The 72,089-nt window shown below is 41.7% G+C and overlaps 1 protein-coding gene and 1 long non-coding RNA gene across 3 annotated transcripts in view; one reads left to right on the plus strand and one right to left on the minus strand.

Annotated features, from left to right (window-relative positions):
• Positions 1-4,420, plus strand: part of LOC122556807 — a 61,123-nt gene extending 56,703 nt beyond the window's left edge. The window contains exons 4-5 of one of the 2 annotated variants that reach the window (XR_006313669.1): positions 554-643; positions 4,308-4,420. This is a non-coding gene — a long non-coding RNA (uncharacterized LOC122556807). Of the gene's footprint in view, positions 1-553; positions 1,102-4,307 lie in introns of those variants that run through there. The other variant, XR_006313668.1, reaches the window with a different exon arrangement.
• Positions 4,421-38,016: 33,596 nt separating this feature from the next.
• syce3 (synaptonemal complex central element protein 3) lies at positions 38,017-47,767 on the minus strand. Its single transcript, XM_043704117.1, has 3 exons — positions 47,612-47,767; positions 46,361-46,463; positions 38,017-38,292 (listed from the first exon to the last, which is right to left on the minus strand). The coding sequence occupies exons 1-3, from the start codon at positions 47,765-47,767 to the stop codon at positions 38,123-38,125; spliced, it is 429 nt and encodes a 142-aa protein (XP_043560052.1). The 3' UTR covers positions 38,017-38,122.
• Positions 47,768-72,089: the final 24,322 nt, after the last annotated feature.

Below are 72,089 nucleotides of genomic sequence, written 5' to 3' on the forward strand. Positions count from 1 at the left end.
GTTTACAGCACTCAGTCAGGGTCAACTCCTTGTTCTGGAAGACCAACAAGTTTTGGGCAGACCAAAGAGCATCTCTCACCGAGTTGATGGTTCTCCTGGCACAGTCGACGTTTGTCTCAGTGTGCATCCCAGGGAACAGACCATATAGCACAGAGCTGCCCAGGATGAACGCCAACACAAATGATTGCATCATCCTCCAGATTTCCTTCACAAAGGCACATTCTCCCTGTCAGGGTGAAAACAACAGATCTGTAGGAGATGGCTTGCTGCTGATAAGGTGTGAGCATTCAGCTCTTTCATTACCTCTTCATTGTTAGTTTTTCTGTTTCCAGTTTCTCTTCATCTATACAGATATGACAATCCGTGGGCTCACAATTTACATCCTGAGTTAGCCTTTCTTAAAAAAAAAGGGAGATATTGGAAATAAAAGTTTAATATTTTCATCAAGTACTTTAGGATTCTGATCTGTCATTATATCAATACTGTTCCACAAACATTTACTTACATTGTTGTTCAAATGTTAAATATGTAGGTGCTCATTTTGCATTTCCAGGCAATCAGCAAAGCCTGTGCCACACTGATGCAGGGTCTGACTGGTGCATTGGAGCAGCTTTATTCTACAGCCCAGATCAGTAGTTTCCAAGTGAGTCAACGCTGGAGGATACGAGAGGGAAATATTGTGTGGTGTTGAATTTATTTATGTACCAAATGCTTATGAAATAGGCTCCTTAAAAGAACCCTTATACAAGGCAGTCCAGTATAGTTTCAAAGGAGTTAACTTACTTCACAAATGGACCTAAAGATAATGAAAGAGACACCATACACCACACACATACACCATACACCAGACACCAGCCACCAGAACAAGATGGGCAGGCAGTATTTTGTTCAGATAACTCATTGTTTGGATAACTGATCATCGTAAACAAAGGAAGCATTTACAGGATCTTGAGATCTTTTTTGGATAATCCAAAATTCGGATAATTGATGTTCAGATAACCGAGGATGTTCTGCACTATGCTGGGGTTTCAGTTTCTGGATTAGTGGTGCTGGAAGAGCACAGCAGTTCAGGCAGCATCCGAGGAGCAGTAAAATCGACGTTTCGGGCAAAAGCCCTTCGTCAGGAATACAGGCAGAGAGCCTGAAGCTAGAGGAGGGTGGAGGTGGGGAGAAAGGTGACGATACAATCTAACTGGGCTCAGAGCCAAGTTGGGTTTTTAGTTTGTTGTCTGAATCACATTCAACTGTAACATATACCTCCAGCCTTTACTGATTCATGCCAGATATTAAGTGCCCATGATCAAAAGAAAATCTAATCCATTAGACTAATATTCACTAAGGTAAAAACAATGACTGCAGATGCTGGAAACCAGAGTCTAGATTAGAGTGGTGCTGGAAAAGCACAGCAGTTCAGGCAACATCCGAGGAGCAGTTAGAGTGGATTCAGATGGGGTTTGCTGATCAGCTGGCTACTCTGTGGCCTCTGACTGAGCATGAATAATGCCAGGGGAGATTTGTTGCTGTAAATGAAAATGTAAACACACAGAGTGTAGGTTAACCATGCCCATACAGTTTAAATAGTTCAACATGGTTAGGAATGAGAACAAATGGAAAAGCAAAGTGGGGGTCAATAATGTTTAGTGCCATTGAACACACTTCCTCTTGGTAATGTCAAATATAGAAGGTACAAAAACAACCAAACCAGTTCCTGTGTCCTTCCTGCAGGGCAGCGTGAGTCAATTATGTTATTGACCATCTGAAACACAAAGGTTCCAATCCAGACCTGACTGAAGAAAGTTATGGACACTGTCCAGTTTCTTCTGTGGAAATGTTTAAAAATAAAAACAAATCCCTGCACACAATACATCTTTTAACTTAGTTCCACTTTGAGTGGAAAATAATGGTAACATATCTGGAATACATAATCCTAGTAAATCCATTGAAAAACATAATGCATTTGCATGGATAATTGTTACTTTTAAGCAGCTCCATGCCATCAGCAAGGTGCTTTTATCACAGCCACCAAATGAAAGCTTCAGCAAAGACAACAATGTGAAACCCACTAACAGAGTTTGTGGATAAATATGGATTACCTTATTGCAATCCTCAGCCTTCCCCAATCAAGGTTTTTTTCTTAGTGTCCTTTCTTTCTTGTTTGAACATGAATCAATTGGAACTATCTCTCTGATGGGAGGAATTGTATTTCAGACTATGTTGTTGACAGCAGTTAAACATGCATCATTGCTGGAAGTGCCTAATTTTATTTTCCCCATTGCAAAGGATTCAGAATTAAGTCAGATACTTTACATTTTAAATGCTTTGAAGCTTAAAAATAGTGTAGCAGGTATACCAAGCTTTCCTCTTCAGACCGTGAGCCCCAAGGAAACAAGTAGATGGCTATTGGCAACCAAGATTATGAAGTATAGTGAATGAAGTTAAGAAGCCGACCAGCAGGTGACACCACCTAACTCAATGGCAGCTCAAGTGGAGCCTAAGGATTCAGGCCGAGGAACCCATTTAAAAAGGAGGTAGTGTAACACAATATTTTACCCCTTCTTTTGAAGACAGCAGCTCATTTTAGGCGAAAGTCAGAAGTCAGATTACCTGCAAAGACTTGTTATTCAGCCTGTCGACACTTTATTAACACTATTTGTGCTTATCTGTTGTTGCTCTTAATTACCTGGAATTATCTTGCCATTATCTCTCCTACTGTATATTCCATGCCTGAGCGCCTCCCTCCACTTTGCCTGTCAAAGGGGCAGCGCTCCGAAAGTAAGTGATTTCAAATAAACCTGTTGGACTATAACCTGGTGTCGTGTGACTTGTGACTTTGTCTACCCCAGTCCAACACTGGCACCTCCACACAGGATAGCTCACCCAAATGGATGGGTTATTTCAACAAAATGCCTCACTGGTGTGCTGTTCCTGAGGTGAAGGAAATACAAAGACTGACTTCTCATTGCATCAAACAGTGTTAGAGTCATAGAGTCAAGCCCTTTGGCCCAATTTAGTCCATGCCGACCAAAATGTCCATCCACGCTAACCCCATTTCCCTGCACTTAGTCCACATCCTTCTCACCCTTTCCTATCCATGTATTTGTCCAAATGCCTTTTAAATGTTGTTAGTGTACTCACCTCAACCACTTCTGCTGGCCGCTCATTCTATATGCGTGTAAAAAAGTTGCCCCTCAGGTTCCCTTTTATTCTGTTTCCTCTAACCTTAAACTGATGCCCTCTAGTCCTCGATTCCCCAAACCTGGGAAAAAGAATGAGTGCGTTCACCCTATCCATGGCTCTCATGATTTCATACACTTCTATTAGATCCCCCCCCTTCAGTCTCCTACGCGCTTAAAGAAAAAGTCCTAGTTTGCCCAACCTCTTCCTGCAATTCAGTCCCTTGAGTCCTGGCAACATCCTTGTAAATTTCTTTGGCACTCTTTCCAGTTTAATAATGTCCTATGTATAACAAGGTGACCAAAACTGAACAAAATACTTCAAGTGCGGTCTCACCGATGTCCTGCATGACTGCAACATACCTTCCCAACTTCTACACTCAATACCAGTAATGTGTTGACTCAAGAAGAATTAGCATAACATTGATAGATTGCATATCAGTGCCCCTGCAGACATGTGATTATAGCAGAAATAAAATGATAGTACACTTTCTGATCTTGTCATAACTTTATCTTGTAGCCGAGCAGTCGAAATGTTGTTAGTGCCGACCTCTAGTGAACTAGCCTCCAGAGAGACTTAACCAAAGTCCAAAGCTCCTTTGAACATCCATAGATGATTGTGACTACCTTAGGAATTTTGTAATAATCAAGACAAAGAAGCCAAGATATTGACTCAAAAGGAGTTAGAAGAGAAAGCAATAGCCAGAAGATAAAATGTAGAATTAAACTGAGAACATCAAAACCCGGGACATCATTACTGGACCCAAAATGTTAACTCTGATTTCTCTCTGCTGATGCTACCAGACCCGCTGAGATTTTCCAGCAATTTCTGCTTTTGTTTCAGAATTCCAGCATCTGCAGTTATTTTGGGTTTTTATTCTATTTTAAAGAATTCTAGATGGTACTGTTACAGCTGCTTACCCATGTAGTAATGCCTTAAATACATGGTTAGCTTTTAAAAAAAACTTTTTTAATTTCAAAAATATACTTTATTCATAAAAATCTTTTGATGATCTGTATAATTGGTCATGCCATACATACGTAAACATTCCATTTCTTTGCATACAGAGATTAGAATTTATCATTTGTATATACAGGTCTGTACGTTTACCAATCATATATCCATTTATTTAGCTGAGGCGTCAGCAGAGCCCCCTTACTGCGTTGGCCCCCTGTGGTTAGGCAGGCAGATGTTACACGGTGGTCTTTCCCCACTGCACCTTGGCGGCAGCTGCCCCAAGCTTCAGTGCGTCCCTCAACACGTAGTCCTGGACTTTGGAATGTGCCAGTCTGCAACACTCAGTCGGGGTCAGCTCCTTCAGCTGGAAGATCAACAGGTTTCGGACTGCCCAGAGAGCGTCCTTCACCGAGTTGATGATCCTCCAGGCACAGTTGATGTTCGTCTCGGTGTGCATCCCGGGGAACAAACCGTAGAGCACAGAGTCCCACGTCACGGCGCTCCTCGGGACGAACCTCGACAAACACCACTGCATTCCTCTCCAGACTTCCTTTGCGTAGGCACCTTCCAGAAGGAGGTGTGTGACAGTCTTGTCCCCTCCATAGCCGCTTTGAGGGCAACGTGCGGTGCGGGAGAGAGTCTGGGCATGCATAAAGGATCTCACAGGCAGAGCCCTTCTCACCATCAGCCAAGCTATGTCTTGGTGCTTGTTGGAAAGTTCTGGCGATGAGGCATTCTGCCAAATGGCTTTGACAGTCTGCTCAGGGAACCGCTCGATAGGATCCACCCTCTCCTTTCCCGAAGGGTCTCAAGGACTCTACGTGCTGACCACTTCTTGATGGACTTGTGGTCAAAGGTGCTTCTCTTCATAAATTTCTCCACGAAGGACAGGTGATACGAAAGGTCCAACTACTCAGAGCGTTCCGCGACAGCGAGGCTCGGCCCATCCTTCACAACACTGGGGACAGGTTTTTTTTAATTTCAAAAATATACTTTATTCATAAAATAATTTGATTGTCTGTACAGTTGGTCATGCTATACATACATAAATATTTGCATACAGAGATCAGAATTTATCATTCATATATACAGGTCTGTACGTTTATCAATCATGTATCCATATATTTAGCTGAGGCATCAGCGGGGCCCAAATGACTGCGTGGGCCCCCCACTGGGGACAGGTAGAACCTCAGTATGTAGTGACACTTTGTGTTTGTGTGCCGGGGATCCACGCACAGCTTGATGCAGCCACACACAAAAGTGGCCATCAGGGTGAGGGTGGCATTTGGTGTGTTTTTTCTCCCGTTGCCCAGAGCTTTGTACATCGATTCCCTTCGGACCCTGGCCATCTTTGATCTCCATACAAAATGGAAGATAGCCCAGGTGACTGCGATGGCACAGGTTCTGGGAAGAGGCAAGACCTGTGCCACATATAACAACACTGACAGTGCCTCACACCTGATTACCAGATTTTGACCCGCGATGGAGAGCGACCGTAGCTTCCATCTGCCCAGTTTCTGCCTCACTTTCTTGATACGCTCCCCCCAAGACTTGGCGCATGCCCCAGCCCCTCCGAACCAAATACCCAGCACCTTCAGGTGGTCGGTCCTGATGGTGAAGGGGATCAAGGATTGGTCGGCCCAATTCCCGAAGAGCATGGCCTCGCTCTTGCCTTGGTTTACCTTGGCCCCCGAGGCCTGTTCGAACTGGTCACATATGCACAAGAGTCTGTGTATGGACAGCGGATCCAAGCAGAAAACAGCGACGTCATCCATGTACAGAGAGGCCTTAACCTGCAGGCCCCCGCTGCCAGTAATAGTCACCCCTCTCAGGCTCGCATGCTTTCTGATGGACTCGGCAAATGGCTTTATGCAGCACGCAAACAAGGCAGGAGAGAGAGGGCAGCCCTTCCTGACTCCAGATCGGACTGGGAAGCTATCTGATTCCCGCCCATTGATTGAGACTGCACTGACAAGGTTGGTGTAGAGCAGTCTGATCCAATTGCAGATTCCCTCCCCAAAGCCCATTTTGGAGAGAATATCTCTCATATACCTGTGTGATATCATGTCAAAGGCTTTCTCCTGGTCCAGGCTGATCAGGCAGGTGTCCAATCCTCTGTCCTGCACGTAGGCGATCATATCCCTGAGGAGTGTGAGACTCTCAGCGATCTTCCTGCCCGGTACAGCACAGGTTTGGTCAGGGTGAATCACCGACCCCAGAGCACACCTGACCCAGCCCGGTTGGCGATGACCTTTGCCAAGATTTTGTAATCTGCATTTAAGAGTGAGATTGGTCTCCAATTTCTAATTTCCTCCCTCTCCCCCTTCCGCTTGTAGATGAGGGTGATGATGCCTTTCCTCATGGATTCACTCATGGTACCTGCCCGAAGCATACTGACATACACCTCCAGCAGGTCCTGGCCAATCAAGTCCCATAGAGCAGAATAGAGCTCGACCAGTAAGCCGTCGCTTCCGGGAGTTTTATTCTTTTCGAAGGACTCAAGGGCCTTGGTCAGCTTGTCCAGAGATAGCGGCTGGACCAGCCTCTCCCATGTACTGTCGTCTAAGACCTCCATGATAGAGGACAGGAAGGACTGGGAGGCTGCGCTGTTGGTTGGCTTCGGGTCATACAGACTGGCATAGAAGGATTTGCTGATCTTCATGACATCAGCCTGAGATGACGTTACCGAGCCATCTTCTTCCTTCAGTCTGCGGAGCATGGAGCTCTCTTCTGGAAGAAGAAATGTGAGCATGTCTCGTCCTGCTCCACGGAGCGGACTCTGGACTGGAAGATTATCTTGGAGGCCTCCAAGGCAAAGAGCGAGGCTTGCTGGCCCTTCACCTCCTGGAGGTCCTCCATAACATCGACCCCCATCGTCTGCAGCAGGAGCAGGTTCTGCATACTTTCCTGGAGTTGGGACAGTTTTCCCCACCTCTCTCTCGCCTCCTGAACACCTTTGAGGATGAAGAACCTCTTGATGTTCCCTTTTACTGTTTCCACCAGTCCACTGGAGGCTCAAACAGGGGCTTCACGGTTCTCCAATCTGCATAGTCCCTCTTGAGCTCCTCAATGTTTCCCGGGGTCAACAGCTTGGTGTTCAGCTTCCACGTTCCCTTGCCAGCCTGCTGCTCATCCTGTAGGTGATAGTCAGCCAGCAGGAGGCAGTGGTCAGAAAAGAACACCGGCTTGACGTCGGTGGATCTGACCGGTCAACTTTTTAAAAAAAAATTCATGGGAAGAGGGGGTCACTAGCTAGATCAGTATTTTTTGCTCACTCTGATTGTCCAGATGGCAGTTAAAGAGTCAACCACATTTCTGTGGGTCTGAAGTCATATGTAGGCCAGACCAGGTAAGGATGGCAGTTTCCTTCCCTGAAGGACATTAGTGAACCTGGTGGGTTTCCCTTCAACAATTAGTAATGGATTCATGGTCATGATTAGAATCCTAATTCCATATTTTTATCAAATTCAAATTCCACCATCCATGGCAGGATGCAAACCCAGGTCCCCAGGACATTACCTGGGCTTCTGGATTAACTGTCCAGCAATAATACCACTAGGCCACTGTCTCCCCCAAACAACAAACTGCATTGACAATAAAATATAGAATTGGATTAAAAAGTACCATATGCCTTTACAACACTGGGCTGCACCCAGTTATGAACAAAGAAGGAAAGGGTAATTACAAACTCTCAATCTGCCGATTAAACATTCATATTCACATGCGTTCATGAAATTGCTTGGTAAATCATTGAATCCTTGCAGTGCGGAAACAGGCCATTTGGCCCAACAAGTCCGCACCAACCCTCTGAAGAGTATCCCATCCAGACTCATTTCCCTACCTTATTAATCTACTTTTCCAATCACTAATGCTCCTAACCTGCACTAGCACTCACAGGCACACACTCACATGCACACACACACTCACCGACTCTCTCTACCTCACACGCATGCATACACACATAGAACATAGAACATAGAACATTACAGCACAGTACAGGCCCTTCGGCCCTTGATGTTGCGCCGACCTGTCATACCAATCTGAAGCCCATCTAACCTACACTATTCCATGTACGTCCATATGCTTGTCCAATGACGATTTAATGTACTTAAAGTTGGCAAATCTACTACTGTTGGAGGCAAAGCAATCCATACCCTTAATACTCTCTGAGTAAAGAAACTACCTCTGACATCTGTCCTATATCTATCACCCCTCAATTTAAAGCTATGCCCCCTCGTGCTCGCCGTCACCATACTTGGAAAAAGGCTCTCCCTGCCCACCCTATCTAACCCTCTGATTATCTTATATGTCTCTATTAAGTGACTTCTCAACCTTCTTCTCTCCAACAAAAACAGCCTCAAGTCCCTCAGCCTTACTTCGTAAGACCTTCCCTCCATACCAGGCAACATCCTAGTAAATCTCCTCTGCACCCTTTCCAAAGCTATAAGTCTATGGGGTGCATTTGCATTTGCGGAATTGTATTTGCAGATACATTCTATTTAGCTCAAAAAGCACACAATTTGCAGGCAGTCAGTCCATGTGACATTTTATGAATTCGTACTTTGGAAATAGTACCAGTCTAACTCTAGACGGGAATACTGACAGACTCTAACCTCACACCTTTAATGCATTGTCTGAGCTAAGATGTCAACTTTCTTTAGCATAGCCAATTCACCTAACCTGCATATCTTTGGACTGTGGGTGGAAACCCACACTGACACAGGGAGAATGTGCAAACTCCACACAGACAGTCACCTGAGACTGGAATTGAACCCGGGTCCCTGGCACCGTGAGGCAGTAGTGCTAACCACTGAGTCATCATGTTGCTTCCAGAGGGAAATAGGCTATAATTTCCTTGGACAGATGTCACATCCAAATGACCTTAGGTGCACTTCAGCATATGAAAACCCAAGACATATTTCCCTTACATAAAAAAAAGAAATTCTGAGGAAGGGCCACTGGACCCGAAACATAAACTCTTACTTCTATCCACCGATGTTGCCAGACCTGCTGAACTTATCCAGCGATTTGTGTTTTTGTTTCTTTGCAGTTCTTTCGGATTTTATTATATTTCCGAAACCCTTTGATGAAGGCTTTGTCTCCAGACAGGAAGAATTCAGGTTTGTGCAGCCGTTATAAGCTCACATTTCCCAACACTAGAACAATGCATATAATTGCAGCCAATGCAAATTTGTTCCAATATTTTTAGATTCTATCTGCTTCAGAAATATCTGGATAAGGGCAATTTTAATTGATGACACGAGAATAATGCCATAGAGTTCACTGAAAGGCCCTCGATGCACAGTGGTAGCAGTACGCATTATCTACAAGGGAACTGTTGCAACCTGCACTTTCCAAACTTGTAAGAAACTAAAATACTGCAAGATGTTTGAATTCTGAACTGCTGGTGAAACACGACAGGTTAAGCAGCATCTGTAAAGAGACAAACAGAGTTAGTTTTACGAGTCTGATGTGACTCTTCTTCAGAAGATTTTAGAAAATGTTTTTAATGTACTTTAGACCAAGGCGGAGGAAGAGGGAAGATGGTGTACAGGCTCAGTGCAAAAGACAAAGGAGTTGTTAATAGTGAAGAAAAGATGCAAAATAGGTGCAAATTAAAGTGCAAAAGAGACAGAATGCATTTTTCATTCCACAAAGCAAATATTGCGAGACCATACACAAACGTTTTTTTTAATTTGAAAAATATACTTCATTCATAAAACTATCTCTACATACCATACATAGTCACAAGAGCAGTTCGGTTCTGTGTGGTCTTGGCACATTGCCCTGGGAGAGTCTTTTTTTTATTTTCAAAAATACACCTTATTCATTAAAATTTTATATGCATTCATAGTCACTGGAGCGCTTTGGTCCTGTACACAGGATTTACATATGGAGAACAAACAAAGCCAAGGCATTTCTTCCGTGTACAAGACCACATTTACATACATTTCAGGCACCAGGAGGGTCCGATAACTGATCAAACCTCCATTGTACTTTGACCAAAAGACCTAAGACAGTGGTCTTTCTCCACTGCACCTTAGTGGCAGCTGCTCCAAGCTTTCCAGCATAGAACATGGAACATAGAACATAGAACAGTACAGCACACGATATTGTTGAGAGGGTGGTATTGGAAAAGCACAGCAGGTTAGGCAGCATTCAAGGAGCAGGAGAATCAACATTTTGGGCATAAGCTCTTCATCAAGTAACAACACCTCATTTCCATCTTAAGTACTGCACTGTATCCAGGTCTCAATGATGAGTTCCTCAACTCCAGAGACTGCCTGCATTATATCTATTCTACATCCTCTCCCCCTCGCCGCCATGCCCAGTTAATAGAAACTGAGAACTGCAGATGCTGTTAAGCTGAAACAAAAACAGAAGTTGCTGGAAAAGCTCAGCAGGTCTGGCAACATCTGTGGAGAGAAATCAGGGTTAACATATCGGGGCTGATGACTCTTCCACAGCTTTGAAACTTTAACTGATTTCTCCTCGCAGTTGCCGCCAGATCTACTGAAATGGTGGAGGAGAAAGTGAGGACTGCAGATGCTGGAGGTCAGAGCTGAAAATGTGTTGCTGGAAAAGCGCAGCAGTTCAGGCAGCATAAGAAGGGCTCATGCCCGAAACGTCGATTCTCCTGCTCCTTGGATGCTGCCTGACCTGCTGCGCTTTTCCAGCAACACATTTTCAGCTACTGAAATGGTGGTCAGGATAGAGGCCAAAGAGAGAGAAGACAATTGGACAGACAAAGGAGTGGATAATGGTCTGGCTGCGTGGGTGAATAGCTGTTAATGGAGACTGTTAGTGGCCAACGATAGGTACTGTGTAATGTTGGGTGGAAAAAAAAGATTGGAACAGAAATCTGTCAGAGAGAGGAGCAGAACCTCTTCAAGGTTTCTTGTTTGAGGAGAAAGTGAGGTCTGCAGATGCTGGAGATCAGAGCTGAAAATGTGTTGCTGGAAAAGCGCAGCAGGTCAGGCAGCATCCAGGGAACAGGAGAATCGACGTTTCGGGCATAAGCCCTTCTTCAGGAATTCTTGTTTGCCAGACTCTTAGCTGAGAGGAACAATTCTCTCCCTTTCACACCTTAATTTACACCCATTGTATCACCATTGTGTTTTGCACTGGGCCTTTGCATCATCTGCCCCCTTGATCTTCTTCCAAATTTATCAGAAATATATTTTTTTTAAAAATTTCAGTTCTGGAAAAGTCATATCTGACTCAAAAGCTTAATTCCATTCCCTTTTTCTGAATTTCTGCCACACTCTCATACACACACTCAAACTCACATACACACTCACACAAACTCACACAGACTCTCTCAGACACACACACTGGCACTCAGTGTCTCATAGCATATACTCCCTCACACACTCTCTCTCTCAAGCACTCACACTCTTGCACACACTCATACGCATGCTCTCACACACATATACTCCACCCCCCCATACACACACGCACACACACACAGACATATAAAAATCCATGGGGTAAAATTGCAGACTTGAATTTACAGGTACATTCTAATTTGTTCAAAAAGCACACAATTTAAAAGCAGTCAATCAATGTGGCATTTTATGAATTCATTCTTTGAAAATAAAACCAGTCTGACTCCAGGCTGAGATACAAATAGACTTGAAACATGGCCTCACACCTAAAATACATTGTCTGACCTAAAGTGTCACCTTTATTCTGAAGTTATCTTGGGGCAGGAATTTATAATATTAACCAATCAAAACCTGCACCTCCATTCTAACTGATTAAAGACTTAATAGTCACCCAGGTTGGTTCAATACATTCACATAAGTTGTATGTCTCTTTGATCTTTTACTACAAATTTTGCGTCTGATGTATTCTCTCTCACTAGCTGCCTGAGGAAGGAGCGGGAGCACCGAAAGTCTGTGGTTTCAAATAAACCTGTTGGACTATAACCCAGTGTTGTGTGATTTTTGACTTCATCCACAAAGACAGATCAGGACAGGAAATGCATGGGAGCACAATCATAGAATCCCTACAATGCCAAAAGAGGCCATTCAGCCCATCAAGTCTGCACTGACCCTCCAAAGAGCAAACCAACCAGACCTCTATCCTACTCGCACCTTTCTCATGGCTAATCCAACAGGCCTGCATATCCCTGGACACTACATGGCAATTTAGCATGGCTAATCCACATAACTTGTACATCTTTGGACTGTGGGAAGAAACCTGAGGAAACCCAAGCAGACACAGGGAGAACGTGCAAACTCCACACAGACGGTCATCTAAGTCTGGAATTGAATCTGGGTTCACAGCGCTGTGAGCGTATCATTTTTTCCACTGCTGCTACAGACAGTGGCAATTGAAAGCAACAGCTCAAAACTAGCTCCAGGGCCATTGAGGGCCATTGAGGCCCAACTAGTGCTGCTGACAATGTGTGATTGAGTTAAAAGGATGCTTGTTTCTAAAGCTGAGGTTTTCTCACCTTCCATTGTACGTACACTTCTGCATTAAAGAAAGAACCTTTATGATCCATCAGGTGTTTATTCTGAGGCAGGGTGTCCCTCAGGGATTGTTTACATTGCTGGCTCCTCAGACATCTTACTTCTCTCTTAAAAGGTCACTGTGTAGGAGTTGATATAAAGAAGCATCAGTAACACCAACACATTGTGTGCTTCGTGTGAACACAAACCTATATATTAAACAGGTCAAGACCATTCAGTCAATGAACCCTGCTCCTAATCAATTAGTTTGCCGCTGATCTATATCTCAATTCCTTTTCCTTGTGTTGGATTCATTTCCTTAGAAGCCTGTAATGATCATGAAAGATTTCCACAGCCTTTATAAGGACAGGATTTTCCAAGCCTTTTTAGGACAGATTGGAGGCTAGAAACACTGCTGGCAAAATGGGCACTCCGTCTGACCCTTTCCCATGCCCAAAGTCTTGCAACACCGTCAAGCAATGTTGCCAGAGGCAGGAACAACGATGGATCAGCCTGGAGCCTAACTGAGTGATTTCAGTGGCAGGTTGAGGCCCCCTTCTGGTCTCCGCTGGAATTTTAATAGAACCAGGGAACTCTCTGCCACAGAGCAAGGTCACAGAGTAAATTTCCAATGGGCAGGGTACATGGTCTCCATGTTGGGCAACCTTTGGCCAAAGGGACCTCCCTTCTGCAACAATCCATTTGCCCTCAGGAGACGCCATTTCAATTCCTTGCCTGATCCTGGTGGTGAAGATTTTGTCCATCGATATACATTCTTGCTCAAAAGTACAGCACCAGCAGTGGGCACCATTTCCCAATGGTCTTCCAATTGACCCTGACCCCAAAATAATCTGCTGCCCCAGGATAATTAATAATACAACCGGCCTGGCAGGAGTTACTCTGTAGGTTATAGTCTTCTTGCTGCTGCTGAAGTGAGTTAGACCTGACACTTCATAAAAATCTTGTCCTGTGGTAGGAAAAGAATTCTAGATTTCCATTACCAATTTTAGTGAAAGAGAACACCTGCCATTTCCATTTCAACATAAGTACCCTTCCCCCAGAGGGAAGCGATGGTCTAGTGGTATTATCGCTTGACTATTATTCCAGAGATGCAGATAATATTCTGGGGGACCTGGGTTTGAATCCTGCCATGGCAGATGGTGCAATTTAAATTCAATAAAATTCCATCTAATGATGACCACGAATCAATTGTTGGGTGAATAATCCATCTGGTCCACTAATATTCTTTGGGGAAGGAAATCCACCATCTTTACTCAATTGGCTTACACGTGACTCCAGACCCGCAGCAATGTGGTTAACTCTTAACTGCCCTCTGGGTAATTAAAAATGGACAACAAATGCTAGTCCAGCCAGTAACTCTTACGTCCTGTGAATGAATATAAAAATTAATTAATACTTTCAGTGTGCCTCCTTTATGTTTGGATTCTCCCAACAGAGGAAAAGGCCAGAGAGGGTGAAACTATCATATCCCTTTATCATATTAAACACTTCAATAAGAATGTGTCATGCCTCACTGATAATCAATTCACCACACTGTTATGAAAATTAAAGATTTTATCATTTTACTCAGTCCCCAATTTACATTTCGGACAGAAAACACAGGCCAGGTTTGTGGACGTAACAGGACTGTGACTTATTTCAAGTAAATAGTGGTTTACCTGTGATTGGAATACATGAATAATTGACATATAACTAGATAAAAGAAGGGGATTTTGTGGTGCAGTGGTATTGTCCAAACCTCTGAGCCAAGAGGCCCTGGTTTGAGTGACATGTTCTCCCTAGGTGTGAAGTAACATTCCTAAGCAGGCTGATTCGAAAGTATTTCAAATTTGTTAAGGCTCTAACCAGCCTGTCTGAATCCCTCTTACACAGGCAAAGGGTTTAAAATAGTATGGCAGGGGGCAGGAATGAGAGCTGTAGGTCAGCAAGTAAAATGACTGAGGAGGAGTCAGAAACCAAAGCCAGTAAGGCTCAGAGGAAGAACAGATAGGGAGAGGTTCCTGGACATGGTGGGGATTGGCGGTCTGAAGTGTAGTTGTATTAATGTGAGGAGTTTGACAAGTAAGGCAAATGAACTTAGAGCTTGGATCAATGCACATAACAATGATGTTGTAGCTATTACTTCATTGAGACAACACTAACATTCTAACATTCCAGGGTTTAGATATTTCAGGTGTGACAGAGAGGGATGTAAAAGAGATGGGGTAGTTGGGTTACTGATTTGAGAGAATGTCATAGCTGTATTGAGGATGGGCACCATGTAGAGTGCTCATTCCTGATGAAGGGCTTATGCCTGAAATGTCAATTCTCCTGCTCCTCGGATGCTGCTTGACCTGCTGTGCTTTTCCAGCAACACCCTCTCAACTCTGATCTCCAGCATCTGCAGACCTCATTGTCTCCACCGTGTTGGGCTCATCCAGCGAGGCCAAAAGTCGAGAGCTCAGGAATAGGAAGGGTGTAATCACTTTGATAGGGTTGTACTTCAGGCCTCTCAACAATCAGTGGGTGATAGAGGAACAGATATGTGGATATATTATGGTAAAATGTGAACACAACAGGATGTTGTGTTGAGTAATTTTAACTTCCCCTATACTCAGGTATTGCCAGGGGGTGGTTGAGGGAGAATTTGTTAAGTGTGTCCAGGATAGTTTTTGAAACAATATGTAAATACTCCAAATAGGGAACAGGACAGACTGGACCTGCTATTGGGACAAGAGCCCAGCCATGTGATCAAAGTTTCAGTGGAGGAGCATTTCAGGAACAGTGACTATAATTCTGTAAGTTTTAAGTTACTTATGGACTAGGATAAGAGTAGGAGAAAGTGAGGTCTGCAGATGCTCGAGAGTCAGAGTTGAAAAGTGAGGCACTGGAAAAGCACAGCAGGTTGGGCAGCATCTGAGGGGCAGGGAGAGTTAATGTTTTGGGCATAAGCCCTTCATCAGGAATGTCAGGATAAGAGTAGTCCTTGTGTGAAAGTACTAAACTGGGAGAAGGATAACTACCACAATTTTACGCAGGAGCTGGGAAATGTCGATTGGGGTCAGCTGTTTGAGAGTAAATCCACATCTGGCATGTGGGAATCTTTTAAAGGCCAGTGGATTAGAGTAGAATAGAGAGTGGCCTTTGATTTGTCATTTCTACCATATACAACTGATACAGTAAAAACGAGACAGTGTTCCTCCAGAACTGAGGGTGCTACATGGACAGCACAAACGATAAAATCATACACAGCATAAAGTGCATAAGAAGTGCAAAACATGCAAGCTCCAGTGTAATAGAAGAATGATAAATGATAGACATTTTTCTAGCAGCAATTCAAACTCGTGCAAAGAATTTCAGATGGGAAAGAGTCCAATCACACTGTGTTAAGGAGCCTGCTGGCTTGGGGGAAGAAACTGTTGCACACGTTCAGGTGATTAGAGTTCAGGACCAGCATGTTCCTGTGAAAATGTAGGATTATGGATGACAAGATTTGGGAATCTTGGATAACAAGAGAAATTGAGAGCTTAGCCAATATGAGAAAGGAGGCACACGTGAGGTTGAGAGAACTGAAGACCCACTGAGCCCTCGTAGAGCACAAAGATAGCAGGAAAAATTCAAACATGGGATTTGGAAGGCTAAAATGGGTCATTAAATTTCTTAGGTGAACAGGATTAAGGAAAACCCTGAGGTGTTTTATACATGTATAAGGGCCAAGAAGGTAGCTATGGAAAGGGTAACTCCACCTAACGACAAAGGAGGGAATTTATTTGTGGAGCTTGAGGAAGTGGCTCTGAACAAATACTTTGCATCAGTATTCACAATGGAGAAGGTCATGATTGATGGTGAATGTCCAGGACAGTTTGTTAATATTCTAGGGCATGTCAATATAAAAAAGGAAGAGGTGTGGGGTATTTCAAAAAGCATTAAAGTAGATAAGCCTCCAGATGAGATCTACCCCAGAATGCTGAGGGAGACAGGTGAGGAAATTGCTGGGGCCTTTGTATCCTCTTTAGTCCCAGAGGACTGGAGAATAATGAACATTGCTCCTTTATTTAAAAAGGGCAATAGGAATAATCTGGGAAATTACAGACCAGAGCCTTACGTCAGCGGTAGGGAAAATATTGGAGAAGATTCTTAGGGACAGAATTTACGCACATTTGAAAAAAAGATGGATTTATTAACGATAGGCACCTGGCTTTTTGCGGGGAAGATTATATCTCATAAACTAAAATATAAGGATGATTGATGAGGCCAGGTCGGTAAATATTGTCTATATGGGCTTGAGCAATGCCTTTGGCAAGGTCCTCCATGGCAGGCTGATATAGAACGTGAACTCACGTGGGATCCATGGTGAGCTGTTAAGATTGACACAGAGTTGGCTTGGTCAAAGAAGACAGACAGCAGCAATGTTTTTCTGACTGAAAATTGGTGACCGGTATTGTTTCACAGGGATCAGTGCCAGGACCCTTATTGTTTGGAATGGTATATAAATGATTTTGATGAGAATGCAGATAGCCTGATTAATAAGTCTGTTGATGACACAAGGATTGGGGGAGCTGCACATATTGAGAAGGATTGCAAGAGAATACAGCAGGACACAGATGGGCTGGAGACTTGAGCAGAGAAGTGGCAGATGGAGTTTAATCCTGACAAAAGCAAGGTGATGCATTTTGGAAGCTCTAATTCAGAAGGGCAGTATACATTAAATAGCAGAACACTTAATGGCATCAATATGCAGAGAGATCTGGGTGTACAGGTCCACAGTTCCCTGAAAATGGCAACACATCTGGATCAGGTGGTTCAAGAAGGCATTTGGCATGCAGGCTCTCTTCAGTATAAAAATTGGCAAATTATATTGCAACTAAACAGAACTTTAGTTAGACCACATTTGGCATTTTGAAAAGCATTCTGGTTGTTGCACTGCAAGAAGGATGTGGAGCCTTTGGAAAGGGAACAGAAACGGTTTACTAGGATGTTATCCAGCTCAGAGGGTATTAGCTTTGGGGAGAGACTGGACCATCCTAGTTTGTTTTCACTTGAACATCAAAGGATGAGGGAGAGACCTGATAGAAGCTTATAAAATTATGACAGGCATGGATAGAATGGGTAGCCAGAGTCTTTTTCACAGGGTAGAAACATTAATTACTAGGGAGCATAGGTTTAAGGTAAAAGAGGGTAGGTTTAAAGGACATGGGAGAGACAAATCTTGTTCTTTACATAGAGGTTGTTAACTGCCTGGAATGCATTGCCAGTGGAAGAGGTGGAAGCAGATATGACATCAACATTAAAGAGGCATCTTGATAGTCACATGAATAGGCAGGAAATACAGGGAAATGGACTGTGTAGAGGCAAAAGGTTTATAGTTTGGAAAGGCATCATGTGTTGGCGTAGTCTTGGTGGGCCGAAGGGCCTGTTCCTGTGCTGTGCTGTTCTTTGTAAAAGACAATGTTGTTATGAATGCAGAGGGAAAAAAATACAATGGAAACAGTTCAATGGCACCAGTGCTTATGGTTAAAAAGAGGGTATAGTTTTCCTTTCTAAGTCCTTTAGTTCTCCAAGTTTTGCCTTGAAGTTTTTCACTACTTCACAGGAGGCACAGAGTAACTGGATCACGAACTATAAAGTCGCTGATTTAAAGATTAGAAGTAGCAGCTTACAGCAATGGTGGTGGGAAGAAATGGGCATTATTACTGGAGAGAGACAGAGGCAGTCAGACAGACAGACACACAGACCACCTCCACCACCAGAGAGTCCAGAGGCTCTCATTGTAACATACACAGCCACAAACTGTTCTGCTGCCCAGGAGCCAATCAGAATGCTGTCATCAGGCTGATGACCGCTGGTACCTACAACTTGTTACAACACCACATAGCAATCAGAAACATATTGCTGGCTGACTCTCACTTTGTCTGCACACTCTGGCACCATGCCGCCTCCTCTTACATCCACTAGCGCCCGCACACTTTGCAAAGCACCACCCATGAGTTTCAGTAACTTGCTTTATTTTAGAAAAAGTACAGCAAACCTTTCTTCGGTCCTTTGTTGCAAAACATTTGCACTCAAAAATCAAGTAAATTTTTCAAAATATATTCTTGGATTTGCACAGAGTGTAAAGTCACTTGGCAGTACTGAATTAGAGTACAGCTTCTAAGCAACATATGCTGACCAAAGAGCTTGTCTTCAGCACATGAGGATAGAATTGCATGAATACAAAGGAATAAAATCCCACCCAGGGAACATGGGAATTGCTTGTCAGAAGAGCAACCCTCCCATCCATACCCACTGACATAAACACACTCGGACTTCATTAGGTTCTGACATGCATATCTCTGGCTGTAATGATTCAGAGACTGGGAAGTTTGGACCATCATATTCGGATGGATCTCCCCATTCCCAAAGGAAACGCTGAAGCAAAACTCTTTCCTCAAACCCTTTTGCATTGGAAACAGCACCCGATCAAAAAGCAGGCTGAAGGCATAATTATATAAAAACACACAAGGGTAACAGCAATAATTTTCAATGGCGATTGGAATTAAATACTCAGACTTGTGGCTCTTTACATTGTATAATATGAAAGCAGGAATGTGAAAAAGCAGAACAAGCAAGTTCTCAGACCAGCTCTGCATCAGAAAGCTTGTGGTTATAGTGTGGGGACATCTACTGCGCATGTATTGCATTGCAGCAGAGAGGGAACAAAATTCTCATACATCTCTGTTCAAATCAAGTGTCAGTTTTGCTGCTGGCATCTAATGCAATCCAAGGCAGTATCTTCTTCAAAGTTATTGATAATCTGTTCCAGCCAGAGGCAGCTCATCATCTCAAGCATAGGAGGTATGGTTAGTAAGTTTGCAGATGACACCAAAATTGAAGGAGAAATGGATATCGAAAAAGATTACCTCAGAGTACAACCAGATTTTGATGAGATGGGCCAATGGACCGAGGAGTGGCAAATGGCGTTTAATTTAGAGAAATATGAGGTGCTGCATTTTGGAAAGGCAAATCAAGTCAGGACTTTTACACTTAATGATAAGGTTCCAGGGAGTGTTGCTGAACAAAGAGACTGTGGAGTGCAGGTTCATAGTTTCTTAAATGCAAAGTCGCAGGTAGATAGGATAGTGAAGAAGGCGTTTGGTTTGCTTGCCTTTATGGGTCAGTGCACTGAGTATAGGAGTTGGGAGGTCATGTTATGGTTGTACAGGACATTGATTAGGTCACTATGTTGATTACTACATGCAATTCTGGTCTCCTTTCTATCGGAAAGATTTTGTGAAACTTGAAAGGATTCAAAAAAGATTTTACAAGGATGTTGCCAGGGTTGGAGGATTTGAGCTATAGGGAGAGGCTGAACAGTCTGGGGCTGTTTTCCCTGGAGCATTGGAGGCTGAGGGGTGACCTTATAGAGATTTGTAAAATCATGAGGGACATGGATAGGGTAAATAGACAAGGTCTTTTCCCAGGGGTGGGGGAGTCCAATTCTAGAGGGTACAAAGGGTTTAGAGGGCCAAATGCTGGCAAATAGGACCAGATTAATTTAGGATATCTGATTGGCATGGACGAGGTAGACCAAATGATCTGTTTCTGTGCTGTACATCTCTATGACTTTATAACCTGGAACACGAGAGAAAAAAAAGGATTCAAATGCCTGATTATGTATAAAAATCAAAGATCTTTTGCAGAAGGAAGCCATTCAACTTGTTGTACCCTTGCTGGCTCTCTGCAAGAACAATAAACCTATTCCCACACTCCAGCCTTTCCCAATAATCCTGAAAGTGTTATTTTCTCTGCAGAAAATGTATTCATTTTTGAAGTTCCAAACATCACCAGAGAACACAATTTGAATTTATCTGTGATGTCTTGTATTGTCAAATGACCCATCTAACCACAAGTTCAAACTTGCATAAGATATTGGAGGAGACTTTTAGGTTTTCAAACTTTTATCAGCACCCAATGCTCTCACTATTACTTCCATGTTCCTGTCCTTTCCTCATATCTTTTAGACTGCCCATTTAAACAATTGATTATTCCAGTTAACACTGTTGTAGACATGGAATCAGGCAATTAAAGATGGGAAATCTCCCGGCTTGTCAAACACACATTGGGAAAAAAATACCGAACAGCAAGATCTTCACTCTGGAGGAGGGGTGCAGATGGGTTGGCTTCACAATCTCTGTGCAACCTTGATCCCCCCATCCACACCTAATAGCCGCTCATACGTCTGTGCTAATCCATGAGTTCATCCATCACCATACCCTCTTACAGCCCAATGCCAGCCTAGGGAAAACGCAGGACCCCAAGCCACAACCCTTTGTCTTTATAGTTTCTATGTCAACTGAACATCTATTATGGATAAATGTCAGGAGCCATGCCAAAATGAAACATAAAACATTCTAAGTATCTAACGTAGTTCATCATACCCAAAAAAGTTATTTTCATAAAAGTTATTCAAAACAGTTAAACCGTAAGTACTTCACAAAAAAAAACCTGAGTCCACAATCCAACAATTAATAAGTACATAACTTCTGAGCTGTCAACTCTGATATTATAACCCAATTCTCTCTCCTCCCCACTCTGATAATAACGGGCTGTGGGAAGCAGCCAAGCTTTAATAATACTACAGTCTAGGAATGTGTTCACAAACAGCTTTTAACTGCTAAGGAAGTTTTCTTTTAGTTTTCAGACATAGTGAGCATTGTTCAACTTTTAAAGGGCAGAGGATTTAAATAACTTGATAATTTCTACACAATGTATTGCTCTTCAAGAACATTAATTACTTCTCTAAATATTTGTTACTCCTGCATTATGGGTTATTTTCTCATTCGAATATAATGCTGAGTACAAAGAGATGTTAATTTAACTAGCCTCACTGAGTCAGGATTTACAGATATAGGAGTTACTACCTGCCCCAATTTCCTGATTCAGTTCCTACCCACTATTTTGGAAGATCTTGCGTCTTCATAGTTTTTAGTCATATCTATTTCAAAAGTCACCTCTGGCAATACATTCGATATTCTAATAAAATTTTCAGACAATATTCCTCCCTTTGTTTCTAATTTAAGCCAAAGTACAACCTTTATCTATTTGTTGCTGATCTTACAGCAAAAATACTGATTACAATATTAAATGCCACGAGAATGTAAACCACAATGCAACAAATTAACACTTGTCCATTCAATGTGATACAGGAAATGCAGTGTCGTGCATTTGTGACCACACTATTCATTGGCGGTATGCATTAACAGGATGCTCAGAATTACTTATGATTAAAGTTTCTGACCACTTCTTAAAGGAAATAGATATTGTGACTGGACAAGGTGTGGTAATTGTACTGGAATAGCGTAGCTAGGGGCACACTTTTTCAATACTATTTCCTGCAGGCTGCAAGAACCCATAGTCTACAGTGCTTCCAACTGTTTCTTGCTGTCACATGGTGTGTATCAAATTGGCTAAAGGCTGGCATCTGTGATACTGGGGACATCAGGAGACCAGATTGGTTAATCTACTTAGCACATGCAGTTGAAAACTGTTGCAATTACTTCAGCCTTGTCATTTGGACTGGTGTGTTGAGTCCCTCCACATTACAGATCTATTGGTTGTGCTTAGCTCAGCCTTTCACTTGCTACTTGTGCTGAGTCGCACACAAGTACTTCTGTATTGTAGCTTCACGAGGTTGACTAATCTCATCTTTAGGTACAAGGACAGAAATTGCTAGAAAAGCCCAGCAGATCTGGCAGCATCTGTGGACAAAAGTCAGAGTGAACTTTTCGGGTCAAGTGACCCTTCCTCAGAATCTTGTTTTTTAGGTACACTGCTCTTGGCATGCCTCCTGTGCACTTCAGGGAGGAGAAAGTGAGGACTGCAGAGCTGAAAAATGTGTTTCTGGAAAAGCGCAGCAGGTCAGGCAGCATCCAAGGAGCAGGAGAATCGACGTTTCGGGCATAAGCCCTTCTTCAGGAGGTCACATCAGGTGCAGCGGATGCAGTAAATGATGTGTGTGGAGGTGCAGGTGAATTTGTGACAGAAATGGAAGGATCCCTTGGGGCCTTGGAGGGAAGTGCATACTTCAGTAAATGTTTGAATATGGTTCATCTGCAATATTTTCTAATTTGGCAAACAATCCACAGTTGAACCCTTAACTCACCTACTTTCTCCAGTCAAATTATCTGATGTACTCAGTACTTCCAACATTTCCATTTTGTTTTACTCTTACTGCACATGCACATGAGTTGATTAGAATGCAAACACAGAATAACAAAAATACTTAAAGAAAGACCCACATTTATTCTTGAATGACATCTGAATAGATAACATTACAGCAGAAAGAATACAAAGTAGATGAACATTTTCACAAGATAGCCAACATGAAAACTATCACTGTTAATTTTCTTTATAATCAAAACTTGGGATTTGTAAGATAACCTCATTTAACTGTTTTAACTTTGGTGCTGATCTGATATTTCTTTATGATGCTTGTAACTTTCTTCACCATGTTTCACTGCTTCAGTGTTTACTGGAGAATTGAAGCATATAGTCATGTCACACAGGAGAAGCTGGGTCCGCACTGAAATGCAATATGGTATCAAAAGTGTTAAGCACTGAACATGAAATTCCTAATAGTTTTAATATTCTAAATTTGATTGTGAAAAATATTAATTGTTATTTGCATTAGTAGTAATTTATTTATTCAGGAATTTATTTTTGCTCTTAATAATTTGAATATTTTCAACAGGGTTCTTGAAATTCTAGTTTAATTAGTATAAGTACAAGGGCATTGCTAGTATTACAGAATCATGTCCTTCGTAGGATGGTATTCAAATGGTGCTGACTGGACTAGGAGGAGAACAACAATCACTCAGGTAATCCTTGGTCTCACATTAACCCTTAGAATACTAAGTCATTTATACTTGTCAAAAAAATCTTAAGCTTCCATATGCTAAGATTTTATGAACCCTATGTTAATATTTTAAGGATTATAGAAGAGATATAATAATAAGTACATGACAATTTCTGTAAAAAGGAACATGCTGTTGGACCTTTTTGTCTTGTACTCAGTAGGTACATGTATGGAATGAGCTGCCAGAGGAAGCGGTGGAGGATAGTACAATTGCAATATTTAAAAGGCATCTGGAATATGTATATGAATAGGAGGGATATGGGCTGGATGCTGGCAGAGGGACTAGATTGGGTTGGGATTTCTGGTTGGCATGAACGAGTTGGACCGAAGGGTCTGTTTCCATGCTGTTATCTCTATCACTCTATGACTGACTTAAGAATGCCACATTTCAAAGACTGCAACTTATGAAGTATAGACAAAAGGTTATCATTGCATTGGTTAGCAAACTGACTCTGCTTTGTAGAGGTGTTGCCATGGAGAATGTGAGGGGAGTTATTGTCCCCCATATTTTTGTTCAATTTGAGCTTAAATGATAATCTTAACTCAATTGTTAGTATAATTCTGAAAATATTCAGCAAAAGCTATCCAATAAAGAAATCAAATTTGGAATTAATAAGAACAGCAAAGCATGAAACCTATGTTCAGTTACCAATGGAAACATATTTAAAACTATTTTTACCACTTCTTAACTTTGTGGAAGGAAGTTTGACAAAAAAATGCTGCTGTTGACCGACATCACAAAAGAAATATAACTTGGAGGCATTCTTCCAACTTCATGACAGCCATATTTGCAAGATGTAAGTTACCATCAAGAACATGAGGAACAAGATAATGGGAACATTATCACCTCTGGTGATTTATAATTCTTCTGAGTTCATCCCTTCTTTTTATTTACTGAATTACAGCTATTTGTGGGATGTTACTTTTGTTCTATATCATGGAGATGATTGCAAAATACCGTTCAATTCATCTGTTACCTCCTTATTTTCACTATTAATTCCCCTGACTAACTTTCTAAAGGACCACTGCTTACTTTGTTGATTATTTTATTTTTAAAATATTTTTAGAAACTTTTATCATGTTTTATACTTTTGGTTGCTTTTTCTTATACTCTGGTTTTTCCCTCCTTATTAAATTTTTGGTCATTTCTTGTTTATTTTAATATTCTGTCCAATCTTTTGATGTGCCATCTGTCTTTGCACAATGGGAAACTTATCTTTTAAGTTTGTTGCTATCTTTACCTAAGCTTCCTATCCAGTATTTTTCAATATTCAGGTATCAATCTATATCATCCTGCAACCATATCTCTGTAATGGCTACCAGAAGACAATTATTTATTTCTAGGTGCACTCTCAATTCATCTGTGCATTCCAATAGATCCTTTTGTTTCATCTCTTTATTCTTTTTGTGAATTACAGTCTTATCTGCTAGTTTACTTTGTACTCTTTAACTTCCTGTCACGGTATTTCAATCTCATTTTTTACAATTTTCTCTTTTGCCTTGTCTCTGCTCTTTGATCTACCAAATTTTCCCAAATATTATTTAGTTTAAAATCCTCTCTACTTCCTGAGTTATGTAATTTGTAAAATCGCTGACCTCAGCAGGATTCAGGTGGAAACCGTCCTAATAGTACAAATCATACTTTCCTCTGTATTGGTGCCAGCATCCTATAAACTGAAACCCACTTCTTCCACACTGGGCTTAGAACCATTCATTCATATCCTATTTGACTGGCTCTGTGCCAACTGGAACAAGACTCAAGTAATAATCCAGAAATGATGTCCTTTGATGCTTTGATTCTTAACTTGGTGCCTGTTTACTCATACTAACTTTGCAGAACCTCTTTCTTTTTCCTGCCTAGGTTGATGGTACCTACATGGAACATGACCACTCGAATTTTGGCCTCTCACTGCACCATCCTCTTCAGCCTTGAGCAGCTCTCCTTAACTCTGGCACCTGGCAGGCAACATAGCCCTCTGGATTCCAGCTCTTCACTGCAGAGAACAGTGTCAATCCCCCTGACTAGTATGTCCCATACAACCAACACATTCCTTTCTGAATGGCTTCCTGCATCATCTGTTGGCTCGTCTACAAGCCAGTCCCCACTCTCTTTAAACAAATGGGAGCATTCCTGGTTAGGGTTTTGGCTAGGAAGTGGATGCATTAGAGTTCTGTGAATGAAGTTAAAAATCCCTGCTGGGTAAGAGGAACTATCTCAAATAAGTAGTGCAAAAAAATAGAATGATGAAGCTGGAATCAAAAAAGGGTACATAAGATTCAAAATGAACATTACCATCCATTACCATCTTAGTGGGAAGATGTGAGGCACAGCTACAGTCGGGAAATCAAGGGCCATAATGGTAATTTAAACCAAGGTCACAGCATAAGGAGCCTTGCAAAGCATAATTAAGGTGACAAAAGGAACAATTTTTAAAAATACAGAATGTATTAAAAGGTAGTTAGAAGAGCAGGAAATGCATAATTTAAGCCACAGCTCTAATGAGAAAAATTTCTTAAGATTTCAGAAATAAAGATATATTTAGAAATGTGTGAAAAAGAATGGACTTCATTTATTAGGCCTGAAAAGCAGGAAATTATAAATTTTACTTGCAAGAAGGTGGGAAACCATTACTGGATGCAGAAAAAGCAGGAAAGCCCCCATTAAGTAGTGTAAATATGCAGCATTATTATTTAACAGAAGTTAACAAAACATCAAAAGAAGGAAAGAAGACAGCATTGTTTATTGCACAAAAGGGAAGTAAAGCAGCATTGCTATTTGCAAAAGCAAATGTACTCAAAGGAAAGTGATTAAAGCAGCATTGCTGAATTTAAAAGTTTAAAAGTAAGAATAAATAATTACATTAGGAGGATATAGCAGGAGAAATAATGCAACCTGAAAGTTATAGTATCTGATGGACCAAACAGCACACAGGATTGGGCGTCTTGGAGAAAACAGTTTTTAAGATATAGAATTGGTTCAAATTTAAATACAAAAACAGAAGCTGATTAAATGAATGCACAATTGTATTTAATAGAACCTACAGGCAATGGTGTTATTAAACACCAAAATATAAAGAAGGCACCATCTTTTACAATAAGTTCCATAAGCTTTTAACAATTACTTTAAACTGAGGACAATTTTAAAATCTGTCTAATTATCCAGATAAGTATGTCAGAATTGTGCAAAGTCTCCAATTTTAAATCAGAGACTTTTTCATAAGGCCTAGGAACAGGCAAATTGCTCAACAGAAGTTCAAAATTCCCAGACATAGTCCATGTGTCAAGAACCCTGCAGAGTCTGGACATGCATCTTTGAGGGTATGTCTGATCTCTGATGAGCCACAGAGTAGAAAATCAAGGCCACAAAGCATGTAGAGACTTACTTGATAGAATAGTGGGGAGGAAGATGTTTCTCTTGTCTGGGGTATCTAAAACAAGGATCTCCCAGAATCAGGGAGTTATCTATCTAAAACTGCAATTAAGAGAAATTCCTTCATTCAGAGGGTCGAGAATCTTTCGAATTCTGTCTCAAACAACTAAGGATACTCAGTCATTGAAGACAGAGAGATTCTCTTAGAATCAAAAACAAATAATCAGAGATTATGGGGATTGCAAGGAATTTGAGTTGAGGTGAAATGGTGAAACAGGTTCGAAGGACCATGTGACCTACTCTTGTTCCTATTTCTTACATTCTTAAGTAGTGACGTATATGAAATAATGGAAAGCAAGTGCTGTCTAGCAATCATATGGGTGCAAGTTATCAACACCTTAAGGAAAGATAGGGAAGGGTTAACCTCAACACAGAAAGGAAAATAGTCTAGAAAATGCAGTTGAAATGAAAAAGATTAGGCAATGGCATCGCCTTCAGAATATCATAGTTACCATACAGTTGGTTCATATCTTCAAACATTGTGCCCAAGTAGTTAATCATGTCATCAAGTATTTTCTGGTCTTCAGCCATGTAAGAATTACTTACAAGTTCCTTGTTCACCTAATTTAACAAATAAATATAAATTACTACCCAAAACATTTGATGCAATTTTTTTAATGGATAATCGTCAATTTTGTAAATGTGAAGAAAAATAATATCATGAATATTATAAACACCTAGAAGAATCATGAATATTATAAACACATATCTCAAATTCTCAAGTGTACAGCTCACTGTGTGCCAGACTGGAAATTGTGCAATCCAATAACCTTACTGAGTTCAACTTCAATTGTAAACAGCTTATGTTTACGCTATTAATGCTATACTGAGTTTTGAAAAGGTAACAGAGAGCTGATGAGGGGAAGACTGCTGATGTGGTGAACATGGACTTTGAAAAGATGGTTTATACTTACCACAAAACCGACTTCCGAGGAAAGTAATAAGTCACGGCATAAAAGGAATGTGGATAAAATATTATCTGAGGGATATAATATAAATATTAGTACTTAATGGGCATTTTTCAAGCTGGAAGAAGGTTTGTAGTGAGTCAGTATTGGATAGGGATCCTTGTTCTTTCTGACGTAAATCACTGATCCAGATCTGGGGATGGAGGATACAATTTCAAAGTTTATGGATGACTTGGGTTGAATTGTAGAATTGTAAAGCATATAGAATGGGGTAGAACTTAAAAAGGCATAGATATGTTGATGGAGTGGAAATATATGGATGGGTTCAATTCCCACACCAGCTGAAGTTACTGTGAAGAACTCTCCTTCTCAAACTCTCCCCTCTCCTGAGATGTGAATATCCTCAGGTTAAACCACCACAAGTCACCTTGCTCTAATCAGAGAGCAGATTTTACTGTTTACCTTAGCTATAGTATGGAATGCAGTGCCTGAAAGTATCATAGAGACAGGTTCAACTAAAGTATGCAAGAGGTCATTGGATGAGTATTTAACCAGAGGCAATATACTGGGTTACAGGATAAAAACAAAAAAAAAAATGAGATTGGTCCCAAGTTACAATGCTCAGAAAGCCAGTGTACACATGATGGGCTGAATCGTGTGTTTCTGCATCTAAGCAATTCTGAGATTCTTTGGCATATTGATTAATTTTAATCAATCAGAATAAGGACTTTATTTTCAATTGAGCATTAAGATTTGTCAAGAAACTGAACTTAGGGTGGCATGGTGGCTCAGTGTTTAGCACTGCTGCCTCACAGTGTTGGGACCTGGGTTCAATTCCACCCTCAGGAAACTGGAGTTTGTGTATTCTCCCTGTGTCGGCGTGGGTTTCCTCTCATAGTCCAAAGATGAGCAGGTTAGATGGATTGGCCATGTTAAGTTGCTCATCGTGTCCAGGGATGTGCTGGTTAGGTGGATTAGCCATGGGAAATGCAGGGTCATGGGGGTGGGATGCGCTGTGGCAGACTCAATGGGTGAATGACCTGTTTCTACACTGTATGGATTCTGACTGTCGTTTGAACAGTATAACATAGGGAACCCATAGTTTGAGGTTTTTCCATTACATCATGGACTTTTAACTGTGTGCATCTGACATTAACAACTTGTTCTATGTCCATAAGTCATTGGTGGACATTCTGTCAATTAGGTGGCCAACAATTTGGAGAAAAGCGTAGGCCATTTACCAATAGAAATGCTTGCAGAAATTGATCCCAGCACTCTGTGGGCCAAATTTCAGAGAAGAGCTCAGAACTGTTGAAGTTGTCAGATACAAAACATTAAGTGTTTCTTTCTCTGCAGATTCTGCCAGACATGCTGAGTTTCCCCACACTCTTTTTATGTCTGTCCTTAAATGCCCTTGAGAAAGTGGTGGTGAGTCACACCCTGAACTGCTGCAATTTGTGTGATAAAGGTACTGTCACAGGGCTGTTAGGGTGGGAGTTCCAGGATTTAATCCAGCTATGTAATTTAGTTCCGAATCAGGATGCTGCATTAGGAATGGAACTGCACTTAGTCAGGCAACTGGATATTATTCTATCCTGATTTGTGTCTTGAAGATGATAGATGGCCCTTCAGGAGTGAACAGCTGAGTCAATTGCTTCAGAAAATTCAGTCTCTGACACGTTCTTGGACAGTACTTACACAAATGACTAAGTTAAGTTTCTAGTTAATGGTACCCTTCAGGATGTTAATGCTGAGTATTCAACAAAAGGTATTTGTATTTAATAGGTAAATGTAGTTGCAGAAATAAATAAGGTAATTTCAAGACCACTGCAGTGGTTTTCTACTTTAAGGAGACTATGAAACAAAAATGCAGAGACATTGTCAAATGTACAGAATAAAGAAATTGCATGTATATTGTGACTTTTACATTCACACTGCATCTCAAAATGCTTGACGTCTTGTCATTATTGTTAGGTGGGCAACTGTGGCAGATAATCTGAACAAAGCACCACAAATAATAAAGTTTTATTGATCTGTGTTGGTAGTGAAATAAATGTTGCCTGTAAAACCAGAAGAATTCCACACTGCTTTTTGAAAGCGAAATATAAAGGAAGTTTTATGTCCAAGCAGACAGTTTACTGTATCTTCTGAATAAACACTAGCTCTGATAATCTCCTGCTGCACCAGTGCCACACTGAGCAAATCTGAATTAAGAGCTGAATTCCAATATTAAAGTCTTTCAATCCACAACCTTCAGAGTCAAAGACATAAAATGTAACCATCTAGCTAAACTAGCATGAAACATTTTAGCTCAGGACCTTGGCTTGTTATAATAGTTGTGAATAGCCTGTTTATAAGAAGGATTTAAAGGTACTGGAAAAGACAATGTAGATTTATTAAAATGTTTTCAGGGATGAGGAATTACAAGTAGAGAACTTTTATTTCATTGAAGCGGAGAAGCTGATGAATAACTTTGTAACATTCTTGCAGATTATGAAGGATTGTACTATGTTACTGTGTCACACAAATGAACATTGCGTTGAATATGTTTTTGTTATTAGATTCCAAAATGGTTAGAGTGCTTTACCAAAAACTATATTTAATGGGTGATATTGATCACCATCTTCCAGTTTCCTGATAGTCAGAGACAGCATAAACTCCTCAGAAGTCATGATGCAGGGAGAATTGCCCCAGAAATTAAAACTTTCAACAGGTAAATCCATGTTCCATGAAACCCTCTGTAAAATTCTCAAGTTCTGAGTTGGCATCAGTGATTTGAGACAGATCAAACTTGCTTATCTGGACAGTTAAAATATCAGACAGATTAAAACCATGCATAACTCCTGGGTAATGATGCAACTGACTAATCCCACACCCACATCCCTCGAATAACCCTACTTCTGAATCAACCCAGATCCTCCAATTGACATCCAGTCCTCCAACTCCCCTCCCCTAACCCTCTAATGCCATCCTGAAACCCCTAACCCAACTTCAACACCTGCCTCACTACCAACCTGCTGCCTAACACATTATCACTGTGCTACCCTACCCACTTACCTCAATCACTTCAATAATTCGAGCATTGAAAAGCTACTATAAAGAACCAAAGCTTTTCATTCTGTTTGTGAATGAACATGCTCGAATATGGCAGTTCATTAAATACTTTTATTAGAAAGGAAAATATGAAGAGTGCAAGAATGGGATTGAACTAAATGACAAATGGAAAAAATATCAGTGCAGCTTGGAATCAAGCCTGGGTCCCTGGTGCTGTGAGGCAGCAGTGCTAACCACTGAGTCACCGTGCTGCCCCTTTTTTTGCATGTTTCCAGTTTAATAACATCCTTTCTATAGCAGGGAGACCAGAATTGTACTCCAAATGTGGCCTTATCAATGTCTTGTGCAATCATAACATGACATCTGAACTCCTGTGCTCAATGCTCTCACAGATGAAGGCAAGCATGCCAATCACCTTCACTATCCTGTCTATCTGTAATGCCACTTTTAAGGAACTATGTAGCTTCACCCCTAGATGTCATAATGCTCTCCAGGGTCTTACCATTAACTGTGTAAGTCCTGCCTTGGTTTGTCTTACCCAAAATGCACCTTGCATTTATCTAAACTCCAAGTGCCATTCCTCGGTCCACTTGCCCAGTTGATTGAGATCCAAATGAATAGGATTTGAGAAAATTCCAAGCTTTGCCTGCCTGCTTCAGGAAATACTAACTCCATTGGTGGGATTTTCTTTGTCTGAGCCTGGATGACAGCTGAAATTGATCCAGTCTGTCTCCAGAGGGTATCACTGCTGCGTGGGCAAACTGTTTAAAGTGATTACCTTAGTGTTATGGCACTATGCCCCAGCTGTAAAATAAAACACAGAAAAACTATTCAGGTCTCACCAATGAACCCTCCCCCTCACACACTCACTCTCTCTCCATACTTAATGTAGAGTATCTCATGCTGTCTGAGGACCCTGATTCCAAGGTATAACACTCCCATACCTATCCATCCACTGTACACTGTATTGACTCACTGAATCCTTTTGGGTGGAATCTTCCCAGCCTATGAATGACATGTGCAATATGATTAAGTTAGAAAATTGCGTGAAATGGCCAATGAGGAAATTCTCACTATTGAGAACAAACAGTCTCATTTTCCAACCAATGTTAAATGACAAGGTACGATTCTCACTGGTAAGTGGCAAGAGGCTTATTTGCATGCACTAACATCTCACTATTAGTTAACCTTGCCTCATTATTGTATAATTTCCAACTCTCCCTAACACTGGATAGGAACCAAGTGTTGTAAATTCCTGACTTTGAGCCTACTTGGATGTTCATAGTGGTTCTGCCTTGTTCGTTTGTCTTTCCTCCCTCAGTGAAGACCTCAAAGGTTCATAATACTTCTATCTTGACACAAAGCCAGGCAACTTGTCCTGTTCATACGCAATTGGTCAAGGTATTGGACATGTTTTTATACATCACCAAGTTTCATTTTTTCTCACACTTGCAGCAATTCGTGCCAAAAACATTGTATGTACTTCAAACAAATGGCCATATTTAAAGGGAATAGCTCTCAGTCAAGAGAGAAACTTTTCAGTTAGAAGGTCCTGGCAGAATATGTTAACAGCAGCCTCCAATAATATGCCATAGGATGGTTACAGTCAGAGGAACCGACAGTTTGGGGAGCAGGCCATGTTCAGCCGATAGACCCAGTGCAACCAATCTAGGGATTTGTGGAAAATCATTTGGGGAGCTGTACAGATATCAGACAAGGCCCTGATCACTCATTGTTCAGAGTTGCCTGGCGAAGTTAGTCAAGCGAATAACAGTCAGTCCGAGGGATGCACCCACCAACAGTCAGAAGGGAGGTTTTATCAAGCCAGTGTTACAGAAGGGAAGCTTTCAGATTTGGGGATTGAAGTCAGCATGCTGGGGTAGCATGGGTTGGGCTATTCAGTTATGAGGGGGAGGCATTACAGTAATGAAAAGGATAATGTGTGAGAGGGAGTTCATTGAAAAACAGTAACACCCTGGCTTCAACGGGGGACAATGGATTGCTATATCTGGCACGTTGACTTGATACGCCTGAAGATAGGGGATAAATTAGGAAGTTGAAGGTTTAGACAGACAATTTAGGCGAAAATGTGGGGATGTTCAACCAGAAGATGTGACTGATGGGAAGGACTACCAAGAAGCAACAGTATGTTTCAGGGTTCACTAAAGGTAAGAGGCTGAGCCTGAGACTCACTGCATGAGGAGCAACTGTTGTTTCCACCCATGGTGCTGTAATTTACAATTGTGATGTGGAACTGAAATTGACTGCTATGACATTAGGACTGTTTCCTTCTCAAAGAGAGGGGGCCTCACTTTTCAGCAAAGGGAGTCCTTTCAAAGGTCAACAGAATTACTCAGATACATATTCAGTGAAACTGAAAGACATCTGCAAGCATTACAATCTATATGTGAACGTTAGGCGTGAACTTAGTGTGTGTAGTCCAAACCTTGGTTCCAAGCTCTCTTAACCATATTATGCAGTATCAAGAATCAACACTGGCAATAGCTGTGATACATAAGAAGTGTACTACAGCCTGGAAAGATTCATCCTGGTTGTCAAAGTAACAAGTCCCTTCCAAGTTTCTATTCACTTCACTCCTTGAACCATAGAACCCTGCACAGCACTCAGGTTGCTAGGTTCTATACTTTCAATGCTGTCATTGTAGCTAGACAACAGATAATGAAAAGTAAACATACATATTAACAATGTAGCATTGTGCATGTCATCTCTGTGCCCTCAGAGGTCATCATCTTCCTACTCCTCCCATTATGTCTCAGTCCCCATAGCTTTGCTGAGTACCAATGGCTACAGTGATGGTGTGCAGGTCTGTGTGTATATTTTGCTGGACCTGGCTCTCCATGGCAGCTGCCAACCTGTCTATGGTCGCAGCCAGAAGCACACATGCAACAAGGGATACAAGGGAGCAAAATCTCAATGTCAATGCTATCATGTTGCAAACTTTTGTGTTAATTTGTTCAGTCTGCCAGACAAACATGCCCACTACTTCCTGTGTCTATGTGTGCATTTCATGAAGTCATGAACAGCAAACATGTTGGGATTCTCTCTTGCCTACAGCTGAGGAGATGTGTGGTTTCTAGCGGTCCTGAGTGACCTGGAATATTTCCTCAGTCAACTGGGAAATTGTGGCAGCAGTAAGCTCACTAGCAGGTGCTCTCAACTCCAACCTAAATAATGTCCCACCAAGGTGTCAATATCTGATCTGGTGAAGGGTGCAGGATGTAGCTTTGGACTGAATGCTATGAGGCATCCATGCTTATGGCTGTAGAAGACAAAATAGAGAACGTGTCCCCAATAAGGGGTAGATGTTCTGGCATGTTAAGTGTATATTCACAGTGGTGATAATTGGAGAGTAGCGCAAAAGTGGAAAATACTTCTTGCTTGTTTATGGAACTTTGATATTTTAGTATTCTCACAGGACGAGTCCCAGTCCTGGTTGGTGAAGGTTGAGATCTTCTCTTCATATGAGGGTGAGGAAACAAATGTCAGGTGTCCCACCATCCATAGTAACACTTTGAAGCTTGTTGTGTCAATTTTCTCTTCAAATGAAAGGGTGAAAAAAAGTGAGATAAAAGTGGCTAGCTCAACTGTTTGTGCTGGTGGAAGTAGAGGAAAGGCGATGAGGTGTCCCGTGAGAAGGCAGTACAAAGGTCATGCAGGATTAGTAATGTGTGGGTTTGAGATGAATAAGTAAATAAGGGAAGATATTGAACAGTAGTGAAAGTGGTAACCTTGGTGGAAGATAAAGTGAGTGTGAGTTTGCACAGAGAAGTTAGTGGCACTTACCCTGGTAAAGAAGGCATTAGACAATAGACAATAGGTGCAGAAGTCGGCCATTCTGCCCTTCGAGCCTGCACCACCATTCATTATGATCATGGCTGATCATCCTCAATCAGTATCCTGTTCCTGCCTTATCTCCCTAACCCTTGATTCCACAATCCTTTAATAATCTTATACGTCTCAATCAGATCCCCTCTCAGTCTTCTAAACCCAAGGGTATGCAAGCCCAGTCGCTCCAATCTTTCAACATAACATAGTCCCGCCATTCCAGGAATTGATCTCGTGAACATTGGTAGCATGAGAAGAATTTTCTGAACTTGCTTTTCAAAAAGTTCCCTCATGCACACTGAAATGCCAGGAACCAGAACTCTTTTAAAAACCTGGCTTGACTCTATTAAAATTATGGAGGAGTGAGACTTGTTTCCTCCACAGCACAGCTAGCCTGGTCAGGAGTGCTAGGTACAGACTTGCAATCCAAACTAGGTTGCAACTATAAATAGTGTTGGTGAAAATAAGCTCTGGTGTCGGGTAAGGATTCTTGAATTAGGCTGCCTCTTTAAAGGGTTTCCAAGTCAAATGAATTTGGTGAAATTCTGCACAATCTTTCTATTTTTTCCTTACAATACAAACATTTCCCTGTGTTTCTATTCTTCCAGAGCAAGATGACAAATAAGAACTGACACAACATGACGGTGACATTATTCCTGGCTGAAGAGCTAAAGTTCTTTCTATTTGGCATTAAAGCTGAGACTGAGAGTGAGTTGACTTCTCTCACTCATTACTGCATGCAGATTTTCAGTAACATTGCCAGCTAATTTAAATGTAATCAATTTCACATGTGATTCAAACCACTTATTATCTAGCCATCTCGACTGATTTATCTAGATATGGACAATCATAGCAGGCCATGGTGCCAACCTTCCAAATACTTGACATATGACAGGCAATGTCATTCAGTTCAAGTCCATTTCAGATATATTCAACCCAAGGAATTGTGTAGTAATAATGATGAACATGCACTCGGTAATTCACAAATAACAGCAATGTATGTTTGATGAAATAGATTAGGTCCAGGAACCTATTGTCTTAAGGGACAAATCATAGCCTCATTCATGAGGGAGTCAAGAGATCCAAACCTCGCAGAGACTACCATAAAAAGATCTTTTCTGAGTGCAGTTGGATTATAAAGTCAGTGGAGACTAGCCATATGCATGGAATAGCAGCAGAGTATAGTGAAGGAGGGCTAAACACATTCGTTGTACCCTAGACAATGCGGCAAGTCCAAGTAACTCTGCTGTAGAGACTCCATAAACGTAACCGTACTATTGCACGACATGGTTTCTGTTCCAGATGCTGGCAGGTTAGATTGACAGGGTCTTCATAGTTCACATAGTTGTCAGCAAATGTGTTATTCCATATCCAGAATCTCCTACAATTTCTTTCCACTGTGTACACAACAGAAAACAGACAGAATCATGTTGAAATATTTAAGATAATACTAAGTTGCAACTACTGCATCATGTAACTCAAGCAAATAGATTGACTTCAGTCCCACAAGGTTCCAGCTGACAGTCAGAACAGCCTCTCAGAAACTGAGAGAAACAGAATAGGAGTTAATTATATCCCAGAGTACATAAATTGCAGTTAGCACATAAACATAGAACATTACAGCTCATACAGGCCCTTCGGCCCTCAAAGTTGTGCCAACCTGTGAAACCAATCTGAAGCCCATCCAACCTACAGTATTTCATTCTCGTCCATATGCCTATCCAATGACCATTTAAATGCCATTAAAGTTAGCGAGTCTATTACTATTGCAGGCAGGTCATTCCATGCCCCGATTATTCTCTGAGTAAACAAACTACCTCTGACATCTGTCCTTTATCTATCACCCCTAAATTTAAAGCTATGTCCCCTTGTGCTAGCCATCACCATCCGAGGAAAGGCTCTCACAGTCCAACCTAAAAAAACACCTCTGATTACCTTATATATCTCAATTAAGTCACCGCTCAACTTTCTTCTCTCTAACGAAACCTGCCTCAAGTCCCTCAGCCTTTCCTCGCAAGACCTTCCTTCCATAACAGGCAACATCCTAGTAAGTCTCCTCTGAACCCTTTCTAAAGCTTCCACATTCTTCCTATAATGTGGTGACCAGAACTGTACACAATAGTCCAAGTGTGCAGCATGACCTCAAGGTTCCGAACCTCAATCCCTCTACCAATAAAAGCTAACACACCATATACCTTCTTAACAACTCTATCAATCCGGGTGGCAACTTTCAAGGATCTATGTACCTGGACACCGAGATCTCTCTGCTCATCTACACTACCAAGAATCTTACCTTTAGTCCAGTACTCTACATTCCTGTTACTCCTTCCAAAGTTAATTTCCTCACACTTTTCCGTATTAAACTCCATTTGCCATCTCTCAGTCCAGTTCTGTAGCTTATCTATGTTCCTCTGTAATCTACAACATCCTTCGGCATTATTCAAAACTCTAACGACCTTAGTGTCTCCCACAAGTTTACTAACCCATTCTTCTATGCCCTCATCCAGGTCATTTATAAAAATGACAAACAGCAGTGGACCCAAAATAGATCCTTGCATGACACCACTAGTAACTGAACTCCAGGATAAATATTTCCCATCAACCACAACCCTCTGTCTTCTTGCAGAGGGCCAATTTCTGATCCAAACTGCTAAATCAGTCTCAGTCCCTTGCATTTTGTGCAATAGCTTAGCATGGGGAACCTTACCAAATGCCTTACTAAGATCCAGATACACCACATCAACCACTTTTCCTTCATCCACCTGTTTGGTCATCTTAAAGTTCTGCTCAGGAAAAATATAATGATGACAACAGAAAGAATTACAGTATTGCAAGTATTTTCTTATCAACCTGTTCAGGAATGTTATGGCAAACCTTAGGACAGGTAGAAGCTGAACCCAGGTCTCCTGGCTCAGAGGTAAGGCACTAACGCTGCACTACAATAATATTGTACACCTAGTTTGCATCTCATAAAAGCCTATGTTTCTTCATAAATTCCTAGACCTGTTAAAAGGATGCAAAATTAGCATTGCAGATTTCCTTCTGTACATTAAACTACCAATTTTCACTAAAGCAGTGAAAAGTTATCCTTCTGATGATAATGATATTAAAGTTCCAATGATTATTTGAATTTATACTGTTTAAATACACTTCCCAACTCCCTAAAATTGTCTGCTCAAAACAACAGAGTCCAATCAATAATTATGAAGCTTTTAATATCAATAAAATAAATCAGAAGTGTCAGTACAATACACAAATTGATGTATGCCATGCATATATCAAAGTTGGCAGCTCCACCAAGTTGAATAGTGCTGGATCCACTGAATAAGTAACAACATTAGTGAGTCAAAAATGGCAGAATACAGAATGCAAAATTTAAATGATTATGCTTTTTTTTGTGTCAAACAGTTTCTGACTCATTTTTTTTAGGTTCAGTTAGCATTTCCATGTAGTCCTTTGCCACTGACTCTTTGCAGTTCAGATATGCTTCATTCAATCGCATCATTGATTCCACAACGGAAGGGTCTGTACGTAGGATAACTATGTCATAGGTCATACAAGTTGCTTGCACTAGAAAATGTTAACAAATAATTTAATTAGCAAAAGATGGAAAAAGAATTCTTGCCTAATCTAGCAGTTTTCTTAACATCTGCAAAATAAATATAATTACTGCCGCACGATTCAGTTATGTTTTCAATCCTCATTTTCGTGAATATAATTAAAAAGTCTCAAGTCACACCTTTTTTACTGAGCATTTTAGTGGTGCAGATCTGAATAGCTTTTCTTACATCTTTAATTATTTGCTGTGTCTTCAGATTCTTATGCACAATATACCAATATCCACACAAGAAGCACATTTTCAAGAATGCACAAACCAAGTCTAGAAAATGTACAAATCTTAGAAGTGATTAGGTATGCAATTTGGCTAAGTACCAGACTCAGTGCAAAAAGATCTTGGCTTTGGATACTCATAGGATTCGTCAGCTTATTTGTTTTGTGACAAAACCACGGCAACAAGTTCCACCATGTGGTCCAAAAGGTCCAGAGTTAATGTTAAAGACAGAAAGTAAGTTGCTGCTGTTTTGATGCTATTGTGAACAGTAGTGCCGGTATTAAAGCTATTTTTGTCCCATCCACAAAAAGGGACAAAATTTGAATCCAGTGGGATGGCCACCCTCCATCATTTTTACTTAGATTGGTTTCAGAGGAAGACAAAAGGCAGTACGGTCCACATCTGTAATCCCTCTTCCCACCTTCAACCAGTCATGCTCTGCTGCTTCATGAATTTAACTGTTAGGACATTGTGAAAGATTTCTGAGGCCATCAACTTTTAGGCTGTTTCTGACCTTTATGCAGCATATGGACTCAGCTCCTTAATGGATGAATACCAACATTTACTTGATGATTGGGTCACAACCAAATCTAGAAACACAGACAAGTTCAACAAAGTACAAACCAAGTGTGTGAAAATGATTCATTGAAAGACTTATGCAGGTGTTGAAAGCAAGATTAAAATTAATGGATGTACATTTTTTTCCACCAATTGGTTCTGAATGTGCTATGCTCTAGCCTTTTCTTTTCATCAATGTTTCAGTCACTTCTACAGAAAAAAGACTGAAAACAGTGATGAAATAGAGTTAATTAGAGAAAGTGAACATCATGCAGGTTGAAGAAAGGGGACATCAGGAGAGACCAGTGCAACATCCTGTAAGCGTAGAAGAACACTTTAAATTAGTGCTCAGGGCACAAATGCTTTGTTTTGTTGAAAGACAATGAGAGAACAGAATAGGAGTTTCGGGAACAGTATAGCAGGAAGGAAAATGACAGGTTTAAAAATGTACTGCTTAAAAACAGTAGACAAATAGATGATTAGCAGGGGGATGGGAACCTAAATTGTACTTCCACTATTCAAGAGGTTGGGAGTAGTGAGGTCAGAAATAAGCTTTCAAGGTCACAAGAGAGCACTGGAATGCAAGAAGTTGTTTGAAGTGTGTCTACTTCAATGTCAGGAGCATCCGGAGTAAGATGGGTGAACTTGCAACATGGGTTGGTACCTGGGATTTCGATGTTGTGGCCATTTCGGAGACGTGGGTAGAGCAGGGACAGGAATGGTTATTGCAGATTCCGGGATTCAGATGTTTCAGTAAGAACAGAGAAGCTGGTAAAAGGCGGGGAGGTGTGGCATTGTTAATCAAGGACAGTATTACGGTGGTAGAAAGGACGTTTGAGTACTCATCTACTGAGGTAGTAGGGGCTGAGGTTAGAAACAGGTAAGGAGAGGTCACCTTGTTGCAGGTTTTCTACAGGCCTTCGAATAGTCCCATAGATGTAGAGGAAAGGGAAGCAAAGATGATTCTTGATAGGGGTGAGAGTGACAGGGTAGTTTTATGGGGGACTTTAACTTTCCAAATATTGACTGGGAATACTGTAGTTCAAGTGCTTTAGATGAGTCAGTTTTTGTCCAATGTGTGCAGGAGGGTTTCCTGACACAGTATACAGATGTGTCAACAAGAGGGGTGGCCACATTGGATTCGGTACTGGGTAATGAACCCGGCCAGGTGTTAGATTTGGAGGTAGGTGAGCACTTTGGTGATAGTGACCACAATTCAGATATGTTTACCTTAGCGATGGAAAGAGATAGATATATAGCAGAGGGCAAGCATTATAGCTGGGGGAAAGGCTATTATGATGCGATTAGGCAAGACATAGGATGCATAGGATGGGCAAGGAAACTGCAGGGGATGGGCACAATTGAAATGTGGAACTTATTCAAGGAACAGCCAGTGCTTGATAAGTATGTACCTGTCAGACAGAGAGGAAGTTGTCAAGCAAGGAAACCATGGTTTACTAAAGAAGTTGAAGCTCTTGTCCAGAGGGAGAAGGAGGCTAATGTTTGGATGAGTTGTGAAGGCTCAGTTAGGGTGCTTGGGAGTTACAATTTAGCCAAGAAAGACCTAAAAAGACAGCTAAGAAGAGCCAGGTGAGGACATGAGAAGTCATTGGTGGATAGGATCAAGGAATATCCTAAGGCTTTCTATAGGTATATCAAGAATAGAAGAATGACTAGAATAAGATTAGAACCAATCAAGGATAGTAGTGGGAAGTTGTGTATGGAGTCTGAGGAGATAGGGGAAGCGTTAAATGAATATTTTTCATCTGTATTCACACAGGAAAAAGACAATGTTGTCGAGAAAAATACTGAGATACAGGCTACCAGACTAGATGGGATTGAGGTTCACAAGGAAAAGGTATTGGCAATTCTGGAAAGTGTGAAAACAGATTAGTCCTGTGGGCCAGATTGGATTTATCCTAGGATTCTCAGGGAAGCCAGGGAGGAGATTACAGAGCCTTTGGCTTTAATCATTATGTTGTCATTGTCTATAGGATTAGTGTTAGAAGACTAGAGGTTAGCAAATGTTGTTCCATGTTCAAAAAGGGGAGGAGAGTCAATTCTGGTAAATATAGACCAGTGAGCCTTGCTTTGGTTGTGAGTAAGGTGTTGGAAATGGTTATAAGAGATAGGATTTATAATCGTCTAGAAAGAAATAAGTTGATTAGGGATAGTCAACCTTTGTGAAGGTAACCAAACAGGTGGTTCAGGGTAAAGCGGTTGATGTGGTGCATATGCATTTTAATAAGGCGTTTGTTAAGGTTTCCCATGGTAGGCTATTGCACAAAATACGGAGGCATGGGATTGAGGGTGATTTAATGGTTTGGATCAGAAATTGGCTAGCTTAAAAAAGACAGAGGATGAAATATTCCAGATGGGAAATATTCATACTGGAGATCAGTTACTAGTGGTGTACCACAAGGATCGGTTTTGGGTCCACTGCTGTTTGACATTTTTATTAATGGCCTGGATGAGGGCATAGGTGGATGGGTAAGTAAATTTGCAGATCACACTAAGGTTGTTAGAGTTGTAGACAGTGCCGAAGGATGTTGTAGGTTACAGAGGGACACAGGGAAGTTGCAGAGCTGGGCTGAGAGTTGGCAAATGGAGTTTAATGCAGAAAAATGTGAGGTGATTCACTTTGGAAGGAGTAACAGGAATGCAGAATACTGGGCTTATGGTAAGGTTCTTGGTAGTGTAGATGAACAGAGAGATCTCGGTGTCCATGTAATTAGATCTCTGAAAGTTGTCACCCAGGTTGATAGGGTTGTTAAGAAGGCATACGGTAGACCGATTGAGTTTCGGAGCCATGAGGTCATGCTGCAGCTGTACAAAACTCTGGTGTGGCCGCAGATGGGGTATTGTGTACAGTTCTGGTCACCGCATTATAGGAAGGATGTGGAAGCTTTGGAAAGGGTTCAGAGGAGATTTACTAGGATGTTGCGTAGTATGGAGAGAAGGTCTTACAAGAAAAGGCTGAGGGACTTGAGGCTGTTTTTGTTAGAGAGAAGGTTGAGAGGTGACTTAATTGAGAAGTAGAAGATAATGAGAGGGTTAGATAGGGTGGACAGTGACAGCCTTTTTCCTTGAATGGTGAAGGCTAGCACGAGGGGACATAGCTTTAAATTGAGGGGTGATAGATATAGGACAGATGTCAGAATTAGTTTCTTTACTCAGACAGAAGTAGAGGCGAGGAACGGCCTGCCTGCAATAGTAGTAGAATCACTAAATTTAAAGGCATTTAAATAGTCATTGGATAGACATATGAATGAAAGTGGAATAGTGTAGGTTAGATGAGCTTCAGATTGGTTTCACAGGTCAGCACAACATCGAGGGCCGAAGGGTCTGTACTGTGCTGTAATGTTCTATGTTCTATAAGTGATGGAACAAACTTTTCCATAAAGTTATAGATGTGACACAGAAAATTTTCCAAAGGCTATTTGACTAAATGTAGCAATGCCCTGGCATGTGACAGTCACCACGTATCTAATAGATGTCTCCTCTTGTTACTTTGATGCACACAATTTTAATTATTTTTAATCATTCATGAGATATGAGCATTGCTGGCTATCATTCGTTGCCCATACTTAAGTATCCTTGAAGGAGTTGCATTCTTGAAATGTTGCATTCCAATCATGGTGTAGTGCAGCCACAATGCTGATAGGAAGCAAGTACAAGGATTTAATCCAGCGATGATGAAGGAACATAGAACAAACAGGACAGCACAGTATTATGAAGTTGAAGGTATGTACTGTACCTTTAAGAGAGAGTGAATACTGTTCTGAACTGAGAGATTACAAGCACCTGTGTCTCTGACTAGATGACAGTTCCAGAATGTACTGGAAAATTGAAAATATGTAACATTTGGCTATGAAATGGATACCTGAGTTTTGATTGCTGTTTTGACAATAATTTGAATTTAACCAATCATTTAAAATTATGCCCCAGGATACTAAAACCCAATCAAGTTTGAATTTATTGTTTTGCCAACAGTGAACCAAGAAGATGGTCTGATATTAGGGATATAAAAATGCAAACCTTTTGAAAATTCAGAGAGAGCAATGGCCATCAAGACCGATCCAAGAAATTAGGAAACAATCTTCTATCAAAGGTACCTTTACATATGAAACATACTTGCAGTAAAAATGAAGATGACGACCCAGAGAATTCAGTAGCAAAATGTAATTGTAAAAAGTGTATTATTGAAACAGCATATTGTTATGGAGTTGGAGGCAGGTAATAAGCAGTTAGGAGAAAAGGGAGCTTCAAGTTGTGAATATTTGTTGTTTAATGTTTCACTTTTAGAGTTAAAAAATAAGCTGATGTTATTTTCTTTAAATAGTGAAATTTCGGAGTTCTCTGTCACTCATATTTTACTAGATTACAAGGCAAGGTGAGATTTTCTGGGTGTTTGGTTGAATTAACAGAGGGGTTCACCATGGCATAACAACAAGAACAGGCCTATTGGCCCATGCTTGCACCAAGAATGATGCCATTCAATACTAATCTCATCCATCTGCACGTGATGCGCATCCCTCTAATCACCCTGCCTATTTATGTATCAATCTAAATGCCTTTCAAACATTGTTACTGTATCTACTTATATCACCTTCCCTGACAGCATGTTCCAGACACATACCACTTTCTGTTTAAAAAAAACTTGCCTCACATATCTCCTTTAAACTTCTCCCTCTCACCTTAAACTTATGTCCCTCGTATTTGACATTTCCAACCTGGAAAAAAGGCTCCAACTATCTTCCCTATCCATGCCTCTCATCATTTTATATACTTCTATCTGGTCACCCACAATCTCTGAAGCTCCAGTGAAAGCAATTCAACTTTGTTCAAACTCTCCTTATAGATAATACACTCTAATCCAATTAACATCTCAGTTAACCTCTTCAAATCCCTCCTATAATGTGGCAAGTTTTGTACGGCTGCAACATGACTTGCCAACTTTTATATTCAGTGTCCTGATTGACGATGGCAAGCAAGCCTTCTTTACCACCTTATTCACTTGTGTTGCCACTTTGAAGAAACAATGGACAAGATCCCTTTGTTTGCTGCATACTTGTCTCTTGCATATGACTCCCAAAACATAACATCTCACATTTGTCAAGATTAAACTCCATCAACCATTACCCTTCCAACTTTCTAATTGATATGTATCTTGCTGTATCCTTTGACAACTTTCCACACTACCCACAACTTCATCATTGCTTGGGTTGTGGAACACTGCTGGTCACAGACCTCCAGTCAGAAAAAAAACCCTCCAAAAGTACTCTTTTCTGCTGTGATCAAGCCACTCTTGTATTCAACTTAGCAACTCACTGTGTTTCTCATGTAATTTAATCTTCTGGACCAGCATACCATTAAGGACCTTGTCAAATGCTTTTCTAAAGTCCATGTATACAACACTTCACTGCCCTATCCTGATCATTTAGGATAATATTATTTCAACTCAGGATAGTGTGTGGCTTAGTGGGAACATGCAGGTGCTTACATGTATGTTCCTTGTCCTTCAGGGTGGGAGACGTCATGGCTTTAGGAGTTGGTGCCAAACAACACAGGTGAGTTCATGCAGTGCATCAAATTGAACTAAAAATACTAAGTTTGGTTATATTGCTGTAATTCTTGAGTTCCATCACAAGATGGTGGTATTGCTAAACTCAATAACAGAATCACATTTTACAGTTCAAACTAGAATGTGAGTGTTGCACTTCAGGATTTGGAGATGCCGGTGTTGGACTGGGATGTACAAAGTTAAAAATCACACAACACCAGGTTATAGTCCAACAGGTTTAATTGGAAGCACACTAGCTTTCGGAGCAATGCTCTGAAAGCTAGTATGCTTCCAATTAAACCTGTTGAACTATAACCTGGTGTGTGATTTTTAACATTGCACTTCAGAGTGGAGTTCTGAAGAAGTAATAACAGATTTGGGACATTAACTTTGTTTCTCTCTTTACAGATGCTGCCAGACCGGCTAAGTTACCTTCTGGAGAGAGCTCGGTTATGGAAGCAGCGGTGGCAACAAGTGTGGCAGTGGCTAGGACACATGGCAGTTGGCGACAAAGTGACTGGCAAGCTTGGATGGAGCTTAGCCCAGTGCTGGTGAAAGCATGCCTGGTACTGAGGTGAGCGAGTCGGCATGGGGAAAGCCTAGAGTAGAGGGACTGCAGGCCCATCGCTTCGGAAAGGACTAATGTTTAACTTGCAACTTTACAGTTATTCTTAGTATAAGGTAAAAAATTAAGAAATAGTGATGAACTTCATTCTTTATTTTCTATTTTTGCACAGAAAATTTTGTACTTACACATACCTTTGTACTTAAAAGTGTCGGGAATGGCAACATTGTACACTTTTCACTGTACTCCTGCAGTTAAGTGCATATCACAATAAAACCTAAATCTAAATCTGAAGTTTCTCCAGCATTCTCTGTGCATGTTTCAGATTTCCAGCATGTGCAACATTTTGTCATTAACTGAGTGTTGCTTTGCAGAAATAAAGAACTTCCGTTTATAACGTAGTCACACATTCTCAAAAAAACCTTCACAGTTAATTAGTTATTTTTGAAGCCATTTCACTGTTAAGTGGGCAACTTTGGCAGTTAATTTGATAAAGCAAGATCCAACAAGATGACAATTAAATAGTCTGGTTAAGGTGCTTGGTTTGCTCAATATACCAGATCCCAATTGTGCAGCAGGTGTGTTGTCCCACTTCATTCCCAATATAGGAATTAGTCCAATGCTTTGGGATCTTGCATCCTCTCTTTTAGTGTTATTAACCAGAGGATCACTTCCTCAGGGATGTCACAACTTCAATTATATAGAATACACAGAATCCCGACAGTGTGGAAGTAGGTCCTTAAACACATCAAGTCTATACCAACCCTCTGAAGAGCATCCCACCCACACCCACCCCTCTACCCTATCCCTGTAACCCAGCATTTCCCATGGTTAACTCACTCAGCCTGCATGTCCCTGGACACTTTGGGCAACTTAGCATGGCCAACCTACCTAACCTGCACATCTTTGGACTGTGGAAGAAAACTGGAGCACCCAGCGGAAACCTACGCAGACATAGAGAGAATGTGCAAACTCCACACAGACAGTTGTGATCCACAGTTCCCCGAATCTCTCAAATTCCAAAATTCTTTCTCTCACATGCTGGAATCTGATTAAAATATGGATACTATATTTCTCACAAAACATACTAATATCCAATAACAGCAGTATCAAACTGCACCTGACAACATCTCCAACTCATTTAACATTTCTTCTAATTCAACCCGTGTATCTTCAAGTAATTTTATGATGTCTTCATGAGTACATGGTATGCCTTCTGCCATCTACAAAAAAATTGAGATCACAATAATTCTCAGAAATAATTTAACAATATTTTAGAATACACTTAAGAACTTAACAGTATTAGTGACTGACATTTGTGAATCGTTCTTCTGACATTGTAACAAGTCTGATTGGCACTTTCTCAGTTCTTAAGAATTTTAGTACACAACAATTTTGTGTCTAGGTGGAAATGACCTCAAAAATAATCACAGGCCTCTGGAATTTTTCTTTCTTTTATAACACTCCACAGCAAACATTTCTGGGGCTGCAAATATAGTGGTGGTTAGGACTCGGAGTTCTGTGGGGGGTTGGGGGGGGGGGGGGGGGGGGGGGGGAGTTGCAGGGAAGGATTGTGGTACATAAAATTCCAATGACTGTCAGATGCCTGCTGTTTGTATTATCAAATATAAAGGTTTACAAACACCCAAGGTACTAGATGATCCTCAATGTAATTATCTAGCACAGAACAAATGAGCAAACCATATGCAAAGCTTATTAAAAAGCAAAACAAACTTATGTGAACAGATCTTTTTAGAACATAAATGCAACATCCAAGAAACAGTCCAACTTCTCACTTCTAATTTGAAATGTGCACTAAAGGAAAACTTCAATTAAAAATCCCATGTTTAGTTCCCTCTCTCAGAGTTTCATTCCTAATCTGGAAAACCTTTCAGGTAATCTTTTCAAAATGCCGAAGTTAAATTAAGTGCAGTCCTTATTTTTAACATTATACTTGCCTAGCTGACAATTAATTCTTTGTGGTTTTTCAGAGTCAACGCTTTACTTTTCCAACATGCTTCCTCCAACACCACATATTAATGGATCGGCTTTATTTCTATTAAGATTTACACCAAAAATTGAGTTCTGCAAACATTCACGTGTAAAAAAATTTCCATTTACTGTGTTGACCGTGACAGATTATTTGCATTCCTCAGTTCTCTCCGGCATTCTCTCTCCCCTTTCAATACACTACATTCAGTCAGCCAGGAAAATCATTCTAGCAATATATTCTGAGTCTATAGCTACCTTTATAGGCCTTTTCAGTAGCCTTGGTTTCTCACAGAACAGCCAGCGAGTTTTAAGCTTGCATCAGGTAGCAGCTTGACAGTGATTTCACTATTCCTGCCCCACTGAACTTATCTCCGCATACCTTGACACCGTCCTTTCCCCCTTGGTCTAGGATTTCCCCACATACATTCGGGACACCACCCACGCACTCGACCTCCTGCATGACTTTTGGTTCCCCGGTCCCCAATGCCTCATCTTCATCACGGACACTCAGTCCCTGTACACATCCGTCCGCCATGATGAAGGCTTCCAAGCCCTCCGTTTCTACATCTCCTGCCGACTCAACCAGTACCCTTCCACTGACACACTCATTCAAGTAGCTGAACTGTTCCTCACCATCAATAATTTCTACATCGAATCCTCCCACTTCAGATCAAAGGGCACCCACATGGGCCCCAGCTATGAATGCATTATCATCGGGTATGTGCAACAGTCCATCTTCCAGTTGCACTGGCACCATTCCCCACCTTTTATCTTGGCTACATCAATGACTGTATCAGCGCCCTCATGCTCCAACGAGGAGGGTGAACAGTTCATCAATTTCACAAATACCTTTCACCCTGACCTCAAGTTCAACTGGACAATCTTGGACACCTCTCTCCCCTTCCTGGACCTCTCCATCTCTATTTCCAGCAACTTACTCAACGTGGACATCCACTTCAAACCCACTGACTTCCACAGCTACCTGGACTACACCTTTTTCCAGCCCCCACCTGTAAAAATGCTACCCCTTACTCCCAATTCCTCTGCATCTGCCACATCTGCTCCCAGGAGGATCAGTTGCACTCCAGAATATCCCAGATGGCCCCCTACTTCAAGGTCTGCAATTTCCCCTCCCACGTGGTCAACAATGTTCTCAGCACATCTCTTCCACTTCCCACCTCTCCGTCCTTCAACCCCACCCCTTCAATTCCACCAAGGATAGAACCCCCCAAGAGAGTCACAGAGGGAATGGTCTCTGTGGAATGCTGAAAGGGGTGAGGAGGGAAACATCTCTCTGGTCTGACTGTAGGTGGCAGAAATGGTCCACTCTCCCCATCACTCCCGACACTTTCCCTTGCCACTTCAAGATGTAAAGAAACTGCACCCACACCTCCCTCCTCACCTCTATCCGAGGTCCCAAAGGATCCTTCCATATCTGGCAGAAATTTTCCTGCACTTCCAAAAACCTCATCTACTGTGTCCATTGTTCTCAATGTAGCCTCCTTTACATTGGGGAGATAGGTCGCCAACTTGCAGAAAATTTCAGAGAACATCTCCGTGACATACGCACTAAACAACCCCACTCCCCTGTGGCTGACCACCTCAACTCTCCCTCCTACTCCGCCAAGGTCATGCAAGTCCTGGGCCTCCACTACTGCTAAATCCTAGCCACCTGATAACTGGAGGAAGAACACCTCATCTTCTGCCTTGGGACCCTCCAACCACATGGAAGCAATGTCGATTTCACTAGTTTCCTAATCTCCCCTCCACCCACTTTAACCCAGATCCAACCCTCCACCCGAGGCACCACCCTCCTAACCGTCTATCTACCTTCCACGTATCTGTTCCACCATATCACCATCATCTCCCCCATGTCCATCTACCCATTGCATTCCCAGCTACCTTCCCACCCCAGCCCCACCCCTTCTGATTTATATCTTAGCCCCCTTGCCCTGCACCCCCACCATCCCATATTCCTGATGAGGAGCTTATGCTCAAAATGTCGACTCGCCTGCTCCTTGGATGATGCCTGACCGGCTGTGTTTTTCCAGTGCCACATGTTTTGAGTGTAATGTCACTGAAGAAGTATTCCAGAGGCCGAAACTAATGCTCTGAGACATGGGCTTGAATCTCACCATGGCAATTGGTGAAATTTGAATTCAATAACAATTTCAAAATGAAAAACTAGTCTCATAACAACCATGTATTACTGTAGATATCCATCTGGTTCACTAATTTTTTTAAAAGTCTGCTGTCCTTGTCTGATCTTGCCTACATAGACTCCAAACCCATAGCAATGTGGTTGACTTTCAACTGCTCTCCAAAATGGTCAAGAAAGCCACTCAGTTCAAGGAATGGACAATGAATGCTAATCCAGCCAGTGACACTCACATTCCTGGAAAGAATTAAACAAATATAACCTCATTTATTGCTAAAGGGATTTATATTAAATTAATCTGAAATTAATATCTTAATATTACTTCTTTCTTCTTCAAGTTTAACCAGCATGAATTTCAATAAATTTATCTACCAGTTTTTAGAATTACTAATTGGTCAAAATTTATGAATATATGCACATTGATTCATTTCACTAAAAGTCAAGACTGCAACATATGTTCTACTTCATTTATATCATTACCAACTGGTCACTAAGTTGTCTTTGTTTCATCTTTGCCAAAAGATCAATTTATGACAAGAACTGCCTCATTAATTGCATCAGGAATATGAAGGGCAGCTGTGTGATACCAATGCATACATTTTCCATATATTACACCAAGGGCTCTTCAGTGGTACTGCCCTTCCTTCTCGATAGGTCAGCATGGGTTCAATTCCTCTGCTTCAGGTATGTAATAACAGCTGTGAACAGGTTGATTAGAAAAATTATTTTCATATATGGTACCTCTGGCTTATTTGGTACCCTTGGCTAGTGCTAATTTATTGAATTCTTGTGAGCTCAATTTTATCCTCATGCTTAGTTAACTGGACAACAATCCTACTTTCTATCTTTACTTGAGCACAATTCTGGAAGTCACATCCAGGAAGTTCAAGTCTCACAAACCAACTTGGCTATTACCCGATTAATGGCGGAAATGGCCAGGATTCCAACTAACAGCATCCATCTCTGTTCGATACTTGTGTATTATTGTTATTCACAGTTCTACCATTGAATTATTCTGCTGTTGGATTCTTACAGAATTTTCTCTCTTTCAAGTTTGTGGTGTGACATTATAATGCTCAATAGATTCTTTTATGCCCAACATTGACTATACTTCTGGAGACCTGAAGTCAGTAGCTTTCCTTCTAATCAGACATAGCTCAACCTGTTCCTTGTTACATTCAGAGTTAGTTATCAGTTAAAACATTGTTCTTCCTGCAGTTAATCCCTTTACTTCAGAATGTTGCTTCTGCACATAGTACTAATTTGTCACGAGGCAGCAGGTTATCAAGCAGCTGTTAACTCCTTTTTCCCAGGAAACAGCTTGTTTATGTTGTTTCTTCTCAGGGGTGGTTAATTCGCATGTGCTTTAAATTATTTTTATCTCAAGAAACAGTTGATTCCAGAAAGAGTTTTTGCTGTTTCTTTCCATGTGAAATGGATTATCTTTGTTGACTTTTTCAATCCATGAAGCTATTAAAGTTTTGAACTCTATCACATCACAACTATTGGGGATGACTACTGCCCAGTCCTTACAGAGATGAAGTCTCATCTTCATACTGTATTCTGTGGCAAACAGTGCACTAAAATAGGACAGATTTCAAACATCTAGCAATTCAAGACTGGGCATCCATGAAGCATTGTGAGCCATCAGTAGCAGAACATTATCCAACCACAATCTGCAACCTCATGGCGCAACATATTACACCATTCTAACATTACCATCAAAGAGAGATTAACCCTGTTTGAATGAAAAGTGCTGGAAGGCATGCCAGAAACTGCACTAGGCATACCTAAAAATAAGCTGTCAACCTGATGAACCTCCAACACAGAATTACATGTGTGACGAATACGGGAAACAGCACGCAACAGAAAGGACTAAGTAATCCCACAACCGATCAGATGTAAGCTATACAGTCCTGGCACATTCAGTTATGAATAGTGTTGTATAATTAAACAATTAATAGGAGGAGGAGGTTCCACAAATGTCTACATTCTTAATGACGGAGGATCCCACCACATCCTTGTAAAAGACAAGGGTGAAGAATCCAAAGTGTATAATAGCTGGTAGATATTTTAGTCCTCCTGAGGCCCCAGACATCACATAATACATCAATCAATTTATGTGATATCAATGAAGTGGTTGAAGAAATGCAAAGGATATGGGCCCTGTTAACATTCTAGCTATTGTACTGAAGATGTATGCTCCTGAACAAACCAAGATACCTAGCCAAATTCTGCAAGTACAGATGCAACATTGGTATCTAAGCAACAATGTGGAAAATTGTCAGGTACATGCTGTGCACAAAAAGCAAAACAAATTCAACCTGAGAAATTATCAGCCTGTCAATCTACTCTTGACCATTAGTAAACTGATAGAAGAGGTCTTCGCCAGTGTTATCAACCAACACTTACAAAGGAACAACCTACTCCCTAATGCTCAGTTTGGATTCCACCAGGGTCGCTCAGTTCCTAACCTCATTATAGCCTTGGTTCTAAACATGGACAAAAGAGGAGACAGTGGTTATCCTTGAGATCAAGACAGCATTTGACCAAGTAAGACATCAAGGAGACCTAGCAAACCTGGAGCAAATGGGAATTAGTGGACAAATCCTCTGCAGGTTGGAGTCGTGCTTAACATAATGAAGGATGGCTGTTGGAGGTCAATCATCTTAATCGCATGATATCAATGCTGGAATCCTCATGGCAGATAGAATGTCTATCTGCAAAAAGACAGAATTCAACTATTGTCCGTTGATGTTCAACAGTAACTATCAACATTCTCTGATGGGAGTGGGTAGTAGGAGAACCAAGGTTACCAGTAACTAAAAATGAACTGGTGTATGACACTATGATCAGACATATGAATATAGTGGCTACAAGAGCAGGGTCTATGAACTCATCCCTGTTTCCCTAATTCCTGTCCGTTATCTACAAGGCACAATTAAGGGATGCAACAGAACACCATCCATCTGCCTGAATGAGTACAGCTCCAACTCTCAAGAATCTAGACACCATCCAGGACAAAGCTGCAACTTGACTTGTACCCTGACATTAATTTCCTTCATGACTGACACAGTGGTAGCAGTACATATAAAGATTGCAACCCTACAGCTTGTACTGGAATAACTCAGCAAGCCTCCTTTGCAAGTGCTTTGCAAATCTATGACCAATACCACAAGGACAGCAGATGCATGGCAACGTGACCATCTGCACGTTCCTCTCCAAGTTGCCTATTGTCCTGGCTTGGAACAATTTTCCTCACTGTTGCTGGCTCCAAGTCCTGCACCTCTCATCCAATTAGCATTGTGGATGTGCCAATATTTAGAAGACAGCAGCGATTCAAAAAGGCAGTTTATCTCCACTTTCAGTGCAAGAAGAGACAGGCAATAAATACTGTCCTAGCCAATGTGCCCAAAGCCAGGGCAAAAATCAGGAAAACCATTCTACGTGAAGTGCAAATAATGGTGAAAGCAGAAAAGGTAAAATAAAGAGATTGCAGTAAATGTCCAGATCTATAATTATAAATAAGAATTAATTAGCAATTCATTAAAAACTGTTGATCATCAGCACATTGGCAATGAAGAACATTTGCATGGCATTTTGACAGTTGTGAACAATTAATAAGTTACTGATTCAAACAAGTAATCCAAGATGGAAAACGGTAAGAATTTCTGACTGTAACAGGCTGCTTCTTTTTTGAGGTATTTTAGGTGTTGGAGGTGATTTCCTTGAATTCCAGGAGCAACAATTACTGTTTTGTATGCTGTTGCATTGTTTTGGAACTTTGGAAGAAAAAAAAGTCAAATCAACAGCACTTTTAAAAGGGAGAGGTACAGACAAAGGAAGCACATGGTGAGGTCAGTGCAGGAGAGATACTGAGAAAGAAACCAACACTGTTAACTGACACAGCAATGAACCTGCACATTTGCCTTTGTTGTTCAAATTCATGTATTGCTGGACATCGCAGTGCATCTGGGAAAATTAACAGTGAAATTCACAACTAATCTTGGAGGAACCTGTTGGGGGAGGTCACAGCACAGAAACAGATAAGTGAATATTTTAATTGTGGCCTTACAGTAAGTCTGCAGTATTGAGTACAGTGCGTTCTTTCTTGATTATATGTTATATTGAGATATGTCTCTTGATTAAACTGAAAAAATATAAGCCAGAAGTATTAAGTTAACCTGGAGCAGTGTTTTGTAGAGGAATAAGACAGTGCTATTTTCTGCGTCTGTAGATTGAAAGAAACAAAAATGGCCTTTAGTAGAGTGATATGTTCTTCTTGTTGGATGTGGGAGTGTATGTGTTATTGAAAATTATATCTACAATAAATGCTGTTGATTGCAAATCTTATCAGATCAAATGGATCAGTTGGACAGACAGTTAGAGGCAATGAGGAGTTTACAAGAGCAAGGGGATGAGATGGATGGCAGTTATAGGAAGGGGAAAATACAGATACAGTCACATAGATGGGTTAACTCCAGGAAAGGTAAGATTGGTAGGCAGGTAGTGCAGAAGTCTTCTGTGGCTATCCCCATTTCAAACAAGTATGCTGTTTTGGAAAATATAGGGGTGATTGATTCTCAGGGGAACGAAGCATGAAAAGCCAGGTTTCTGGTATTGAGACTGGCTCTAATGCAATGAGCGGTATGTCGGATTCCAAGAGATCGATTGTTTTGGGGGAGTAGTACTTTTGATAAGGGATATCATTACAGCTGTACTAGGAGGATATTCCCGGAAATACATCCAGCAAAGTTATTTGGGTGGAACTGAGGAATAAGAAAGGGATGATGACCTTTTTTGGGATTGTATTATAGACCTCTAATAGTCAGAGGGAAATTGAGAAACAAACTTGCAAGGAAATCCCAGTTATCTGGAAGAATAATAAGGTGGTTATGGTTGGGGATTTTAACTTTCCAAACATAGACTGGGACTGCCATAATGTTAAGGGTTTAGATGGAGAGGAATTTGTTAAGTGTGTACAAAAAAATTTTCTGATTCAGGATGTTTAGTATAGAAGGTGCAAAACTTGACCTACTCTTGGGAAATAAGGCAGTGCAGGTGACTGAGGTGTCAGTGCGGGGAGGGCGGGGCACTTTGGAGCCAGCAATCATAATTCTACTGCTTCTAAAACAGTGATGGAAAAGGATAGTCCAGATCTAAAAGTTGAAGTTCTAAATTGGACAAAGGCCAATTTTGACAGTATTAGGCAAGAACTTTCAAAAGCTGATTGGGGGCAGATGTTTGCAGGAAAAAAGGATGGCTAGAAAATGAAAAGCCTTCAGGAATGAGATAACAAGAGCCCAGTGAGTCCAGAGACAGCATATTCCTGTTAGGGTGGCAGGAAAGACTGGTAGGTTTAGGAAATGATGGATACTAAACAAATTGAGGGTTTGGTTAAGAAAAAGAAGGAAGCATATGTCAGGTATACACAGGTTAGATCGAGTGAGTCGTTAGAAGAGTATAAAGGTAATAGCAGTATACTTAAGAGAGTAATCACGAGGGCAAAAAAGGGAAATGAGATAGCTTTGGCAAATAGAGTTAAGGAGAATCCAAACGGTTTTTACAAATACATTAAAAACAAAAGGGTAATTAGGGTGAGAATAGGGCTCCTCAAAGCTCAGCAAGGCAACCTTTGTGAGGAACTGCAGGAGATGGGGGAGATACTAAACAAGTGTTTTGCATCAGCATTTACTGTGGAGAAGGACATGGACAATATAGAATATAGGGAAATAGATGGTGACATCTTGAAAAATGCCTGTTACAAAGGAGGAAGTGGTGGATGTCTCGAAATCCTCAGGACCTAATCAGATGTACTCTAGAACTCCATGGGAAGCTACAGAAGTGATTGCTGGGCCTCTTGCCGAGATATTTGTATTGAGAGTCAGATGTGCTGCTCAGGACTGGAGGTTGGCTAACATGGTGCCATGGTTTAAGCAAGGTGGTAAGGACAAACCAGGGAACTACAGGCCAGTGAGCCTGACGTCGATGGTGGGCAAGTTGTTGGAGGGAATCCTGAGGGATAGAATGTACACGTATTTGAAAAGGCAAGGGCTGATTAGGGATAGTCAACATGGCTTTTTAAATCAGATTCCCAATAGTATTGAAACCGGCCCTTCGGCCCAACAAATCCACAATGACCCTCCGAAGAGTGACCCACCCAGACCCATTCCCCATATTTGCCCCTGACTAATGCATCTCACACTATGGGCAATTTAGCATGGCTAATTTACCTAACTGCACATTTGTGGATTGTGGAAGGAAAGCGGAGCACCCAGAGGAAACCCACACAGACACAGAGAGAATGTGCAAACTGCACACAGACAGTTGCCTGAGGCTGGAATCGAACCTGGGTCCCTGGTGCTGTGAGGCAGCATTGCTAACCATTAAGCCAGTGTGCTTTGGCCATGGGAAATCACGTCTCACAAACTTGGTTGAGTTTTTTGAAGAAGTAACAAAGAGGATTGATGAGGGCAGAGCGGTGGACGTGATCTATATGGACTTCAGTAAGGCATTTGACAAGGTTCCCCATGGGAGACTGGTGAACAAGGTTAGATCTCATGGCATATAGGAAGAACTAGCCATTTAGATACAGAACTGGCTTAAGGTAGAAGACAGAGGGTGGTGGTGGAGGGTTGTTTTTCAGACTGGACACCTGTGGCCAGTGGAGTGCCATAAGGATCAGTAATCATGGCAATGTTGATGAGGAGGGCGACTTCGATGTCGATTTGGAACCGGTTCAGACCGTGGCCATGTGGTGGCAGAGGATTATTGACCCAATGGCAAAGATGGCACCTGAGGATCAGTGACTTTGATGTCAGTTTGAGTCCGGTGTAGATGGCGGCCAAGTGGTGGCAGAGGATTATCAACCCAACAGCAAAGATGATGCCTGAGGATCTGCGACTTCGATGTGGGTTTGGGTCTGGTGTAGACGGCGGCGAAGCGGTGGCAGAGGATTATTGACCCAACAGCAAAGATGGCACTTCAGGATCAGCAACTTCAATGTCAGTTTGGGTCCGGTGTAGACAGCACCGAAGCGGTGAAAGACGGTCATTGACCCAATGGCAAAGGTGATGCATGAGAATTGGCGACTTTAATGTCAGTTTGGGTCCGGTGTAGACAGCGACGAAGCGGTGGCGAAAGGAATGGCAGTGCAGACACTGTTGATGGCGATGAGTTGGCTCAGGAACGACAGACTCTCTTCAAGTTACATCCTTTCTCCTCATTATTCTCAAATTATTCAGAATGGTGCCGCTTCGTGACAACAAATGAAAGCTTTTCACTGCATTTTGTTGGACTGATAATAAAAATTAAGTTTTAAACGGTCCTAGTGTTCAGTTGCCAGCTGCAGAAATATTTTGCAACAGTGTGTACATTCCCATCCCATGCCACTGCGTCATTCCAATGCCATCCTATTCATCTCCATTCCCAATTCCCACTGTTTTTATATTATCCCTGTGCCATACACCTCCCAAATAATTCCCCCCTCCCCAGCGAATGCAGACAAAAACATCCCACTGTTGTTAGGGGGGGACAATCAACACCAGATCATCAACATCTTGACTCCAGATTGGAGGGGATTGTGAAGGGTGAGAGAGGGCAGCACGAAATCACATTAACATCCAGCAACTTTAAGAGGATCCCAAGTGTTGTACTTCAGGACTTGGGTTTGCCAAATAACTTTCTTGGTTTAATTCATTATTAAGAAGCATGGCAGCATCAAAGAGGGTGGAGACAGGGAACGCACATGAAGGTTGGGAGGGGGTGAGCTTGAATCAGGCAGTGTTTAATCACAGGGCAAGCTGGTTTACTGGATATTCCAGTGAACTGAACTGATTGCAGGGATATCTGGCTCATGTTAACAGGGAATACGACTGCAATCTTGGGCAGGGGCAGTAACTATGATCGACAGCTGATTCGGCCGAGAAGAGAGTTAAATGGTCTTTACAAACCGAGGTCTGAGCATTGTCCAGTGTATGTAAGAGAGGGGCAGTGCTGTACATAAGGAAAAAGGTGGTGTCGATTGTGTAATTGGTCGCTGGGGGTGGACGGTATTTTTGCGAGCACCGATATTTCGTGAGGGGAAAGTGATGAAATGTGGCCGCGGTTGGGGTTTTGAAGCGGGTGCCGTGTTGCTATTATATTGTTCTGGGAGCGCTACCTGCGGCCGGATGATCGCCGTGTCCTGGGTGTAAGACATGGTGCGTCGTGCTCGACAAAAAAAAAACCCGAGAGACGCCTCTGCTCCCGCCAAAAACCAACCGCCAACTGCCGGAGGGCGCGAGAACGGGGCGGGACCAGGCCGTCAAGGGGCGGGGTCTGCCTGGAAGCGGGCGTGGTCTCCCGGGCACGGGGAGTCCACAAATGGAGGGGGCGGGACCCAGCTGGAAGGGGCGGTGTCTCCCGGAGAGGGGGCGGGGGCCTGTGTGGAAGGGACGGGGCCTGTCTGGATGGGACGGGATCTCCAGACGTGGGGGCGTACGTCTTGCGGTAGAGGGCGGGGTCTCTCCCTGAGGAGGCGTGGTTTCCTCGTTAGTGGGCGGGGTTTGAATGAGTGGGCAGGGCCTTTACAACAGGGGGCGGGACTTCGTTGGAAGAGGGCAGGTTCATGCTTCGGTTGGCGGTCGACTGGGAATGGGCGGGGCATCATGGTAGTGGGCGGAATAACTTTGGGGGCGGAGTCTGCGCTGAGGGGGTGGGGTCTGCGTTTCCTCAGCATCTCCAGCTGGGAGAGATGGCAGCTGGTGAACCAAGTCCAATATGTCACTGGAAACATCCCCAAAGCTCTTACCTGAGGCATTGATGAATGCACACTTTGCATTTTGCTGAGTGTGTTTTTTTTAATACATTGCTCCACACAACTTGAAGCTGGTGGGTCGCCATTACAAATGAAATGGTTTCATGGCTTTGTGAGGGGCAGGTCATGCCCAAAAGCCTATGAAAGGATGTGACGAAACACACTTTTGGAATATATGGATTTTAGCAAGGTGTTTGATAAGGTTGCCCATTGTAGGCTCGTTCAGAAAGTAAGGAGACATGGAATACAAGGAAATCTGGCTGTCTGGATGCAGAATTGGCTGGCCCATATAATAGAGGGTGGTGATAGATAGAAAGTATTCAGGCTTGAGCTCAGTGACCAGTGGTGTTCCGCAGGGATCGGTTCTGGAACCTCTGCTCTTTGTGATTTTTATAAATGACTTGGATTAGGAAGTGGAAGGGTGGGTTAGTAAGTTTGCCAATGACATGAAGGTTGGTGGTGTTGTGGATAGTGTGGAAAGCTGTTCTGGGTTGCAAAGGGACATTGCCATGACAGGATGCAGAGTTGGGCTTAGAAATGGCAGGTGGAGTTCAACCTGGAAAAGTGTGAAGTGATTCATTTTGGAAAGTTGAATTTGCAACATACAGGGTTAAAGGCAGGACTCTTGGAAGTGTGGAGGAATCTTGGGGCATATGTCCATAGATCCCTCAAAGTTGCCAGCCAAATTGATTGATTTATTAAGGAGGTATATGGTCTGTTGGCCTTCATTAGCAGAGGGATTGAGTTTAAGAGCTGTGAGGTTATGCTGCAGGTCTATAAAACCCTGGTTAGACCACACTTGGAATATTCTGTTCAGTTCTGGTTGCCTCATTATAGGAAGAATGTGGAAGCTTTAGACAGGAGAGATTTACCAGGATGCTGTCTGGACTGGAGGGCTTGTCTTATGAAGTAAGGATGACAGAGCCAGGGGTATTCTCATTGGAGCAAAGAAAGATGAGAGGTGACTTGATAAGGTGTACAAGATGATGAGGGGCATAGATAGAGTGGAGAGCCAAGAGACTTTTCCCGAGGGTGGAAATGTCTAACACGAGGGAGCATAATGTTTAAGGTGATTGAGGAAGGTTTAGGGGAGATGTCAGAGGTAGGTTCTTTACACAGAGAGTGGTGGGTTTGTTGGATGCACTGCCAGCAGTGGTAGCAGAGTCAGATACATTAGGGACATTTAAGCGACTCTTGGATAGGCACATTGATGATTGTAAAATGAAGGGTATATAAGTTAGTTTGATCTTAAAGTCGGTTAAACATGCAGCCCAGCATCGAGGGCAGAAGGGCCTGTGCTGTGTTGTACTATTCTATGTTCTGTGTAACACTGAGTTTGCACCATTTACATACTAACTGCAATGCACAGAAAACAAACCTTTCAAATAAAAGCAAAATATTGCAAATTTTGGAAATATTTGATTTATTATTGTAACATTGAGTCAGAGTTATACAGCACAAAACAGACCCTTCAGTCCAACTCATCCATGTCAACCAGATATCCTAAATTAATCTAGTCCAATTTGTCAGCATTTGGACCATATCCCTCTTAACCCTTCAAATTCATGTATCTATCTCAATGCCTTACCATGCCCCTCATGATTTTATATACTTTTACAAGCTCACCCCTCAAACTCTGATGCTCCAGGTGTGTGTGTATGTGTAATTACTTAATTCCTCTAAAATATAGAAATGTGGTCCACCCTTTCTGTCAATCTGAGTCTGAAAATCAGATAAACTGGAAAGTTTATGTGCTGATTTTAACATTTTTAACTTTAGTGGTTTAGTGGCAACTCTGAGAATAGCATATTTTGATTTCCAGCACATTACTCCAGATGCAGCACGGGTTCATGAGGGGCAGGTCATGCTTAGCAAATCTGTTGGAATACTGTGAAGACATTTCAAGCAAGGTGGACAACATGGATGTGGTGTAACTAGATTTTCAAAAGGCCTTTGACAAGGTGCCATGCAAAAGGCTGCTGCACATGATAATGATGCATGGCATTATAGGTGAAGTATTAGCATGGATAGGTGATTGGTTGACTAACAGGAAGCGAAGAGTGGAAGTAAATGAGTACTATTCTGGCTGGCAATGAGTAACTAGTGGTGTGCCTCAGGGATCAGTGTTGGGACCTCAATTGTTCACAATTCATGTAGATGATTTGGAGTTGGGGACCATGTTTAGTGTGTCAAAGTTTATAGATGACATTGAGATGAGTGGCAGAGCAAAGTGTGCAGAGGATTGTGAAACTTTAATTGAGTAGGCAAAGGTATTCCATCTGCCAGAAAATGTTAATAAATGTGAAGTCATCAATTTTGGTAGGAGTAATAGTAAAAAGGATTATTACTTAAATGGTAAAAGTTGCAGCATGCTGCTATGCAGAGGGACCTGGGTGTCCTTATGCATGAGTCACAGAAGGTTTGTCTGTAGGTACAAGTAATTAGGAAGGCAAATGGAATTTTGCCCTTCATTGCAAAAGGGATTGCGTTTAAAAGCAGGGAGTTTATGTTGCAGCTGTACAGAGTGCTGGTGAGGCCACACCTGGAGTACTGCGTGCTTTCTTGAGAAAGGATGTACTGGCACTGGAGGAGGCGCAGAGGAAGTTCACTGGGTTGATTCCGGAGTTGAGGGGGTTGATTCATGAGGAGAGGCTGATCAGACTGGGATTATATTCATTGGAATTTAGAAGAATGAAGGGGGATCTTGCAGAAACATGTACAATTATGAAGGGAATAGATAAGATAGAAGTAGAGAGAATGTTTCCACTGGCAGGTGAAACGAGGACAAGAGGGCATAGCCTAAATGATTAGAGGGGACAGATTTAGGACTGAATTGAGAAGGAACTTCTTTACCCAGAGGGTTGTAAATTGATGGAACTCCTTACCCAGTGAAGTTGTTGATGCTACTTCAGTAAATGTTTTTAAAGTTAAGATAGATTTTTTTTGAACAACAAAGGAATTAAGAGATACAGTGAGAGGGCGGGTAAGTGAACCTGAGTCCATGAAAAGATCAGCCACGATCTTACTGACTGGGGGAGCAGGCTCAAAGGATCAGGTGGCCTACTCCTGCTCCAAGATCTTACATTCTTATGTTCTTATAGCATGACACTACCTTAAATATCATCAGTAAAATGCCACAATATTATTGAGTTTGTGTATTAGGAAAAAACTTTAAAACTAAATGCATTTTATTTCAAGAATTCTTTTGAAGCCAAACAATTTCTTACACATCATTTCCAAGCTTGCTACAATGATTGAATATATGTTTTATATCTTAGCAAGTTTTGAGAAGATTTGTAGCTCAGGTTGAGGTTCTGGATGTAGGTTTGCTCACTGAGCTGGAAGGTTCATTTTCAGATGTTTCATCACCATACTAGTGAACTTCCAGATGAAGCATTGCAGGTGTTTCCTGCTTTCTATTTATATGTTTGGGTTTCCTTGGGTTGGTGGTGTCATTTCCTGTGGTGACGTCATTTCCTATGGTGATGTCATTTCCGCTTCTTTTTCTCAGGGATGGGTAAATGGGATCCAAGTCAATGTGTTTGTTGATAGAGTTCCGGTCGGAATGCCATGCTTCTAGGAATTCTCGTGGGTGTCTCAGTTTAGCTTGTCCTAGGATGGATGTGTTGTCCCAGTCGAAGTGTGTCCTTCCTCATCTGTATGTAAGGATACTAGTGAGAGAGGGTCATGTCATTTTGTGGCTAGTTGATGTTCATGTATCCTGGTGGCTAATGTTCTGCCCTTTGTCCATTGTAATGTTTGTTACAGTTCTTGCATGGTATTTTTAATTTACAGAATACTGTGCAATAACTGCAACCATCACTACATTGGACAAACAGGCAGAAAACTAGCCACCAGGATACATGAGCATCAACTAGCCACAAAACGGCATGACCCTCTCTCACTAGTATCCTCACATACAGATGAGGAAGGACACCACTTCGACTCGGACAACACATCCATCTTAGGACAAGCCAAACAGAGACACCCACGAGAATTCCTAGAAGCATGGCATTCCGACCAGAACTCTATCAACAAACACATTGACTTGGATCCCATTTACCACATCCTGGGAAAAAGAAGAGGAAATGATGTCACCACAGGAAATAACACCACCAACCCAAGGAAACCCAAACATACAAATAGAAAGCAGAAAACACCAGCAATGCATCATCTGGAGGCTCACTGAAGATGTTACCTAGTATGGTGACGAAACATCTGAAAATGAACCTTCCAGCTGAGTGAGTAAACCTACATCCAGAATGTTTTATATCTCTATTCAATAAAAGATTGTCTTGCATTCTACATGACAAAACTGCTTATCTCTCCACGCTTCAGGCTCTCTGTCTTTATTCCTGATGAAGGGCTTTTGCCCGAAACGTCGATTTTGCCTGTCCTCGGATTTTGCCTGTCCTCGGATGCTGCCTGAACTGCTGTGCTCTTCCAGCATCACTAATCTAGAATTATATAATGGTAAGTCTAGTCTCTCAGTCAGAAATTGTAAGATAATTCTCTCTTTCTGTTATGTTTTAGATTTTTTTCAGACTTGTGAATTTTTTCAGTGTACACTTGGAGCTTGAAAACGTGAAAATTATACTATAAGAAAAGGTAAACTGTCAATAATACAAGTGAAAGCCATTTTATGACTATGTAGGCAAGAAGTAATTGCAGCAAAGGGAGAGAATACGTAAAAATTTAATCTAGATTTGTTGGCATACCTGTTGATCTGTCAATCTTTCAGTTCAGTGATAGCCCATCCGTTTATTAATAAGCTAAAAATCTACCACATCAAGCTATTTTGTTTACTGTTTGGATCCCACTTTATTCATTTACTGGCTTGTCAGTGTACAGTATTTACTAATCTATGAACATATTGATTAACTGTTGACTGTACCTCAATTCATTCATTAACCAGTGGCCAAGCACCATTAAATCATTTTTTTTTGCATGCCTTTATTGATATCCCATTCTTGAATTTACCATTTGGATACATGGTTGAAATTAGGAGTTCACTGATAAAATGAGGTTTATCCTGATAGTTTCACTGGCTGGTTGATCAATCGTCTTTCCTTCTGGGCTTCTGGCTGGTCCACACTCAAAACGAATACTTAACCATGTCATGTTTTGAAAGTGTAAGAATTAACAGCCATTGAGTCTTACAATTTGTTTTCAATGGGAACTCTTTAACTATTAATAGTAATATTGTGCCCCGCTCAATCATTCATCACAATTAATTTATTTACAACACATTATAACTTGTGAAGTAGATGTTGCAGTGACCAACTGGCATTTTTCATAAAAACTAAAAGAACTGCAGGTGCTATAAATCAGAAACAAAAACAGTTCTGAGGAAGGGTCAGTGGAGCTGATGTCATTTCCGCTTCTTTTTCTCAGGGGTTGGTAAATGGGATCCAAGTCAATGTGTTCACTCTGATTCTTCTCCCCTGATGCTGCCAGACTTTGTTTCTGATACTTTTTGTTTGTATGTGGTTTCCAACTATAACACAGATTAAGTTCAAAGTTTGGGTGAAGATTTGTAGCTCGGGTGCTCGTTGTTGTGGTTCTGTTCGCCGAGCTGGAAATTTTTGTTGCAAACGTTTCGTCCCCTGTCTAGGTGACATCCTCAGTGCTTGGGAGCCTCCTGTGAAGGGCTTCTGTGGTGTTTCCTCTGGCATTTATAGTTCCTATAAATGCCAGAGGAAACACCACAGAAGCGCTTCACAGGAGGCTCCCAAGCACTGAGGATGTCACCTAGACAGGGGACGAAATGTTTGGAACAAAAATTTCCAGCTCGGCGAACAGAACCACAACAACAGATTAAGTGCCCGGCAAAGTCACAACATTGTGTACACACTGCATGTGGATTCCTTAAAAGACGATTATCTTAAATAGAAGATGCAACACTTCATAACTGTGGGTGGCACGGTGGCACAGTGGTTAGCACTGCTGCCTCACAGTGCCAGAGACCCGGGTTCAATTCCCGCCTCAGGCGACTGACTGTGTGGAGTTTGCACATTCTCCCCGTGCTTGCTCCGGTTTCCTCCCATTGGCTGTGCAAAATTGCCTGTGGTGTTAGGCGAAGGGGTAAATGTACGGGAATGGGTATGGGTGGGTTGCGCTTTGGCAGGTCGGTGTGGACTTGTTGGGCCGAAGGGTCTGTTTCCACACTGTAAGTAATCTAATCTAATCATAAAGAACAACAATTGCATTTGAACGGGGCTAACTGATGGAATTTTAAGATTTCAGCTTACTATGCTTCAGTTTGTCAAATGTGTTAGGAAAAAATATTATTAATGCATTTATCCTGTAAGTAGAAAATAATAGCTTTATACTATATACGATTGTTTCTCAATTATAATGACTACTGCTGGAAACTGTTCCAAGCTGAGCTTAACATAAGCACTTACTTAGTAAGATAATTACCTAGCTTGATGCATGCATTCTCAGAGGGATATCTGAACCCCTGGAATATGAGCAAAAGCTACTCTTTTTGAAAGCCGTTTTGTGGCTGCTGCATTGTTGGACTGATTTTGATTTTAAATTGACCATGATTAATGGTGCTGGTTGAACGGGGTCTCTGTAGCTTCATGGGTTATGTTTGGAATGCCAGGGTTAATGGGAACTTTTAAATAATTAGATAATACAGCCCTTACAAGTCCAAGGCTTGAAGTTAGCCTCTGATATTTTAGCTGATATCAGGAAATTATTAGAAGCCCTAAAATCAATACCACTTTATGATGGAAGAAGAAAATCAGCCGCAATTCCCACTGTTGACATCTAATTATAACTTTAATTATAAAGGTCGTCCCTTTACTATACAACTTGTTGTACTTAGTCATAGAATTGTACAGCACGGAAATAGACCCTTCGGTCCAACTCTTCCATGCTGACCAGATATCCTAAACTAATCTAGTATCATTTTGCTAGCATTTGGCCCATTTACCCCCCAAACCCTTCCTACTCTTGTGCCTTTCAAATGTAAACTAACAGCAGAGGCAATCAGTTGTGAAAGTTCATTGCTTGGTCTCACAGCTGTGCAGGTCCACTGATCCTTTTCTTCACTTCCCTCATGGTCCCTGCTTTCCTCTCTTGTTTTAAAGTACCTTGTTTTGATCCTCTTTTTACAAACAATGCAACAGCTCATAAAACAATAATTACTGCTCCAAAGAAAATCGAGGAAAAAAGCTCCAACACTGAAACGATAACCTCGAAAAAAGGAGCGGCAACTTCTCCTGTTCTCCATCTTGGATTACCCAGAATCCAATCTTCCAGAATTTCAACGTGGCTACTCAAAACTTTACATTTCAGTTGACATTGAGTAAAGATACCACGGACTCAGTGCCTCGGATAGGAGCCCGTTAATATTCACTATTGAAGCTCAGACGTGAATGCTCCCTCCTTAAAGGTTTCTGTCCATGCCCAGTTGTCATCACTTTGTTCCAAAATCCCAGTAAACAGTTAACATATTCAAAAGGTTATTGGAGAACATTGCAGAGAAAACGTCTAATCACATTTTGTTTCTGAAGGAGCAAAACTGCTTGGTTGTTGCATTTGATGTAGGATATAAAAAGTCGAATTGAAAAGTGCAAAGACCAAGAGGGAGATTTTATATGAAATTAGCTGATGATTGCATTCAATTAATTGAATCGTACATCAAAGATACATTAATCCTGCACACCTTCTTATAATATTAAAGTACAGCAGTTCAAGAATTGCGTAAAAGTTTCCATTCACCCTGGCACGCTGAAAATAACCCATGAATAGAGAGCCCCTGTTCAACAAGCCCATTAATCATATTATTTTACAATCAAAATCAGTCCCAACAATACAGCAGTCACAAAATGGTTTTCAAATACAGTAGTCTTTGTTCATATTTCAAAGGTTCAAATATCCCTCCGAGAATCATGCATCAAGCTAGGTAATTAGGTGGACAATTAAGTTACTAAGTGATCATGTTCAGCTTCGAGCAGTTTCCAACAGTAGTCATTATAATTAAGAAATAAGCGTACATAATGTAAAGCTATTATTTTTATAGCCTTTGCAGATTATACTATTCCATTATCACAAAGCATTATATTGTGAAAGTGCTTAAATATGATATGTGGGAAAACCCCATGCAGAAACATTTATTAGATAGATAACATTTTCTTAAAATGTTGGCAAGAATATACCAGCTAATTGCATTCTTGAATACAAATGGTGTTTGCGAAAGGACTTGCAAACAGAATTTAGTTTGCCTTTTGGAAAACTATTGGTGGATAAATGAGTCACATACCTAGACTGTTTTTTGTGGCACGGAGGTATTGGAAGATATAATCGAATCATAGAATCCCTACAGCGTGGAAGCAAGTCTATACTAACCCTCTGAAGAGCATCCTACCCACCCATATGGGTGGGAAATGTGCTTTTGTTAAGTGTATTCATACCCAATGAGCAAAAGGGCGAATAAAAGGGTAATTTTCTGACTCTAAGGGGGTTTTTAACTGTTTGGAGCCATTCACAATGAGATAGGTAGGCAGCGCACGAAGGACCAAAAAGTTAAAGGAGTGAGTTTTTTGAGTGTGTCTTTAACTTAGCCACAATATTTGAGCTTAAAAATGTGTTGGTGGAAAAGCGCAGCAGGTCAGGCAGCATCAAAGGAACAGGTGAATCGATGTTTCGGGCATAAGCCCTTCTTCAGGAATGAGGAGGGTGTGCCAAGCGGGCTAAGAGGTCGGGAAGAAGAAAAGGTGACGGGAGGGGAAATGAGAAAACTGGAGAAATCTGCATTCATTTCCCCTCCCCCCACCTTATCTCAGTCCCAACCCTCAGACTCAGCACCGCCTTCTTGACCTGCAATCTTCTTCCCGACCTCTCCGTACCCTACCCCCTCTCCGGCCAATCACCCTCACCTTAACCTCCTTCCACCTATCGTATTCCCAGCGCCCTTCCCCCAAGTCCCTCCTCCCTACCTTTTATCTTAGCTCTGATCTTTAAGCTCTGATCTCCAGCATCTGCAGTTCTCAATTTCTCCTAGTTATTCCCATTATTAGAGACCCATTATTGGGTTTCCAGAAAGTGTGGACCTCATTGTGACCCATATCTATATGCTGAAGTCACTGTTTTAAGGGAACAATAACAGAACTGTCAAAAGGCAACTATCTACATAAATATTGAATATAAACTGCCCTTCCCCATTTCTCGAATGGACATCATGCTGCAGGTTGTAGAAGGGTGAAATTAGATGAAATTAACATTATACCATCAAGGCAGGTATATAGGAGGTTCCAAGGGCAAAACCTGAGAGTTGAACATCGAGTCAGCTCTTTGACGTAGTCTTGTCTCTGAGCCACCTTGTCTTCTTACAAGGTGGAAGGTAAGAAGTTCAAAGCCACACAGTAACACTTGAACAGGGAGCCACTTGCAGTACTGTCAGCACATTAAGCAACATATGCTATACTCAGTAAATAAAGGCAATCAATATCCCAGATCTTATAGTGCTTGCTTCCTACTGACACTTGTGGCTAAAGATGATTCGTCATGATCTCTGTTCTTGTTTCACACTCTGTTATCTTCAAACTCTGTGCAAGGACCTTTCTGAATCCTTTCTGTTCTATAGGTTGGTTAGTACATGAAATGTTTAACTGACATCATAGAATTTTACTGTATAGAAATGGTGAGGTAAGCTTTATCCACAGGGTATAAAGGACTGTTCTAGAGAGGAGCTAATGTGTCCTAAGTTTATTATAAATTCTATGTGTGGATATTTCTGTGGTAGTGAAGTGAACTTAGTCTTAGACTGGGCCTGCTATGTAACAAGAGACAATCAGATGTAACAAAACTAGCTACGAAGCAATATTGAATTAAAAACTGTTCATCAAGATTGGGCTTATATTCTGGCAAAGACTTCATCCAGGTATCCTTCTCCACGCAATATCAGTAGCTTAACCCAAATCCAAAAATGTCTGGCTTTGGAGCTACCCAAAGCTTTCCAGCTCTACAATAACAACACCTCCTGTTTATCTCACCTGAGCAGGGACTGCTCCTTTGATCACAGAATCACAGAATTATTATGGAACAGAAGAAAGCTCTCAGCTAATGACAGCTGCAAACGTCAAAACCGTGGCAAAGTGGGTAGGGGCGAGCCAAGGGATCATCTGCTTCCATCTGTCTTATTTCTATTTCTCCTTCCTTCTTTTTACTTTTTCTCTCTCTTTCATCCTTGTTTCTTTGTTTCCTTTTTTGTAAGATGGCAGGTGAAGGAGGGCATCTCCAGTGGCAGCAATAGCAGGATGAGCTAGACAGGGTTCCCACCCCAGGCCCGGGGTCTCCCGGCAAGTGAGGAGCAGGATGAACCTGTCTTCTCCAGGCCGGCTGCATTCTTTATCTCTCCCTCTCTCTGTTTTTCATCTGATTTTTTTTGTTCACCTTCCCAACGTCCAAGGAGGCCAGAGCGGTGTCAGTGAGGACTCCTGCCTTCTTAGGTCAGATGCATGGACTCCTGGAATGGGGCTAGAGTGTTGGCTGCTGTGATAGTGGAATGGAGGACTCCTGGCTGTGCTAGGCCTGGAACAGGGACTGTGGTGGTGTTGGTACCCGGAGTGGGGGGGCTCCTAGCTGCAGTATGCCTAGACCGTGGACTGTGGTGGTGCCAGTACCTGGAGTGGGGGGTTCCTAGTTGTGGTAGGCCCGGAGCGTGCACTGTGGTAATTTTGGTACCCGGAGTGGGGATTTCCGAGTTGTGATAGGCCCGGAGCGTTCAATGTGGTGGACTCCTGGGTGTGGTAGGCCCGGAGCGGGGACCTTGTTGAAGCCCTGGAGCTATGTTTGGGATACTGACCAATGAAGATGAACTCTATTAAAGTACTTTCTTTTATTGTTCTTGTACCTCAAAATATCTCTGGTTTGTGGCAACAGAACACTTTTCACTGTATCTGCCCAGATATATGTGACAACAAATGAATAAAATGAGCATTTTTACATAATGCCATTCTCTTGCCATGTTCTGCTGGCCTCACGTGTTATTTCTATTCAAATAATCACCCAATACCCTCTTGAGTGCATCAGTTGAATGTGCCTCCAGCGTACTTCCAGACATTGCATTGCAAACCTGAAACAATTAATTTTGTTTGAAAACATTTTGTCATCTCACATTTGCAAATCACTTTAAGTCTTTGCCACTTCATCCTTGATCCTTTCACAAGCAGAAACAGGTTTTCCCTATCCACTCCACCGCTCCCTTCGTGATTTTGAAAATCTTTTAATTAATGTGTTCGGGGTTGTTATCTCACCCACACACACAAATACCTCTGGAACAGGTGGGAGTTGAACCTTGGCCTCCCATCCAAGGATAGAGACACTACCACTGCACCAGAAGCGAACCCTCCTCTAACGTAAGGATTTTCCACAAAAAGTGACTTTGTGACAGGATACTGGCCTGTGTGGAGCTATTTCATCAAACACTCCCTGGACAGGGACAACAAGGGGTTAAAAATACAGAGAAAGTGTTCCACCCCTTGTTTAAACTCAAAATAAATGAAAAGACAAGTTGCCCCAATACTGCCTCCCCCCAATCAAACCCTTCCAGGACAGGGGCAACAAGGGGTTAAAAATAGAATAAATCTCCCTTGATTCTTTCAGGGTGTTCTAATATAAGTAATAGTTGAGCAGCTCCCCCATATCGAAATAAGACAAAAATGGAAAATTTAAACAGAAACCTACAGAATTAAACAGAAACTTACTTAATCAAAATGATATCATCTGGGCTGGTGATGTACTCCAGCCCCTGTGGTGCCCACCAGTCTCAAAATGCATTGATCAAGCTGATGAGTATCACGTGTCCCCATTACACCCAACACCCTGTTCACCATTTACCTCCTTTGCTTATCAAGAAGCTATAGTTTCTTCTGAAGAAAGGTCACTGCGAAGATCTAGACCCCTTCAAAGGGGCCTCTTGGTTCAAGGTCGGTCAAAAGAATCACTAGGAGTATGGTCTGTTTAAAGCAAGGTTACCAGTTCAATAAAATAAGGCAGCCTGGCACAGATTTGTCCAGCAACACGGAGGTTCAAAGCTCCATGGAGAAATGGCGCAATTATATTTGAAAATTACACATTATTTATATGTTTTTTAAGAAATAATACAAGAAAGACAATCACATATAATAAGGTGACATGATTTACAGCAAGTTAATCCAATGATAATTCATGCGAAATACTTCTTAATTACAAGAAAAGTCCAATCAACTGCAATATGGTGACATGATTGACAACAGGCTAATCCAATGATAATTCCTTGGAAAAGAAATCTTATTTATATAAATCATCATGCCATGGTAGGAGTTCAAGGTTAGTTCGAATGGTCAATTAATACGTCAGTATTCACTTTACGAAAACTCTTATCTTAGAATTTCAGATTAATTCTGCAAATCAGCAGTACAGATTCACAGGGTTCAATCACTATTCTCAGCCATTTTTATAGTATTCTTTTAAATTGAAAAATCATTTTGTGGTTAAAAAAAAATCTACATATACTTGTTGCCTAAATTCAAAGTTTAGATCCTCATTCCTCCCTTTGGTCATTCTACGACCACACCATAAAGGCATGAATCAAATTAATCCAATTCAATGGCAGCGAAAGACTACAATACTTTTGCTTTGTCTGAAGGGGAACCCAGGGGCAGGCAAAGATGCTTCCGCATCATGATTTAAGTGGAGAAGAAGCATTTTCTGGGTGGAACCAATATTGTCAATAGAAGTTTTTGAGTGGGAGCAGCAGCGGAGGTAAGGCAAACCAGGAAGGCTACAGCTAAGTAGGAGAGGGAGCAGCGGCAGAAGTGACACAGACCAGAGGGGCTGCCGGGAAGGAAAGTAAGTGACCACATATTAGCAAGGTGGCTAAACCAGAGGCACTACAATTGTAGTGTCTCCCACCCGCCCTCCTCCTCTAACCAAGTTAATAAGGTACGGTTCATTTTTAAACTTCCTTTATTGTGAAAACCGTGTTAGGGAATTGGAGCTGGAGCTGGATGAACAGCGGATCATTCGGGAGGCTGAGGGGGTAATTGAGAGGAGTTACCGGCAGTTGGTCACTCCTGAGGCTCAGGATAGGGATAGATGGGTTACAGTCAGGGGGAGGAAAGGGGACAGACAGACAGTGCAGAAATCCCCTGTGGACATTTCCCTCAGCAATAAGTATATCGTTTTGGATACTGCTGGGGAGGATGACCTACCAGAGGAAAACCATAGTGGTCAGTTCTCTGGCACTGAGCCTGATACTGTGGCCCAGAAGGGAAGGGGGCAGAATAGAAAAGTGCTAGTGGTAGGAGACTCGATTGTTAGGAGAATTGACAGGAGATTTTGTGGTCAGGATCGGGATTCTCGGAAGGTATGTTGCCTCCCTGGTGCCAGGGTCCGGGGACGTCTTCAATCGGGTGTATAAGATTCCGAAAGGGGAGGACAAACAGCCAGAAATCCTGTTACATATTGGCACCAATGATATAGCCAGGAAAAGGATCGAGGATATAAAAAGTGATTTTAGGGAGTTAGGGTGGAAGTTGCAGAGCAGGACGAACAGAGTAGTGTTCTCTAGTTTACTACCGGTGCCACGAGATAGCGAGGCGAGGTACAGGGAGCGGGTGCAGCTTAACAAGTGGCTGCGCAGCTGGTGTAGGAGGGAGGGCTTCAGATGTGTAGGTAATTGGGATGCCTTCTGGGGAAGGTGGGACCTGTACATGAAGGACGGGTTGCATCTGAACTGGAAGGGGACCAATGTCCTGGGTGGAAGTTGTGCTCGAGTGGTTCAGGAGGGTTTAAACTAGTATGGCAGGGGGGTGGGAACCTGAGCTATACACCGGTGGTGAGAGTTGATGGAGATGAGGCAATAGCAAGAGGTAGCGCAGCCAGTGGGAAGGAATTTCCTAGGAA

This window comes from Chiloscyllium plagiosum, chromosome 14 (genome assembly GCF_004010195.1).
Source record: "Chiloscyllium plagiosum isolate BGI_BamShark_2017 chromosome 14, ASM401019v2, whole genome shotgun sequence".
NCBI lineage: Eukaryota > Metazoa > Chordata > Chondrichthyes > Orectolobiformes > Hemiscylliidae > Chiloscyllium > Chiloscyllium plagiosum.

Bases quoted from the DNA above. Each gene is read 5' to 3' on its own strand.
- syce3 (XM_043704117.1), bottom strand. From the start codon at position 47,767: ATGGCGGACGGATGTGTACAGGGACTGAGTGTCCGTGATGAAGATGAG. The intron at 46,464-47,611 runs GTATGCGGAGAT...ATTTTTTTGTAG, and splicing joins GGGGAAAGGACGGTGTCAAG to ATGGCAGAAGGCATACCATG. The intron at 38,293-46,360 runs GTGCAGTTTGAT...AACATTTTCTAG, and splicing joins TGAGTTGGAGATGTTGTCAG to TGCAAGCAACTTGTATGACC.